This window comes from Ochotona curzoniae, unplaced genomic scaffold (assembly GCF_017591425.1).
Source record: "Ochotona curzoniae isolate NIBS_2020 unplaced genomic scaffold, NIBS_Ocur_1.0 contig_43, whole genome shotgun sequence".
NCBI classification, from domain to species: Eukaryota; Metazoa; Chordata; class Mammalia; order Lagomorpha; family Ochotonidae; genus Ochotona; species Ochotona curzoniae.
Window position 1 is genome coordinate 3,128,821 of NW_024466218.1, and position 72,089 is coordinate 3,200,909.

At 37.5% G+C, this 72,089-nt stretch overlaps 1 protein-coding gene across 2 annotated transcripts; it reads right to left on the reverse strand.

Annotated features, from left to right (window-relative positions):
• Positions 1 to 10,220: 10,220 nt before the first annotated feature.
• Positions 10,221 to 40,341, reverse strand: DSG1 (desmoglein 1). Of its 2 annotated transcripts, XM_040984686.1 has the most exons (16): positions 40,294 to 40,341; positions 31,524 to 31,559; positions 31,064 to 31,195; positions 28,417 to 28,572; positions 26,458 to 26,602; positions 23,948 to 24,114; positions 23,564 to 23,698; positions 23,100 to 23,285; positions 20,210 to 20,469; positions 18,779 to 18,918; positions 17,857 to 17,905; positions 17,546 to 17,787; positions 14,827 to 14,960; positions 14,388 to 14,460; positions 13,407 to 13,612; positions 10,221 to 11,312 (listed from the first exon to the last, which is right to left on the reverse strand). In XM_040984686.1, the coding sequence occupies exons 1-16, from the start codon at positions 40,339 to 40,341 to the stop codon at positions 10,221 to 10,223; spliced, it is 3,201 nt and encodes a 1,066-aa protein (XP_040840620.1). The 2 variants fall into 2 exon arrangements, with proteins under 2 accessions (XP_040840620.1, XP_040840619.1); XM_040984685.1 differs by having other exon boundaries at positions 17,546 to 17,905.
• Between the last annotated feature and the right edge of the window lie 31,748 nt (positions 40,342 to 72,089).

Genomic DNA, 72,089 nt, shown 5'->3' on the forward strand with positions numbered 1-72,089 from the left:
GGAAAGCAGATATAAGAGGCTTTGAAATAAGCTGCAGGAGGCCACTGGAAGCCCCAACACCACATCTGTTTGAGGCTACTTCAAAAAACTCATGGAAAATGGAATTCAAAGACAAATTAATTTGCCCAAGAGTTTTGAAATCTGTGCTTGAGAGTCGACTTCAAAAAGTTGAAGAAAAATGCACATTATGGAAAATTATGTTTGAATTTTTTAATACCAATTAAAGAAATAAATATTTCTTTAAAAAAAAGCAATCTATTAAAAATGTATTTATTTGAGGGTCAAAGAGGCATAGAAAAAGAGGGAGAACTTCCATTTGCTGCGTTACTCCCCCAAATGCCTACAAAAGATGGAGCTGGGTTGGGGCTCCAGCTGGGAGCGGAAACTCAACCTCGGGGTAGGGGGGCGGGGGGACCCCCGCCACTTGGTGAGAGCAAGCTCACTACCAACACCACTGCTTCTCAGGGTCTGCTTTGGTAGAAAGCAGGAGTCACCTGTCAGAGTTGGGAATCAGATCTAGGAACTCTGGGCAGATGTCCCGAATGGAGTCTTGCCTGCAGGCTAAATGTTTTCCCATTAATGCATTTTATTACATCTTTCCTCTTGATTTTTTTTTTTTAAATGTGTCTTTGTATTTACTCTGTAGGAGATTTGGGGGATAATCTTTTGGAAGAGTCCTCCAAAATAAAATTTGTGGTTCTGAGCTTAGGCAGGTGAGAGTAAGCACTCCTGTTGCTGTTGGGGGATCCTGTTCATTATAGAAACAAAGCTTAAAGAGATTTGAAAGATGACTTAAGCCTTGTCTCCTACTCATGTTTAACCATATTCCAGAGGTGCCTATGTGAAAGCAGGTGTTCTGTCTCATGTTTCATCATGTATTTATGTAAATACCATGCTTCTTTTGGTATTAACTACATCCGTGAAAGTGAAATTGTTGATGAGTGTGTCTTACTAGCTAAGATAACTTAAATTTTAGGAAAGCTCTTGATATTTAATTATTCTTGTGCTTCTGTAATAATGTCTGAAGTAGCAGGACTTTTTAAAAAAGATTTATTTGTTTTTATTGCAAAGTCAGATATACAAAGAAGGAGAGACAGAGAGAAGATCTTCTGTCCACTGATTCACTCTCCAAGTGGCTGCAATGGCCACGCCAAGCTGATCCAAAGCCAGGAGTCAGAGGCTTCTTCTGGGTTTCCCATGTGGTTGTAGGGTTCCTAGGCCTTGGGCTGTCCTCGACTGTTTTCCCAGGCAACAAGCAAGGAGCTGGATGGGAAGCGAGGCTGCCAGGACACGAGCTGGTGCCCACATTGGATCCTGGCAAGTGTAATGTGAGGAGTTTAGAAGTTAGGCCCATAGCAGGACATTTTAATTCAGGATGCCGCATCCATGTAGAGCACAGCAAGAACTTCAACACTTAATATTTTTCAAAGTAGTGCTTCTGAAAGCAGTTAATTCAATATACTCCAGCACAGCTCCTTTTTGAAATAGGAAAAAAAAAAACAAAAAGGAATCTGTGTGGGCAAATATATCACAGAAAGATGTCAGGTCTATGTTTTCTATCAAATTATTATAGTGTGGAGTTACTTGTGGGTGTTATTTCAGTATCCAAGTAGCAGTTCTAATTCTTAAAAGTAGATATTAGAAGAATATTAAAGAATATTAAAAATATTTATGGTTGTGTAGTGTGTTTGTCAAGTGAAATAAAAATATTTTTCTAGAGTTGACGCAAGAATAAAGGTTTTCATTAACTAGTGCCTGGGAAGATGGGCAGAAGATAAACAAGACTTGTCTTGGTTTTGATCTAGAGGGCTTGCCTTGGCCTTGACCTAGTGTGGTTCCTGTGAATACATGTCTGGCTCTTCACTCAGAGAGCTGAAGACAAGTATCCTGTCTCCTCATTAAAGCCAATTTATGTACGGCAACAAGGGGCCAACCAATCAGGTTAGTTAGTAGGTATTAAGAATCATGGAGATTAAATGCCAGTTTCCTAAGGCATTACGCTAATACCATAGAGATGGTGTGTACTTACACCCTAAAATCATACATACACCCCAGCAGAGGAGCCTTGTTGATTCTCTGTGACTTTACGTCATCAGTGAGGGATGTATCCCGAATATGTGGGCAGAGAAATAGCTTGGCTTCTACTCCCGTATTAATTAAAGTACATCACCAACATGCTTATTACATACTTGATACATACTTATCCTGGAGAATTTTATCGTGGTTTACTTCTGACTTGCCATCATGATGGTGGCAGGCATTCCACGGGATAGTAATTACAGAGAGGCCCTCAGGTAACTGACAACACGGACAAGTGTTGCTCTTGGGTAAAGCTGTACTGTGGATGTAGTTCACCTTTGATGCTGTCAGTCATGCATCTAGCTGAGCAAGGGCATGGGATCTGGGAAGCTCACATTGTTGCAGAAAGAAATCCAGGAACAGGGAGGTCAAAAGGCAGGAAGTGCTTTGTGAAAATCTTGTATTTGGGTTAGCAGGCAGAAAATGAAAGTTTCTCAGGTTAAATCAACTGAATCAGATTCTCTGAGGATGAGACTTAGAATTGTTTTCTTAACGTGTTCTTCAGGTAATTCTGGGTTTTTAGGCTGAAGTTTAAGAACTATTGAGTCCGACTCCGAATCCTGTGAGTGGTTCTAGCACACGCAGTACCATCTGAAAAGGGCATTTTTCTTATGCGAGGTCAGCATCTCTTCATGGAGGTGGGGCATAGAGCATATGTGTGCCTTCTTATGAGAACAGTTTACTTTCCTTTTTTTTTTCCTGTTGTTTTAAGGCATTTGTTACATTAACATAATTAAAGAAAATGAAGGTAAGATTTTTAGGAAGTTTAACCTTCAGTTTTTTTTTTTTTCCTCTGTTAATCAGTGGAATGGATTGGGCTCCAGTAAAGCATGTTCTCTGACAATTTTATAATTTGACTCATTCCTAGATTCTGAAGGATTATGTCACTTTTAGAGAAATCTTCACACTTGTCTTTTTCTGGTTTAACAAAAATGTCCAAGGCTGGGTAATTTATGAAAAGCAGAAATTTGTTTCTCAAGTACTGGAGGCTGAAAAATCTAAGATCAAAACTTTAGCAAATCCAGGGTCTGGTGAGAGCCTGTATCTAGTCTTATTTGAACAGTTGTGAAAGAGGATAAAAAGAATGAGTGAGAGAAAGAGAAATCTTGCATCTGTTGATTCACCCCACCCCCACCAAAAAATCCTCAGTTGCTGGAGCTGGCCTGAGTTGAACCAAAAGCCATAACTCCATCCATTCTCCCATTCCAGGCCTATCAGGGTTCTTCCATATCAGGGCACAACTTCTTAAGCCACCACCTACTGCTGCCAAAAGAACACTTTGCAGGAAGCTGGAATCAGAAGGAGGAGTGGGACCCAATCCCAGGCATTCTAGTGTTGCAAGTAGCAATTCAACTATTGCACTAAATGCTTGTCCCTGGATTATTTTATATTTGTTATTTTGCTTTGATTTCACAGAGCCAAATAGAATAAAACATCTTGACTGTCTTATTCCTTGAAAATCCCTAAAGGATTATCATCTTTGTCAGTATTTATCGTATATAAGTTATTATATGTTATTTAGTTTATCCCTTAATAAACTTTAATTATGGCTTGTATATTATCAATAGTCATGCAATTATATCCCTATTTTCAACAGATAAATATGCTATGCTAGTGTGTTATATTGAACCATATAAAGATTTAGGTCTGTTTCAGTTTGCACAAGTGGCACTATGTTTCTGTGAGTGAATTTTGTTCTCTAAATCACAATTTTATCAACTATTTCTCCTTTCCATATTTGAAGAGCTAAATTAGATGTGTTGATACAAAGAAAATGATGTATAATGTATTCACTTTGGGTATGCTTCCTTTCCAAATTCTCAGTATTTATATCTTGAACATACCTGATTTTTATTAAATCATAATATTAAATGTGCCTGTAAGTTTTTAAAGTAAATGTAATTTTTAGTGATAATAATTAAATAAGTTTTTTCTTTCTTCCCTATCCTTTTTTCCATTATCCTTTTTCACAACTATAGTGCTGTTGTAGTTGGCAGGTTTTAGGCTGTTTATGATACTAATGTCACTAAAAAAGTCCAATGGAAGGTTCCTAGGGTTTTCCCAGGGATCACTGAGCTCAATTAATGGGAATCATTAATTACCTCACATGGCTTAGATTTCCTGTCTTCCAGTGTCACATTTGTATTTGCCCTTAAATTGGAAGCAGATTGGTTTTCTTGGTCATGAATTATCAATAGCAAAGTCTGTAGAAGATGATGTACAAAACAGAATCTCTATTGATTTCCCATGAATAATTACTCTTCCCATGGAGATATCTGTGTTCACATTCTTTCTGCAATTAGGACAGCAGTCCAAAACTTACTTATTGGTTATGAATGGAAAGTTTTAAATGTTCTTCTCACTTAAGCTTCAGGATTACTCAGCAATGCATTCTAAAGGAAAAAAAAAAAACTATAGCATTTACTTGTTCACAGAACAGCAAGTGAGATGACTCAGAAACTTTCTATTTGAGCTCATCCATTAGGTGATTTTTGTCCCGCTCTGTTTCCGACCAAGGCTGGTTTACCCCTCCTTAGGCAGCCTGGTGATTCCCCACTCCCTGGAGGTCACCATATTGATGCCAAACTTAGTGCAGACACCCAATGGGCATAGTGCACTACAGCCCAGAACTCCTGGACTCAGCGATTCTCTGGCCTCAGCCTCCCGAGCAGCTGGGGCTACAGGTGTGTGCCACCTTGCCCAGGTAGGTGATCTTTTACATAAGGGTTTGGTTTATTAACCACAGAGTTCTAGCAGCATATTTCCACTGCTGACATGTTTTAATCTATGAAGAAAACAACATTCTTGTTCCAATTCTGTTTTTCTTCTTACTATAGATTGCAAATATTTGGAAAACTTTTGCTTTCCCTCTTGCCACAGCTGCCCTCAAATCCTGTTTTAGACTGTACCTCTGGGGTGATTCAAAGAACATGGCACTCAAAGTCAGCTGAGGAGTCAAGATCAGTAATTTATCAGGGAGAAGCTGGCATACATTTTGAAAAGAGACTTTTAATAATGTGTATGGATTAGAGTATTTTTGTCTGAAAAATTCTAACAAGTCACATTCCAAGTCAAATCAGATGTGAACTTTGGTAATATCAAAACCTGATATTATTGTGAGTGATTCTGACTAGTGGCCTTTGGCCCCATTTTTGTTTCCTGCATGATGCTTCATTAACCTATCCAGGATTTTTGTTTTGTTTTTGTTATCAGATAGTATGTACAGTATAATCACTCACCTGGATTATTCTAACGAGTCTCCTCGTTTCTGTGATTTCCTTCAAGAAATGTCAACACTGTAGACAGACAGGTCTTTGAAAATCATGTATTTGGTGGTAGGTATGTTGTGCAGTGGCTGAGCAGTCTTTATTCTGAGTCCTGGCTGTGTCTGAGTCCTGGCTGTGTTTGTGATTCCCGCTACATCCTGGGATGGTAATGGATCAAGAACTTGGATCCTGGCTACTCACACTGGGGACCATGTCTCCCGTGATGGCCCAGATCCTGCCATTGTAAGTATTTGGAGTGGGTGAGCAGATTGAAGATCTCCTCTCTCTCTTTCTGTATTTCAAATAAGTAAAATAAAATTAGTGAAAAGGTATATCTGGGCAGAACATTGCTTGCCTTACCTTCCCAGAGACTCCCCATCACACTCAGAGCAAGTGGTCTGCAAGGCAAAACTTAACCTCATCCTTACTTGCCTCCATGAGCTCATCTCCTACAGCTTTCCTTCTTTTATTCTTTCTGGATGCACAAGTCTCCTATCCTTTCTTGCACACCTCTCTGCCTGAAATGTTCTGGGCCCAGAAAGCCAGATGAATAGCATTGAGACAGGGATATGGTATTAAAAGCAAATAAGAAAAAAATGATTTTAGAATTACAATTCTGGGGACAGATAAAAATACTCTAGAAAGAGGGAAAGGTAAAAGTATAGCAATTCTAATGGTATATTTCAACAACTTAATATGCAGGCTTTTTAGCCCCTGCATACATGTGTTATTCTAAGCACCTAGTCATTGCTGTTCCTTGGCATCATTAAGGCGTACACTTGAGAGCAGACTCTGTAGTAAGCATGAAAGATGGAAACTAGGAACTAAAACGAATGTTTTACAGTAGGTATTTGGTGCAGTGGCCATGATGTCACACTCATATCTGGCATAGCTTCAAATATCAGCTCTGTTTAATCTCTTGCTAACATGCATGGTGGTAGGGTTGGTTGATCCCTGCCTAATTCAGGCCTGAGTCAGATCTGGATGTCATAGGCATTTGGGAGAGAAAATCAACAGTGGGAAGATCCGTGTCTGTCTCTTTGCCCTTCAAATAAATACAACCTTTAAAAAAAAAAGAAATGTATTTTAATTCTAGGAAAATAAGAGTTATTTCCTCTACTATGGGATGAAAATAATAACTAGATCTGGTGACTTCTAGTTATTCCTTACAGTCTTAAACCTTCTTTCAATTTTATTTTTATGATTCAGAAAAGATAATAGATTCATATCAATAATTTTATTGATATAAACACAACTCTTCGACAATTGCAAACTGACTTGGAATAACCAACAGAATACCAAATAAAGAACCAGTACCTATTGAACCCAAATGCTTTTATACTGAAATTTGAAGGAAAGTGTGTTTTGAACATCACCAAATGTGATTATTTGACTTTAAAAATGCGTATAAGACAGACAGCAGAAGAAAACTAAGCTTGACTTAGTACAGTTTGAGCATCAAGCGTGTAATAATTCTAAATAATAAAATGGAATACAGTGCAGACAAGTGAACAATAAATTATTTCTTTTTAAAAAGATTATTTGTTGGATAATAGATTCATCTTTTTTAATGTTTGTACAAATTATATAAATAATCTGGAATTGAAAGACAGATTTAATTGCATGGCCACTAGCAACCCATCATGGATTAATGTGTTCTAGTGTAACATGAAATATGTCCTAAAGATACCAAAGATAGCACCAAAGAGTGGAATTTTTTAAATAGGCATAGAGGTATGTGGCAAGTATTTTTGAAAATTTGTTTTAAGTGTCTTTCCAATATAGACATAGGCTTTTTTTTTTTGCAGTGTTTTATAACACTTTTCATCTCCTAATAAAGTCAGATGGTGCCATGTATATTATATCTTGGAGGTGAAACACATTTTGGTATAAAAATAGAAATAAATTTTATAGCTACCTAAAAATTCACTCAATATAAAATGTAATCTTTAAGGATACATGATTTGAAAAACTGTCAAAATATTACATTGGATGGAAATTATGATGTAAATATCTCTAAATAGAAATGTGGAACAGATATATAGATGAAGGCATATAAATAACCTCCAAATACTTTTTCATATCAACTTTCTAGTGCAAAACAAGAATATCAAACAATAAGGTAAATACTGTGTAGCAGACAGAATTCAATGTCAAAATTTGCTTGAGATGATGTTGTGGTTGTTATAAATGGTAAAGTATAATACATTAATTTTTATCCCTAGGAGTAGCACTTTAGAAAACAGTTGTTAAGATACTAGGCTTGATCTTCAAGTCATGTATATAAAATATTCAGTTACTGTCTCTTCTTTCTCCCTCTTATGATAGAAGGTTTCTATGAATTGGGCTAGCAACACCGATCTGAATTATGTTTATTCTCTTATAAACTGATTTCCATTCATTGGAATGGTATGCATGAGTTAGACTAAAGCATCTAAAGACAAGAATGAAATTTGATTCAAAGGCTTTTCATTGAAAAACATCATGCCTTTAAATGCATGTTTGCTGTTTTTAAAAAGGTTATTGTAAAATTTTAAATTAAACACAGTATCAGGGTGAAATCTTAAAAAAAGAAAAAAATATTTGAAATTATCTTTCTGGAAGAATAGATGACCAATACTGCCTATTTTTTTCTCTTCTCGGGACTTTTGTATCACTGTTGGATCTTAGGATCAACAGCTCTTGTGCTGGCCACTCTGTCTTTTATTAAAAAGCCAAAGAAGTATCTCTACAAGGTATCAGTTATTTTAAAAAAAAATTGTGATGATATGTCATATCAAACAAGAAATAAGCTTGCAATAGATGGATACCATTATATTTATATTAATCATTTAGTAATTATTTCTATGGCTTTGAAACTCCAGGATCCAGGCATACTCAAGTATATTTGAGCAAATATTTTTAAACTTTATTTCTGGAAAAATTGCCATTCCTACATTAGTAACCCCCTCAATAACAGCAAGAGATAAAAGAGACTCCCTTTGAATGACTTTATTCACACCTCTGCAATTTGACATAATACAGACTGTCAAAATTGTACAAATTCTACAGAGTTAAAATAAGATATGTATTGTGGCTTTCAAAATATAAACCTTATCTGCTATTATATAGAGCAAAATAGCTCTGAATAAAAATAATTCCTTCTTAGCTGTTTTTGACAATTATTGGACATTGAATATTCTTTGATCTTTTAATTCTCTGGAAAGTTGGAGTATTCAGGAAAAACTTTCTAAGTGCATATAATTCATAGCTCCAGGGCAAAACTTTTTTCCTAATTTTGTTTTGTCATATCACTTTAGTAAGTTTATGTTCACACTGAACTTAAAAAAGAAAAGCGAACTCCTCCAATAGCAAACTTGCATATGTCTTAGAATGCTTTGATTCCTTCATAGAGAGTTGAAATCAGGCAACACTATACAGGAAATGCTGAAATAATATATCATCAATAGGACAGTACTAGATTTTGAAGCTAGATAAATTTTGGAGGTTATAATTCAGAACTTATGGAAACCAGGAAATACCTTTGATGAATCAAATCGGAAATTTAAGATTTATACTAGAGGGGTGGGGTGGTTTAGAGTAAAAAAGTGAATTTGTCTAGTATGTACTGTTGCATTCTTGTCAACACAATACTATCAACTCTGAAAGGTTTTCTACTGAGCTCTTTTAGCAGAGGGTTGTTACAACAAGTTCTAAATTTTATTAAAACTCTAAGCATGGTATTATTTTATCAAACAATTCTTTTCTTTTCCCCATTAAATGGTTTGCATATCCTAAAAACATTTTTTAGATCCCTTAAAAAAATCCCCCGAAGATTAACCACATTGCAAGCTTTTTCTTTTTCACAACTCAGCTTAAGCAAATCGTTTTAATGTAGGAGTGATGTGATAGAACACTGCATGTGAATGGGTAATGTGTACTAAAAACAAAATTTGAAAAATACGATGGAGTTCCCACATGCTGACATGGTTATCAGCTTGCCATTCGTGCTGATAACCATGTCAGCGATCACTTGCGTCTGTCTAGGAAATAAATATGCAAGTTATTCCTTTTAAAGGCAGACCTATTGGTCAAGGGAAAGATGGGTATGATATCCCACAACCTCACCAGTAAGCAGTATTCCTCAAGAACCCATCTACTGTTAAACACAAACTAACACATAGGAAAGGAGCTTCATGTTAAGATTCAGGCTCAGACACTGTGGGTTTACCAGAAACAAATCTCACCCTGTTGCCACTGTACTGGAATTTCACTGCTTGGAAATGTTTTCCAATGTAAAACTCATATTGTCTTACACAATTATTAAGGTAAAAGTACTTGGTGGCTTATGGCTTGACTATGTCATCAATTTTTGTTTGTTTAAATGGTTATTCCTGGCCTGAATCTGTGGTTGAATTTCCACGAATATTACCTTTGTGAGACTGATTGTTGAGTATTTCAGATTTGTCCCACAAGCATGGGCATGTATTGCATTTTCAGTTCTCTTTGAGTATTGCTAGGCTATGTGGCAAATCCTAGAAGAGTGAACAGCTTGCCAGTAGTCACGGCCAGTGCTTTCAGAAGACCATGTTTTATTTACTCCACATGTGGAGATCTACTACAGGCCATATGAAAGCAAAGAAGACACTGCAGGCCCCAGAGACAAAGAAGGCCGGCTGCAAGTTTCTGTTCACTGTCATGATTTCCTTAGGACTCATAGAAGAAGGAGGGTTTCAAATGCTAAGGAGAGTGCTTCCCTTATGGCAACATGTCCATTTATCTTTCTAATTACCTCCCCAATTATGTTAGCACCTAATTGTGCACCAAAATTGTTAGTTTTCTGATGATGAAAATTTCTAAATCACAAATATTATGAAAAATATGCTGTGATCCTGACTACTTTGTGTATTGTACTGTACTGTACTTGGTTATTCGACTTCGAGTTGTGCTAGGGGAGGCAGATCCATGGGTCTGGCTAAAGTGATGGTCAGAAGAACTCCTCATGTGACCAATGGTGGCAGATCCCCCCATGCTGCTGCTCAGGCCCCCACTCCCACCAATACTGCTCAGCCCTATACCACCACCATTTATCCCAACTCCACCCATGGTCCCACCACCAGCTGCCATTGTGGAGGCAACAAAGCCACTGCTGCCTATGCCACCACCTCCACTCATCCCAGTGGTGCCACTAATTCCACTTAGACCTGCCCCGGAAACAACTCTCTCTGTCACAATCACATTGTGAGTATTTGCTAACTCAGGATGCATGCTTAGGCTCCCCATCATGCCAGAAGTAGGCTGGATGACTCTTTCTGTCACTACCACATTTGAAGATTCTCTAGGATTAGAGATAGTCAGAGAGGTGGGGAGGCTTGACCCTGGTGCTATAACCCTTTCTGTCACTATAACGTTTGACCCCTCTCTCAAGTCAGGCATCTCTAACATTCCATGCAAATCAGCGCCAGAGATTGGGCCGACCACTCTCTCGGTTACCACCACGTTTGATGCATGTCGGTTATCGTGAAGGTGCACAGAGGGTTTCAGAGTGCCAGAGGAAGTGTAGGACTCGGTTACAGTGACATTCCCGTAGCCTAAAGGATCAGAAATGGGCATCGGATGCTGTACACCAGGTCCTGAGGGATAGGTACTCTCAGAGATGACTGTGGTAGTGCCGAAATGCGGGGAGATTGGTGGATGGCCATTGACCACGGGCTCTGTCCCCTGCTGCGGGAACATCGGTTCTGTGCTCTGCGGTGGCCAAGAAGGATCAGGGTCTGGGTAGGATTCCGTTTCTCTTCCCAGGCTGATGTCGGCCAACTTCTTAAATTTAGGCCCCAGTGTATCCAAGAAGCTGTCATCCAAGTCTTCTCCAATAAAGCTACAGCAACCCACGGAGCCAGCGGGGGAACCTACACCTTCAATGTCATAGATGAGCAAACAATCATTGGATGGCCGTCCCTCATCTTCATCTGCGTAGGCATATGCTTTCTGAATGTGTGGAAGAAAAAGAAGTGAAATTATGGCTACACAGTCTGTGCCATTATTATTTCTTCATAGCATGTTACCAACGAGAAAAATCTAAAACAAAATTGTAGTATTTACCACAGAGGCTTTGAAAATAATTTTATAATTGCTTAAACTTTGTTTTATTTTAAAATTATTTTTAAATAATCTTTAATTGCTTAAACTTTGGCTTGAGATTGTTTGATAATGGTTTGAGTTTTGCTAAAAATGATTTTATCTACAATAAAAGTTTTGATTAAAAATGTTTTTACATGGACTTGTTTATAATTATGCTTCTTGAACACAAAGTTTCTCTCTCTCCCTCTCTCTCACACACACACACACACACATACACACATTACATGAGTTCTCTTATAACCAAGTTAGAAGGAAGCACATAAAATTATGAACTTTAAGTACGTGGAAGAGTGTACTTTTTCAATTACAAAAAATCCATCATTGATTGGATGCAATCAAAATTGTACTTTGTTTTCTTCAAAGTATGACTAACATTATGGTTTATGATAAATTTATTTCAATGTGATTTTCTTCAGCACAAGAAAATTTGAGTCTGCAAATATTGGATTTAAAATTGAAGACCAGAGATAATTTTTAGAAATAGCATCTTGTTCAACCCAAAGTTCACATACTTTGAATTTTATTTCATCTTTGCAATTCACAGTAGTGGATTGCAACTTGTCATCAGATTGTTTGTAGCAAAACAAGAAATTATGTCCCTTTACTTAAAGACGTTCAGTAACTCCTCAGTATTTGCCAAATATTCCATTAGGAACTTGACTATGGAGTAGTGGACAATATCTTATAGGACTTACATTTCAGTCATTTGAGAAAGGCAATGTGCATATTTGTCAGGGGTGGTGTCAGGGCAGAGAATAGAAAGTACTGGAGTGTTCTTTTAAATAGGGATGTGAAGGATAGTATCTTTGATAAGCAAATGTTTGACTAGAAATTGGAAAAAAAGATGTTAGAGGACTAAAGTGGATAGTGTACTGGGAAGAGGAAACTCTAAGTACAAACCTCCTGAGGCAGAATTTTAGCTTCCATGAGAATATTATTCACTTGCAAGGAAAGAGAAAGTATTCCAAAGAGTTTCAACAAACTTCATGAACAGTTATTGCTACTTAGAAGGATTTTACTAATATTTTAGTTAGAATATTAATTGCTTTCCAAGTCATTAGAGTGGTTGATGAAGACATTTTAAGCCAGAATATAGAAGGATAGAAATTGAAGTCAAATCAGTATCAGAGAGAGGAACTTTCTGAAGACTGGGTATTGCAGCAGGTGAAACCATGGGTACTTGTGTCTCTGCCTGGGAAACCTAATTCTTTTTTTTGTTACTTTTTCCAGTGGTCACACTATTTCTATTGCTTTCAGTTGGTTCTTGGAAAATTCTAGAAGTATACCATATTTTAAGCCTACTCTTATATACATATCTGAAGCTGAGCTTGGTGCTGGCAACATAATGTAGAGAACAGATGGATGAAATATCAGACATGGTAGTGTATATTGAAAAATAATCAGCTTTGTGCATGACAGTTTCATGAAATGTATGAACAAAAATCCTACAAAACTGTAGATGAGAAAATAGTAGTCTGGTTTGGGTGAACGGTTAACTGTAAAAACTTCAGGGTGACACTGATATTTGAAATGGATTTTGAAAGATGGGTAGGAGTTTTGTATTAGATGATGACAACAAACCATCCCAAAGGTGTGGAGGAAGGATTGACTTTGAAAAAAGCAGAGGTGCTTGCCAGTGGGTCGATGGTAAGCAGGCATGGGAGAGGGGCTTGATTTGTAAATAATCTTACTTGTTGTGTTGAAGAGTTTAGACTTGACAGCACAGATAAAATAAGAGCAGAAAACTATTTCCTATTTTAAATGTGGAAATAACAGTGTTGAGATTATGGCTTTACAAATATTGCTAGGGAATAATATGAAATGCTGGACCTGGAGACAAGAGGATGAGGACCTGCCTCCCGTCATGTTTAATTTTCCTGTTGGGACATCAGTGAGAGCTTCGAGTATGAGGATGCCAAGGTGTGTAGCAGAGGGTCTTACCTGACAAAAGTAACTTTCCATAAAGTTCATATTCAGACCTCCTTCTCGGCATTCCCTCACGGGCCCTCTTAATGTTCCAGGATATTCTTGACTTATGTCAGCTGCTCCTGATGATCTAACTCCATCAATGGGTTCCCATCCTGCTGTTCTTTCTCCTCCTCCCAGATCATGCATTTCCCTGCCACCGATGTCATTTGTATAAACCCCTAAAATTGATCAAATTAAATTGAATTATTATGTTCCCGGAATTGAAAATTAGCAACTTGTAATATACATCTTTTCATTTAAATATGCATTTGTGAACAAAGAAACTGAAGGGAATAGTTTTATCATTATAAATAAAGTTTTTGATATTGCCTATATCTACAATGCCATGATACACTTAAATAGCAGAATTTTGTCCCAGTGACTGTTGTTGAAAGACTATGCTATTGTGATAATAAGGAGGGAAACTGAAGAGGGGGAATGAAGAGGAAGGAAGGAAAGTTGGAAGGGGGGATTTCTATATATTCGAACCATATTATAGAAAATAATAATAAAAAATTTAAAAAGAACCATTTTAATGATTGAACCAATCATAAAGGGTCAAGCCTCACTAAATGAGCATGAATCGATTTTAATCAGATTGTGCATTAATTTTAATTGTCTATGTGTATTTGGCAGATGACAAGTTATGTTTACTCTATGGGATAAAAAAATCTTGATCCAAATTGGACTCCTGATTACAGTTCAGTACTTACATTTATAGAGATATTAAGTCATCTTCTAAATACTCTCTGATGGTTGAGGAAAATTTAGAATGAATACAGCACATAAAGAAACAATTATGGGCTTTCTCATTAAATTTAAAAATTAATAATTAAAAAAAAAGAAATGTTATAAACTCTGAAAAGCAAAAAAAGATCATGAGTAAGCAGGTATGCAAAGGGAGGAACAGAATTCCCTCTTAGTCATTTGAGCTGTTAATATATTTTTCCTTACCTGAATTGTCAATGCATTCTATTATATTTGCATTATCGGGTGGTATTTGTGGTACACAGATAGTGCCCAAGTCCTAAAAAATAAGCAACATATATTACATATATATATTCATATAGTCAACATTATATATAGTCATATATAATCATATTATGTATATATATATAATAGTCATACATTTACTTTATGCTCAAATTACTGACCATTTGCTTAAAAAATATCCTTGAGTAAATGCTTGAGATATGTTTAAAACCTGGACCACTGTCTCTGGTATTTCCATAGAATTGTGACATACTGTTGATTTCTCCTTGTGTTTCCCATTACTAACTTGGCTCAAAGAATGTCTTGGATAGTGGGTGAGTGTTTTCCCATCCCCTGGTTCATGTGTGCAGACTGAGTTTAGCTGTGTCCCAAAGGTCAGTGCTTCCAGGGATATACTTACAGTGGGTTGAGGCTGGGGTCCTTCCACTGCCCATGCATGAATTGCTCCATCTGAACATTCAGGAACGGGCTCAAAGCCAGCTCCACCACCTGAGGTACCTCCACAGTCACAACAGAGCAACAAAAATGGAACCACTGGTGGTATAAATATAGGAATACTCAGGTTACCAGCGGGCTCATAGTAAAGCAAAACAACCTTTTAAAAATGGTTAAGTCCGGATACCTTCTATATAATCATGCAATTCCAACGTTAGTATGAATGCTCAAGAAAACAAGCTGAATAAATGTCGGAATTTTCGGAAACATTGCTTTATTATAGTTATTTTTCATTTGTTTTTACTATTACAAATAGTATTATTTTATAATAGGCAATTTACCCTGTCATGACTTAGGAAAAGATAAAAAGAAAAGAGCAGAAATTGGAGAGCCCACATGAAAACTGAAGTTTTCTCAGCATCTATTTATTGTCAGTCTTCTACACAATATAATCTTGATCTTCAGTTTAGGATGAATGGATGGATAAAAGAAGTGATGTATAAGTGAAAATGTGAGGGAAGAAGGAAGGAAGAGAAGGATAAGAGAAGAAAATACAGGTTTAAAAAATCTTGTATGCTTTGCTTTTTGGAAAACACTAGATTGACAGGACACTTTCCATCTAGAGACATTACTCTAAGACCTGTATATAGATCTACAATCTTTTCGCAGCCATACTATAGAAAAGTAGTTCTCAACATAATAAAAAAAAATACATTCAAAGTGACATGAATTGAGTAAATGCTTGAGATATATTTAAAAGTGTCAGAATTAACAATCAGCACCTGGGTAATTAATTTTATAAAGCAGCACATTTTTAAGATTTATCATATTGGCTGATAATCAGTATGGCTGAAAATTTAGAATTTTATTACATATATATTTCATGTTTCATTCTGAAAATTTGCTGGAATTTTTACATTTTTGTTGTTTTAGTTCTTTTTTTTAGTAAGACTATTTAAAACCACATTTTTTCCTTTTTCATAGAACTTTTCCCAGTTATGAATTTAATTTGCAATAAGCCAATAGGAGAAATTTCTATTTTTCTGATGTGTAAATTATGTGTAAAATTATGTGTAAAATTTCTGATGTGTAAATTATGAATTAAATCTCAACTCAAAGCTGTGTGATTAGCATGTCTAAACGGCTGCCTTGATGAATTCTAGGAGATTAGAAAGTGTAATTTAAAAATTACTAATTTTTTCACATTTAAAATTTTAGTTTTTACTTATATGAGAGAGCAACACAAAGAAGAAAGGGAAGACATTAACAGAGATCAGCCATTTGCTTTGTCACTCCCTAAATTCCCGTTACACCTGGGTAAAGTACAATAAGTGAAAACATGTGATTTTTTACTGGTTTATTTTGTTATCTTCAGTTACATCCACTTTCAATATCAGAATTTCACTCTTTTTATGGCTACATAATCATGTGTGTATACCACATTTTCTTTTATGCAGTCATCAGCTGATTGCTATATGTAGGTTACTCCCAAATCTTTTCTATAACCCTGGCAGTGCGGGCAGCGATCTATGCCACTTTAATTTTCTTTGGATATATTCTCGGGAGAGGGATAGCTGGGTCATATGGTGGATTAGAGGAGTTTAAAAATGAAAGAAACTCCAGTTTACAAATAAATAATTAAAAGCATCCAGTTGTATCTGTCATGTAGTAATAGAAATGAATGTAGAATATTTTATCTATATGTGCTCTGACTTTATTCACATGTTTGTGTCCATTATCTGAGAAGGTTTCTAACACCATTTGTGATGTCATGCTTGAAGATCACAGAGTTTTTTGCATCAGTTTAATTGTAATGTAGAGATTTCAGCCTGCTCATTCCACATCTCCTAATCTTTTTCCTTAGGGATTGTAACAAGTGCCTAATTTCCATCGTAATTAATATCATAGCTAAGGAAATGCAAAAGACAACCCTGACTAGAGTAGGGCTACTCTCTTTTTCACAGGATTTACTAAATGTTTCATGTGTGGATTACTTTTTCAGAACCACAACAATATTGTGGATTAAATTTTCTTGCTTCACAAATGACAAAAACAATGCCCTTAATTGAAGAGTAGGTAACCTATGAAAAACTCATGCAAATAGGGTTAAACATTACAGTCTAATCCCAATTCCTTTAGGACTCTTATCAAATGAAACATCTCAATATAACATAAAATCCCTTTGAGATCTAGGTTGTGCTGGTCTCCAACTCTCAACCACACTGCCATGCCTACCCTCGGTCTCTCCCACTTCGGAGTTCTTCATTTTAGTCCCTTGCATATCATCCCAGGGGATTTTACATGTAGTCTTTTCCCTTACATTGTAATTTTTTTTCTCTTGTCCATCAGTCTAACATCTAGTCAGTCACTTGTGAAAACTCAACTCACTTTGTTTTCTATGTGTGGTCTTTCTGCTTGTGTCAACAAATTATTTCTGATTAAAGTTGTTTTTCGGATAGCTACTTTAACTTGTTTATTATGGCACCTTTCTATTGCATTGCATTTTACTAAAAGCAAGTATTTATCTTTACATCTTATAAACCTAGCATGAAACAGATATTTCTTGATAATTGCGCAAAAAAGGATTTTGTAAAACATATTTGATGAAATACTCAGAGGATGTATTTCCTTATTGATAATTTTGGGTGGTGTGCATATACAGATGGAAGCATTAAAATACTTACATCCTAAGATCAAGAATCCCATGACGAGCAATCCAATGCCAGCAGGACCAAAATGTACGTTATCTGCTCCACCTTGGTAGTTATCTGTTCCACCAGCACCGCTATTTGGGTTGGTATTAGTCTCTCCATTGTTGGAAGTGTTGTCAGTGGTGCCAGTTTGTGTTCCACTGCTGCCACTTTGATTACTTTCATTATTGGTGCTGGTTTCCTCACTTGTTTCGGTGCCAGTACTTGTTCCTCCACTTGTTCCTCCGCTTGTTCCTCCACTTGTTCCTCCACCTGGGTTAGTTTCCTTGGTTTCCCAGCCAGACCCATCAAGGTTGATGATAACTGTACCAGTACAAGTTCTTTGAAGTGAATCTGTAAAAAGTTTCAACACATAAAAATATTATATATTTAGTGTAATAGCCTTTGGATAATATAAAATTATTTTTTCATCAATACCTATTTCAATTATTCCCACTCAAGCCTTGTCTGTTACTCAGCTTTTAGATCAATTTATTATGTAATTATATAATTGTGTAATTATCCTTGTGAGTAGTAGCAATTCTATTTGGTGAATTATTTTCTGTATATGATAAACAGAAGATATTATACATAATTTTGAACCATAGAATTAAAAAGATACAAAAATAAAAACTCACAGGAGCAGTACACAAGGGCAACTAATATTTCAGAAGATCTTCTGCTTTTAGTTATAATGCCTTAGGGTTACTCATTGTTAATGTTACTTTGATGTGATTGTGCGATTCATTCCATTTTATACTTTTTTTTCTTAGCTTCAACTGAAAAACACTCATTTCTTAATATAAGTTTCACTAACATCGTTTCTGAGGACTATATAATTTTGTTTGAAGTAGACCATGACTTATCTATCTATTGCTTTCAATATTTAAGTATAGATATAGTGCTATTATTAATATATGTATGCAGTTGGCATTTTCTATTTAGTGTTTTTCCTAAGATGATTGGAAATGAAGTTATAATGTAAAAGTATAAGATACACTGAGATGAATTTTGTGAGCACTGAGATGAAGTCAAGATTAGCACTGTGAGCTTGCTCATTGTTATAACTCAACAACCTGGCCTAAATTATACTCTCCTGAATCATTAAAGATTTGACTCTGTAATGTCCAATATTACATCTTCTGCTAGAAAATGGGTTACTCTAAAAAGTATGCAACTGCGAATATTTATAGTTTCCTGCGTAAGGGAAGGAAGCTGATTTCTTACCATCTATAGATAAAATTGTTCCTTGATATTTTTCCCTGAGCATTTGATATTGTTCCATTGTAACTCTGTTTCTCAAAGTGATGACACCTGTTCTTGAGTCAACAGACAGCAAGTCGGCTGGATTATTTCCCATTACATATCTGTATTTGAAAGAAAACAATTCATACTAATGTCAGTCATCATAAAACGAGAAGCATTTTAATAAAGTGTGTGTGTGTGTTTTAGTTTTTCAGTCAGTACTTAGAACGCTTGGAGAGATTTTTCAGTTATGAGAGATTCCACCACCCCACCCCAAGGATAGCCCTAGCTGTATTCGAGCCACTTAAAAGTATAGAATAAAAAACACAAACAATACAAATCTAAATTTTAAAAAATTGCTGAGCAGCGGTTTCTGATAAAATGGCTTGCTATGCTCACTTTGTGTCAGAATATTCCCTTGGTGCTTGTAGTTGTATTGTAATTTGATTTTAGCAGTAGTAGAACTATCTTGACTTCTCCTAATTCTGAATGATTCTAAGAAGGGTGACCTCATTTTCATTGGCTTGGCTGGCACACCCTCCTCCAGGGCACTCCTGCTCCAAAATTTCCTTGCGACTTCACACGGCTTTTGAAGTGCAAACTGTCCTTGCCTAACTCCTCTGTCTTTCCCTTTCATTTTCATTCTGGCGAGACAGACACCACTTAGATAACTCTCTGTCTTAGATGCTTTGCTAAACTGAGAGAACTGAACTTGGAGAAGAGTTGGGGTCAGGAGGGGCTGGCTGGCTGTAATGACTGGACCTCTGCAGTCTGCTGCGGTGCGAGGAGAAAGGAGCCACTCCCACTGACACTCTGGGCACTATGAACACTTGCAAAGCACACTTCCGAGGCGAGGCACCTCTCTCTGCACCAGTCTCCTGTGCAAGCACCTTACACATACATATGCGATGCCTTCATGATTCATCAGAAATGTCTGCAGACTGAGTTTTCAGAAGCAGTACAGCGCTCTTTTCTCTTCTTACAAGTGATTTTCATACCCAAGTTACTGACCTACTAAGTGCTGAGGACTGTGAACAAAGTAACTGAAATGATCCAGCTAAGTTCACTGGATTTCCAGCTAAGCAAACCTACAATGGGAAAATCAGTTTCTGAAATCTCTCTGAGGAGAATAACTGCAACTATAAATTGCTAATCAACTAATTAACAATAATATATATAAGCACATGAGTGTCACATTTTTTGCGTGCTTTTTTTTAACCTCTTTACAATTTAACTCTTGTGTATTTCACAGAATCTTCAGTGTTTTCTTACGCTAGATACTAAATATTAAACAAGTTCAGTAGTTACTACTTTTTAAAATGAAATTCAAAAATAATAGAAGTATTTAAAAATTTCTAAAAATAATGTACATATTTTAATATGTGGTAAAATGCGTTAAAATATTATTCTCACCTAACATTTGTTGAAGGTAAACCTGTGTCTAGGTCAGTAGCCACGAATTCTCCCACTTTGTAGTTTGAGCCCATGTTACTGGTTACCACGTATGTCTTTGAACCTGGGCGGAACACGGGGCCTTCAACTACATTCAAGATAGTCACGGAGACCGCAGTAGCAATGATTTTATATTGAGACTGAATCGACTGGTGAAATTCAGCTTTATTTCTAACTCCAAGACTAAGCTGCAGATTCTTCATGGCTTCATAATCCAGGGGCTAGAAAATAGAGAGTGAAATAGTTTTACCTTAAGAAGAGAAAAGCATTCTAGATGGAAGAGAGGTCCTTTCAGAATAACTACAATTTATCCTTTTTATACTTAAATATAAATGCATATAACACACAAAGCTGATCTCTAAGTCAGTGTGTGAAAACACCCAAATGTTCTAGATCCATTATTGAAACTGTTGAAAATGTGTTACGGGAGCTATAACTATCTACTCAGCGGGTTTTAAAAACTTAAAGTGCTTCTAATAGTCAAATTATTGCAGTTTGAAATACAGGATAGCTTACATTCGCTTTAATTATTTTATATTACTCAGAAAGTAGCTCTGTTTAATATATGTTCCAAATCTATTGGCAATTCAATTATTTTAAAGGTTTTATCCATGAAGAAATTTAACTTCTGTATTTGCATAAATCAAAGGATGTAATACATACATAATATAAAGAAATGTTTATTTGCTCCAACATAATCTAGGAATAATTTATTTCACATTATAAAATAACCAAGCAGTGATTTCATTATGAGATGATATCAACATCTGATATTCATAAAATCCCACAAAACACTACAGATATGCCCATCTGTACCAAATTTTCCAAATTTTCTTGTGAAGGTAATTTAGTAAAAACAGATATTCACATATTGAACTCTCCTATTTAGCTAAAATTTTGAACCTTGTTCTAATGTTGATTTTTTTTTTGTACTTCAAAGAATTCCTACCAAATCATTTGCATCACACACATATATTGTATATAAAGTATTTCCTGTGTGATGTCATGTCTGGAAGAAAAAAAAAGTCCTCATCTGCATTCTAAAGAAAGAGATTTTGAGATGGATAGGATGAATGATTTCCTAAAGTGATATAATTATGTATAGTGAAGTAGATTAGGATCCAATTTTCCTAGTGTGGAATCCTATGCATTATAACAAAAAGGAAACCTAGGTTTTAATTTTGGTTGTATAACTTACTAGCGACTAGAACATGAGCTGGTTATGTACTCTCTCTGAGCCTCAGTGCCTGTGTCTGCATTATGGACCCAGTATAACTTGCCTTGTAGGGATGCTGTGAGAAATAAACAAAAGTGTCTGCTGCTGTTTAAAGTGTGGGCTGGAACAGGTATTGGTCTAGTGGATAAGATGTCCCTAACCCATACCAGAGTGCCTAGGGTCCTGGTTCCTGTCCTGATTCTGGTTTCCTGCTGACTTGAACTTGGAGGCAACACTGATAAGGAGGTACCTACCATCCACATGGGAGTCTTAGATATTCTGGATGGCTAGGCATTTGAGAAATGAACCAGCAGATGGGAGTTATGAGTGCCTCTCAATAAGCTGAGTATTTATCTTTGGGACACAGCTAAATTCAGTAAATAGAAACTATAGGCATGCTACCATGGAGGGAAAAGACTACCTATTCTGATTGGGAATGAAAGTATTTCAACAAGGATTACATTTTACTATGAAACATGGATTATGTACAACCATGTATAATCACACACAATCAGTCCATATTTTAAAAGTTGACTCCACAAGTCTTGTAGCACAGGGGAAAACCTTTATTAACAGCTCAGTATTAGTCAGTCTGTTCCCACATATGAAGAAATCTACTGCAGATAAATGTAGCTTATGATTAATAGAGTAGACATATTGACTTGGATTAAATCAGTGTTTCTTTTGCACTCCTAGTAAGTTGTTGTCATCAGTCACGGTGACATGGGAATCTAATAGTTCTCTACTTAATAGTAACCTGATTTTAATTTTAAAAACACATGGGAATAACAACTTTTAAGTTAAATGATGAATATTTTTGATTCATAATAATTGACCTACCATATTGATATGAACACATCATTGGATCCTATGTTAAATATGCTTTTAAGTATTCTTAAAACATTAACCTTAAGGATCAAGCATACTTGCTTTAAAGCATAAAATAAGGTTCTTGCTAAAGTGCTTTCAATTTGTATATTTTTCATCTGTTTGGAAGTACTGTATTAATGAAAAAGAGTTTCAAGTTAAAATTCAGTATCCTTTTTTATGAAATGATATAAGCAGTGCTGTATGTCATATAAAAATACAAAATAATATTGGTTCATTTTTGATTCAAGTTTATGAAATTTTAATATTTTTATCTTATTTATTTTTAGTTATTTTTTATTTGCCATATTCCTAAAACATTAAAAGCATCCTGACTATCAATAATCATGCCCATTTATGGGATATGCCATGACAATTTAATGCAAGCACATAATGTGTTCTGATCAAATAATAAGGAGCAGGACTGGCATTGTGATGCAGTGTGTTATGTTGCCATTTGCAATGTGTTAGGATGCTGATTTATGTGCTGAATGGCTCTCTTTTGATTCAGTTCTGTGCTAATACAGCAGGGAAAGTTACAAAATGGTCCCCTGGCTTTGGGGCTCTGTCACCTTGGAGGAGGCCCAGCTCAAGTTCAGCCTGGAGCAGTCCTGGCCATTGTAGCCACTCGGGGAATGAACTATTGGGTAGAAGATCTATTTCTGTTGTTTCTTCCTCTCTGTGTTACTCTGCTTTCCAAATAAATAAGATACAGTAAAGAAAAAATGAAAAACAACAAGAAAAACATTTAGGAAAAGTATGTCCTACCTTAATAACTTTTAGAGTTCCCACATTTGTTCTTTCATTCATTTCTATGTCAAACCAATTTCCTTCATTTCCAGAGATAAAGAAAATGACTGCCACCCAATTAGCTGTGTACTCTTCATCCAAATCAATTACTCTAATCTGCAGCAAATCTGAATATAGAGCATTTTCTTCAATCTTGATAGCATACTGAAACAAGAAATAAAAAACCTTTAACACAAACTGTAAAAGGAAGAAATAACTGGGTGTACGCAAGCATGTTCACAAATGTTTATTGCTTAATACATACATATGTTTATAGTCTCACTTTTCATTGATTTTTTTCTATAACAATCCAACATAAGAAAAAGCTATAGATTTTGATTTCATGGTACTACATGTAACATGTGCAGGACTGGATAGAGTTGTTCACATGCATTTTAGGATGTAATGAATTTGCAGTCATGACTGTTAGCACAAACACTTACCGAAGACTGTTCCATGTAGGGGATGTTGTCATTGACGTCCAGGATTTTAATGCTGCACTCAGTCTCCGCTGACATGCCGTCTGCCCCGCCGTCTCTGTCGGAACCTCTCACAGTAAGAGAATACTGGCTGTATTGCTAAAGACAGAAGAAACACGACCATTGGCATAGAAAGTTTTTACTATCTTATGCAAAATTCTTTGGAAATGTTGGTTCAACCTCCATATAAATGTAAGAGAGAAGAGTAACAGAACATTGGAGGAGGGCGAGAGATGGAGGGAGAGAAGAAGGGAGGGAAGTACGGTTATTATCATTCTCTCTTAGGTACTTTTGCTTTTAGAATCAATTCCTTCAAGACTTAAAATCTATTTAAAGAAAAAGAATTACCTCTCTGTCTAGAAAATTATTCATTGTTCGAATTTCTCCCGTGTATCTGTTGATGATAAACATTGGTGAATCAGAAGGTTGCTGACTTATGATCTTGAAGGCTATTTTTGAATTCAAATTGTTTGGTTCATCAGCATCAGTAGCATTGAGTCTCATCACCAAGGTATCTAGAAATCCAAGACAACTGATTGAAAAGGGACCATTTCCATTTTAATGACAGTATAGCATATCACTTTCCTAGAAACATGCTAGAATTAGCTGGTCCGTGTAATGTGCGTTTTATTAATGTCCCTTTCTCTTTTTCTACTTGCCAATCTCTTAGCTAGTTTGCATATTTTTCATAATAAAAGTATGTTATTGTGGTTTTATGTCTTATTACAGTATAATTCCTTCTTTTATAAACTTTTAAGATTATTATACTGAAGTACAATGACATAAAGGCCATCGTGTGTGTGTGTGTGTGTGTGTGTGTGTGTGTGTGTATGTGTGTGTAGGCATATCATAATTTCTTCACCCAGTCATGAGTAGATGGACATTTGGGCTGATTATGTACCTTAACCATTGTGAGTTGAGCTACTGTAAACATGGGGTATAGATATACTAATTTATTTTTCTTTCATCTACTGATTTCATTTGAGTAAATTCACAGGAGTGAAATTGCTAGGTCATGTGGTAGAACCATTTTTAGATTTCTGAGGAATCTTCATACTATTTTCCATAACTGTTTACTGGTTTACGTACTAATCAACATTGTTCTGGGGTACTTTGTTGCCACATCTTCAGTAGCATTTGATATTTTTTGACTTTTGGATGATAGCTGTGGCTTTTATTGGCTAATGAACTCAAGTATTTTTTTTTTATCTGTTGGTCAGTTGCATTTCATTCTTTGAGAAGCACCTGTCTATTCTCTTAGCCAACTTTAAAACTAGTTTGCTTGTTTTGTTGCGCTTGTGTTTCTTCTGCTTATCACTGGGCAATTTTTTCTAACGATGTTTTTAAATGTTTAAAGTATAGTTAATTTAATGAGTAAAAATACAAGGAGTTTTGAAATGTGTAAAAAACAACTGCTTGATGGTTAAAATTACAAACAAGTAAAGTTTGTCTTCAAAGTAGGAATTGTTTCTTCTGCTTTAATATATGAAAGGCAATCTTTAGTGGTGGGCTAGGCTGTTAATGTACTATCCTCCCCAGTGGCCAAGTATTTGGCAGATGTTGTCGATTAGAACAAGCCGGTAGACAGCTGCATTTTAAGAGTGTCAAAGTCTCTGCTGAAAGAGACTTTCGATTTATAGATTTTCTGGAGTCCTTATGCTGGCACCATTTGGGACAACTGATTTTAAATATTCCTACTAACCCAAACAGACTTGGATGTATATTGATTTAAAATACATAAAATCAAGGATGAGTAAAAACCAAGCAAACCCTAAAAAGTTTGCCTTCAATACCTTCTGTTTTTGCATCCCCAAATTTAACCAAACTGTGGTTTAGGTTGAAATTGTGTGCCGCACATGTACCTGTGTAGTCTTTATTCTCTAAACAATACAGTACAGTAGCTACTTGTACAGCATTTACACTGTATTAGATCTTAGAAGTCATATAGAGATGATCTAAAAATTGTAGGCAAACACTGAGCCATTTTATATAAGGAATTTGAGCATCCAGTCTCTGATATTTTCTGGAGGTGTTGGGACCAATGTCCTGTGAATGTCAAGGAGTGACTATATTAAGTCATATATAAGGGGAAAATATTGTTTGTTTTGCAAAAGCTTTTGACCACAAAAATACATTGTATGGAAGTGATATCTGTGGCTGAGTTACTTGAAAATAGTTTTTTAAAAAAAAAATGGGTAGCGGCAGAAGAAGGTGAGATTGTTCAGCAGTCAGGCTGGGAATAAATCCTCACCGAGTGCCCCGTCCCCTCTGTGTAAACCACTCTGGGAATAGATTGTTGGGAATCTTGCGTAGTAGTAGAATGTGAACTGCATCAGAAAAATCTCGTTATTGTTTGGAGTTGGTTCTTGTGTATGACAGACTGAAGCTGCTCTCAGAGCTGAAGAGAAAGCTTCTGGGGCCAGCTTTGTGTAAGTTTATGTTCCATGTAAGTTTATGTCCTGGGTGTTTTGCTTTCCCATCCAGCTCCCTGCTAATGGCCTGGGAAAGGAATCAGAAAATGGCCCAAGTATCTGGACCTTTGCCACCTGTGTGGGAGACCCATCTCAAGCGCCTGGCTCCTGGCTCCAGCCTGGCCCAGAGCTGGCTGCTATGGTTATCTGGGCAGTGAACCAGGACATAGAAGATCGCCCTCTCTGTCTCTTCCTCTCTCTCACATTCTGTACTCTTTCATAATCTAGAAGCTTTTTATTTTTTTTAATGAGAGGGGAAGCATTTCTGTTTTACATACTGTTCTGTAAGTTGTCTTCACATTCATCATGTTTATAGACTGACATTATCTGACCTGTAATTTCCTGATTCTTTGGAAATCTATTTGCTAAAATAGATTGGTTACTTACTTGCATTAGAATTTTCTTCTACTTGTCCTATAAATGTAGTCATTGAAAACACTGGAGGGTTGTCATTTATATCCAAAACTCTTACTCTGAGCTCAAGAGGCCGCTCCAAATCCTGACCTTGTGAATTTAGAGCCCGGCAATAGATCTAGGAGAGAAAAGGGGCATAATCAGATGTTGAAACACATTTCAAGGTCTTACTTTTCTAGACCATGTGGGAAATGAAAAGAAAGACATTGTTATTTATTGCTACAAAAAAAAATATTCCTATAATCAGTAAGGGATGGAAAACACAAATACTTTAAGAAAACACAAATACTTTAAGAAATGGTAACATAAGTTGCAAAGAGGGAAAAGACAAAAGATACGATTTTGTAGGAGGATATCATGATTGGAGGGGGTCTCAAGATGGAATTTCAAGAAGCAGGGGTGGAAGTTTGTAAAGTGTATCAAAGAGGTTATGAAAACAAAATTTGGAAGTATAATCAGGAACTGATGGGAGGGTTTGAAAATGGGGTAAAGGACTGTCCCTTGGGAGTGAAAAAGAAGTGCAGCATTCTTGACTGGATAGCTGCTATATGGATTTTCTGTTATTGTTGTTTATATTTGAATTGAATGCAACTGCATCTATTTTTTTGGATGTAGTATGTTTTATGTATTGGGTTATACCGGGAGACCTTTTGTTTGAGAGCAGAGATGCCTAATAGTGTGAAACAGTTAAATATGCCTTGACAATATGATACTAGATTTTCCACCTTTGTCTATGCCCCCAGTGCCGTGATACACTTAAAAGGCAGAATGTTAAACATGCAACTGTTTCTAAAGGACTATACTACTGTAGTAATGATATTGGGGGGGGGGCAATGGTGGAAGGAGAAAATAAGGAGGGAGAAAGAGAAAGGGGGAATCCCTGTCCCTACACACTGTATCATCGAAAATAATTAAAATGCATGATAAAAATGTATTAGGCTAACTTGTTGATTTAGATAGTTTGTGGGCAAACACTATGGAAGACAAGGCAACAATAAAGAAATGGAATTGAAGGTAAATGAATTAAGGTAGGCCCAGGAACACATGTAAGCAGTGAGTGAAAGCAGTGAGTGTAGATTATTATTTGAAGGTATTTTAAGCTAAAGATGGAGGGATTTTTTTTTTTTTTTTGCTGGAAGATGTTGCAAGATCAAAGAAGGGCTTTTTAGAATTTTCATCTTAGTTATCAAGAGAGACAGATGAAAATGGAGATAGAAATAGTGTAAGCAAAAAGAGAAACACTAAGTTGATAAAACCATTGAAAATAATGGAAATGGTTCAGAGTAACCTGCTGTGTGTGTGTGTGTCTGTAGGGGCAGGGAGACTGAAAATTGATTTTCCATTTGGATTTAGTAAGAAACATTCTGAGCTAAGGACAATTAATTCTGGAAATTTGTAATGGATAGTCCAAGCCTTTTAAATATTTTTGAAGCCAAGTCCATCTGCTTAAAATGAAATGAGCTTGAGAGTTGAAAGGGAGAGAATTGTTGAGCCCTGAGATGACTCTTGTGGATAATGGAGTGAGATTCAGTTAAGAATGAATTAATCTCCAAAATATATTCAGAGCTCAGATGAACTTAAGCAACATGATTGCTTAACTCTAGAATTGTTTTATTGGTACCAAATTTAAAAAGAAATAATTTCAATGCAGTTAAAATGCAATCAGAATTAGATACCTATTTTTTCTAAAAATATCCAAGTTTCTATGGAGGAGAGATTAGAGGCTTGAAGTTTTGCTAAGACACAAAAGTAAAATATTCTTTTCTCTACTAATTTTCTCCTTGTTTCTATTCAGTTATGGCTGTTTGTATATTAAGAGACATTAAAAATGCCTAGTATTGAGACCTGTGAAGTCAAACCAAAGCTTTTCCAAGTTTCAGACCTTCAAGAATAGTTTAGACCTGGAAATAAACAGACATTAAGCTTACTTACAATGAAGAAAGGAGTGACTTCTCGATCAACTATGGATGTTATGTTAATTTCACCGGTTTTTTGATTAATAATGAAGATTCCGTAAGGTGGCTGATCAATTCCTACTCCAGAGATGCGGTATGTTACTTGCTGGTTTGCAGCACAGTCCGAGTGAATCTGTAGGAAAAACATAATTGCAGATGTCACAGGGAGAAGATACAGTGTCCTGTGGTTGATGCATGATGGCTGTCTTTCTTGAGAACTGTTAAATGTGCTGTAGCTATTGCAACTTGTCATGTGTTAAAATGGAAAATTATTTACCTAGATAAGAATAATAATTATAGTATTTCTTTTTAATAAAGAATTATTTTTATTGGAAAGTTAGATATACAGAGAGGAAGAGACAGATAGGAAGATCTTCCATCTGTTGATTTACTCCCCAAGTGACTGCAACAGCCAGAGCTGTGCCTATCCAAAGCCAGGAGCCTGGAACCCTTCTGGATCTGCCATGCAGGTGCAGAGTCCTTGACTGCTTTCCCAGGCCATAAGCAGGGAGCTGGATGGGAAGCAGGGCTGCTGGGATTAGAGCCAGTGCCCAAATGGGTTCTAGACGCTTGCAAAGTGAGGACTATAACCCCTAGGCTACCGTTCTGGGCCCAATTATAGTATTTCAAATGTAATTGTATGACACTGTAGTGTTTTCAATGGTAATAAATGATGTATCAAGCATATATTTCTGTTTCTACCAAAGGAAAAATATCACCCTCAGAAATCTAAGTCTGTGTAGTCATCATCCCTTCATTCACCATTTATAATTTCATTTTTTATGATTTGCAAATTCTGTGCTAACATTGGGTCCAGAGTAAAAAGTACCTTGTCTTCATGTGGAATTTACTAATGTTGATAAACTACAACTTTGATATTTAGATTCAAGAATTTCCAAAGATATTTTTATCAGAAAGTGTGCATGAAATTGTACAGATAACAAGAGTGCTCTCAGTGTAGAAACTATTAATTAAAAACAGGGAGATGCATTAGCAGAAAATGGAAGGAGACCATGCAAATAAATGGCTTATAGCAACCACAGCCATCTCTTTGAAGTAACATACTGCTCACTGCAAGCAAATCCATGTGTGTCTATGTGGATTTGTGGTTGTCTCTGTGTGTACTTGTGTAAATAAATCTCTGTGTGGAGGTATGTTGCTGAGTGTACGTTTCTGCAAAAAGAATGATAATGGAAAAGGAACACAAAAGAGATACAGTGTGAGCTTCATGACCAAGTACAAAGCAAGGATTCTATTTTAACAGCTTTCAGGCAGAAGGAGCAGTGGGTTAAGGAGATCCTCTGAATCTTCTGAATGTCAAGGTCATTATTTAAATCACTGGACTCTTTGTTTAAGGCAGAGTTCTAAGAACCACATGATGGCATGCATTGATCCCACCAAGGAGATGAATGAATGCCAAAGGGTTCAGTTCCTGCTACTTTGAAAAAATTGCATTTATTAATTTATTTGTATTTGAAAGGCAAAAAAGATGCTGAGTGACCTCTAGTGTACTGGTTCACTCCATAAATTCCTGCAACAACTAGGACATGGCCACATTGAAGATAGAAACCTAAAACTCGATTTGGTTCTCCCATGTAGGTGGCAGGTACCCAAGTGCTTGGGCACCAACTTAAGTACTTCAGCTAACCATTGCTAACTCCTAGGATGTGCATAAACGAGAACCTGCAATTGCAATTGAAACTGGGATTTGAATCCAGGTGCTTCAAAAAAAGGGGTGGATGCTCCAAGTAGCATTTTAACCAGTGCATGAAACATTGGCTTTAAATGTCTCAGTTTAACTTTTTAGGAGCTCCAGTTTTCATAGTCTAGGTTACTGTATAAGCATCATGTCCTATTTGATATCATAAATCCTGGTGATATATGGTCAGATCTACTTAAGAGAGTTTCTTTTGAAACATTAATTGCAGCATTTCTCTTTTCTTCTCATACAAAAGTTAAAAAAAAATCATGGATTTCTGATATACAGTATGTTTTAAAAAGATTCATGTTTATTTATTTCAAAGTCAGCATAACAAAGAGAAAAAGAGAGACAGAGAGTGAGAGAGATCTTTCTGCTGGTTCATTCCCTAGCAGCGGCCAGTACTGAGCCAGTCTGAAACTTCTGACTTCTTCTGGATCCCCACATAGATGCAGGGGCCCAGACACGTGGGCCATCCTCTGCTTGTTTTCCCTGGCCATTAGCAGGGATCTGGATCAAAAGTGGAGTAGCCAAGACACAAAATGATGCTCATAATGGTTGCTGATGTCTCAGGCAGCAGCTTAACTGTCTAAACCACAACAACGTCCAAATACAGTTTTCAGAGCATAATGATGGTTCCCATCCCAGCATACCTTCTTCCTTCTCCCTCTTCCTTCTTTTACATTTTTACAATGACATACTTTTAATTTACTTTGGAATCACAAGCTTAACCCTCCACCCAATAGTAATAAGTGCAAAAACCCCTGTTTGTCAAAAGTATAGATTAGATTTATATATAAAAATTAATCAAATCTTGATGTGTCAGTTTGCTCATATCCAGCATTTTCTTTTTGTACTCTGTATTTTGGTTAACACAGTTCAGGAAGTGTAGTTCTTACTTTATGTTCTGCGTTGGCATACTCACTTTGGCAATTGGGTTTCTCTTTGAGTTGTCCTCGCCTTCTCGACAGGCTGCTGCGAACTTGATCCACTCTCGCTTCTGCCTTCTGATTGAATGCCACTTGACAGTGCCATTTTGAGTGTTGTAATCTCTCACCTTGAGTAGGAAGGACAAAGTGTCTATTCACTTTTTCTTGAGGATTTTATATCTTTTAAAATTTATATATTTAAAACAGAGAGAGAGAGTGAAAGAGAGGAAGAGACACAGAGGCCCTCTAACCACTCATTTACTAGTCCCCAGGTGACAACAGCGGCCGAGGTGGGGTAATTATAATGTCAGAAAGAAATGATGCTTTATCAGGAAAGCTGACATTTTATTCACCTATTAATTTTAACATTATGCTAACTTTACATAAATATGTGATTCCCCCCAAATTATTTTGTTTATTTTTAGATCAGGAAAAAATGGATTTGTTATGCATTACCTGTATTCGAAATTCACAATTAACTTCCACTATCACCTGTAAAAATAAAATGGCACAAGTTAATTTTAAATAGAATTATTGAAAATTCGTATTTTTCAATAAAAAAATCAATCATGTGAATTGCTATTTTCTGAAGAGATCAAGTAGATCTGAATTGCTTCTGAGATATGATGATTTTTCCTATTTCATTTTACTCATCTTCTGTATGTTTCTTTTTAAACATTTATTTATTTATTTATTTTATTTGAAAGGCAGATTTACAGAGAAAAAGAAAGAGAGAGAAAGATCTTCCATCCACTGGTTCATTCCCATAATGGTCAAAATGACCAGAGCTGAGCAGATCTGAAGCCAGGAACTAGGAGTCAGGAGCTTCTTCTGGGTCTCTTACACAAGCACCATGCCACAGGCAGGGAGCTGGAATGGACATGGAGCAATCGGGACACAAACTTGTGCCCATGTGGTATATTGGTGCTTGTAGGGAGGGGATTAACTTCGTAAGCCATGGCATCAGCTTTATTTCTTTTAATTTTTAATCTTTTTTTCATTCTTGGTTTAATCAGATATTGTGAATCAGAACCAAATGGGGTGAATATTGGAAACTGAAGGTAGTTGTAAAACTTATGTCTGAAAAATTGCAGATTCTATGATGCGATTACGTGGTTTTCAACTACAAATTGAAATGCAATTGACTAAATGTGCCAGGATCTGACTAACTACAGATGGAAACAGAACCAAGTGAGGAAAGGAGACGAAGCACAAAAACATGCAGAGAGCTTCAGATTATGTAGCACTTCATGTTTCAACACGAGATGGAAAGTTTTTCAGTAGTCTTGAAATTGTTAGGATGATATTCTTTACCTCCTTTGAAAAGGAGTATAAAATTCTAATTAAAATGATTTCCTTTATATAAAACTTGAGTTCATATTAGATGTGTTATTGTTAACATAAAATAAAAAATTATATAAATCCATCCTGATTTAGAAGCAACAACAAAAAAATGATGGAGGGACAAATGGTTGGCTGCAATACTCTATTAGTCTCTCGGGCCAGTCAAGCAGAATCTAGTTTGTTTCAGCCCTGACCTTGGCCGTCACCAGTGATGTGTAGTGGAAAAAAACTAAAAAATGAAACAGATATTTAGAATTTTTTTTTAAAAACACGGGAATTTCTGAAAACACACTTATAGATTGAATTACATATCCGCATTCATTTGTTCAAGGTATTATAAAATGTTTATGTTAAGAAACAAAGTGTGGATTTGAAGCTTAATTTGCATGTATAAAGTTTTAAATGGCACATAGAATACGTTGGAGAGGATGTACATCCTTGGTTTTCTTCCACTCTAAATAGAGCTGTTCAGTTTCTAATTGATTGTTTTTCAGAAATGCAATACATGGAAACTACTTCCCCAAGTTAACTTCACTTGCATCACATATATAATGAAAGATTAAATGGCAATTTGAAGATTCTCATTATAGTAATATAAAAAATAAAGTTTATATATTTCACCCTTAAAGAAAACAAAATTTCAATTGATACATGTTTTAAAAAATGGTCATTCTTGGTCATCCAAAGAAACATATTTATGGTTAATGCATGAAAACGGAATGTATTAAAATCATTTATTCAGGATATAAAATTAATCATGATTATTGCTGTGAAAATTCACTAAATGACACCACGCAATATGTTGAGAAAACTCTATACATTTTTTCATCACAATAGATACATCTGACCACTAATATTATTAACTCCATCTCACGAGAGTAGAGGGAGGAAATTGAAGCTTGGCTATTAATATATGATTAAGTTCAATCTAATGCAATTATAAAGCCTAAATTTGTGCTTGCGCTGTGAGTTCTATGAGAAAGTATAGGAGAGTCTGCTGAAAAAAATCAATAATTAAAATGTGCTGCAGGGTATTGAACCTTGGTATTTTCTCTGGTTTTAATCTAAGCTCATATTATCCTTGAGGTTAATAATGTTATATTAAAAACAACAGTAAAGCAAGAAAAAAATAATTAAAATGGTTCAAATGTTTAGGAAATAGAAGTGAATTGTTACTTAGGGAATCCGTCTCCGATGCAACACTGACATGGTCTGCATGTGAAGGCACACTTGCCTCCTGTGGAAATATGAGTACTTTTCCCTTTTACTTGTGGCGTTGGGCTGGGGAATGTGGGGAAACCTTATTTGTCTGCTTGGAAGTTATTCCTCGTGTATGCATCTATTATCTCCTGCTGCACTTCCCTTAGCCCCGTGGACTGCCAGTGCCTGCTGTTTGTTTTGGATAATGATGCTGATGACTAAGAAGACACTCCAGCTTTATGAAGCTGGGTCATTCTTTTTCCCATGAGAGGCAACTTAGGCAGGAGCCCAGGTAGGTTTCAGCATAGTGTCAGACTCTCAATTTGGATGAGTAATTACAAAACTGCCAAGTCTGCTTAAACATGTGGTGGGTTGATCTAAGCTTATTTTCTTTTGTCAGGAGCCTAGAGTAAGCCCTGAAACAAAGTTGCTCTTAGACTGTCAAAGGCAAACTAATGGACCAGTAAAGGGTTTGGGTAAATGAGAAAATTTTGAATGTGTTCTCTAAATCTCCTGGAGAACAGGAGTCGATTAAATGATTGGCAGACACTTTTCTAGTTCTCAAATCAAATTCCTATATGCACTAGGAAAATATTGAGGCATTTTGAGAATGAGAAATATAAAATTGTGGGTTTAGAGGATCTCTCTGACAATCTTTGGAAGAAGTAGTGAGAAGACACAGCAATCACAGACCATGAACACCTGAGAATCTTCTGGGCTAAATAAGGTTACAGGAAGGAGGTGCTAATCGGAGGAGCTAGAGAAGAGACAGTGGGAAAGATTGAGAGATAGACAGTGCAGGGAATTGGAACAGGCAGGATGAGAGAGTCAAGAGAGGAAGAAATCTCCGGCAAGAGCAGCTTAAAATGTGGGATTAGCAGTACGGCAGAAGTAGATTTTAGCATGTTAGAACACATTGCTTCAGATGCCAGAAAAAAAATGCCCTGGTAAAAATGCTTAGCAATTTGAAATATGCAACAGGCATTCTGAACAGCCTGGATGCATAGATTTGAGATGTGAGATTTGTTCAGACAGATTAGTCCAAATCATGGGAGAAGCTGAGGTTGCTAAAGTAGAGGGTATAGCCAGTGGCTAAGGATGAAACCAGGGGAATTCATGTGTTTATATAACTGGGAACAAGGACAATGGGGATAAGAAATCAAGAAAGCAGCAGACAACTAGCCAAAAAAAAAAAAAGAAAAGAAAAGAAAAAAACGAAAAGAAAATATAACTCATTTTAATGGATGTCAAAAGAAAGGAGAGATTGAGTTGGATGGAAATACAAGAGCGTCAGAAGGTACTAAGAAATTTGAGCACAGTAAACCATGAAGAGCCCTGGATTTTCAGTCACTTGTAATAGAACTGTTTTAAGTAAATGAAACAAGTGCTTGTATGACAGAATGCTATTAGCAATTACGATGGAGGGAGGTAGGACATAAGTTGGCCACATCAAAAAAGATGGGATAGAACCAGCTGTACTACTCAGGGACATCTTCTGGGGAGGGAAGATTCTTGATATGTGAGAAAGAACAGAGACAGAGATTTTTATCTAAAACAGGTTCATAAATCAGATGCTGGGGTTGGGGTTGTGGTGTGATGGTAAGAGCTACCTCCTGTGAAAACACCATCCTGTCAGGCTCTGTTTGATGTCCTGGCTGCTCCACTTCCAACCCAGATCCATGCTAATGTGTCAAGTGTTTGGCCTCTACCAACTGCATGGTAGACCTGGGTGAAACTCCTGTTTCCTGGCTTTGGCCTGGAATGGCCTTAGCCACTGGGGCCTTCTGCGCATGAACCTCTGAATAGAATATCTCTTTATCTCTCCAACTCTGACCTTCAAATGAATAAATAAATCTTTTAGAAAAAAAGAAACCAGATGCTTAAGAGGGATGTTGTAATGGAGAGAACAGAAGGGCTTGACAGAAAACCAAAAGGATTTAGAAGACAGAAGATAAAAGACAAGAGAAAGTTAGAGATAAAAATCAACCAATTAGGAAAAGGAAGTTGAAGCACTTATCCTGAATGACCAAGAGCTTGTCCCTAGAAAACAGTGAGGTTGTTTTCCAACTATTAGAGGAATACTTTGAGTATAGCAATGAATGGAGTCCATGGTATGGGAGCTGTGAGTGAGATTCACAGAGGTGAACATAGGTTATCAAGGTGAGTACGTCTGGTATGTCTGAGCTCCTAGTTCAATGGCCATGGGCATCTGAGCAAGTTACTCAGCCAGTCTGTGCTTGAGTTTGTTCCTCTGTGTGTGAGACTAAAGCCTTTTCCAACTCCAAAGCAGTGGATAACTCACCTACAGTGCATCCTCAGTAAGTCTTCCTTTTGTCTTTGTTTTAGAACCCCATATATCATTTTCATTAAGACATCAGGATATGAACTTACATGACGATTTTAATAATTTGCTAACTACATCTACTTTTAGCGCCTTTTTTAAAGATGAAAGTCATGCTTACACTTGTTAACATATAACAATTTGAAGGTAGCAAATAATTTTAATAAGGAAAACCTCATTCATTTAACAAGCATGATGTGACTTCCACAGTTGTTTGAAAGTTTTCTTGGGTATTAAGTTCTAATATATTAATTGCTATGCATATTATAGAATGCTCTGGACTCCAGCTAAGTTATAGTAAATTGCTTCTCTGAAAAATCATTTCTTTTCTGTTCTGCTCTAACAAAGGGTGTCAGTTTGGGGGTTGTTTCCCTTGGTATATATTGAATGTGTATTATGTGGATCCAAGCTGAATTAAGAATTTAACAGGCCAAAACTCTAAAAGTAATATGAAAGTTAGCTAAAATGTGAAATAGACTCAATATGACTACTTGCATATTTAATATTTTGATGATAATTTGGAGTGTATAGGAGAAAAGAAATGCAAATTTTCTTGAATATCTCTTCTGGCTTTTCTGTTTTGCATGATTAACCTATTGAGTAACCTTGCATTGGTACAGAGAGCTATGAGGAATACTGAAGTGAGTCAGACATAGAACTTGCCTTCAGATAACTTACAATCAAGGAGTTTCATTAGCAATGGGCAGTCATTAATTTCTGGAAATATAATTTCTCAATGGGCAACTGGACTTGACTCTACTGAGCCAATTAAGAGCCTGGATCAGCAGCCAATGACTTTAAAACAATTTGACCTGCCTAAATCCACTAAACAAAACCACATGCCAAGCATAACCAGTGAGGGTGGCATGACCCAGCGCTCTGCCAGGGTGTTTCCTCAGTTGAGGGAGTGCAATAATGGAGCTGCATTGTCAAGCAGAACAGGCTTCCTGATCACACCTTAAGAAATGCCTGTGAGGACACAGGGGTCCTTAGCAACAGTGTCTGCCACAAACGTTGAATGGAAAGAGTGATCAGAAATGAACAGCTCTGGGTATAGACAAGAATGTCATTTTTCTAAATTTCTAAGACTTATTAATCAGGCAAATATTACGCCATAGTGCTAAGCCCTCAGATTCATCAAGACCGCATTTACCAATATTGTAGTTTTTCTTGTTACACGCAATAGGGTGGGCAAAATGTTTGCATTTTGTGTCAACTCAAGCCACAGAGTGATAATAAATTGTGCTCTCTGTTTCTAAAAGGTGAAAGAAGATTTGACTCTGAATCTGCAATGAGCCAACAAAGCTTTTATAAGCACCGTATTAGTGAAAACTATTATACTTACCCTGAATAGGTGAACCGGAATACTGCCTCCATTTATTTTTAAAAAATATTTTACTGAAATACTAAAAATCTGTAATCCATATCATTGTAATATATGCACAAGGAAACAAAAAAAATCCTTCTCATTGGCTTATCTTATCTAAATCTATACTAGATTGTTAGTCTTTTTCTTGTTTTAGGTCACAGTGAAAATAGTCATGGGAACCTAAGATGCCTGGTTCAAGTAAGTTTATGAAATAGGCAATGAGAGGTATTTTGGTTTCTGTGCATTTTAATCTGCTTCTGAGAAGTACTCTGAAAACTTTTACCTAGTGTTCTAAGGAGGTAGATTATTAGATAGTTTATTTTTTCTTTTAATGAAATACTAAACTATAGAAAGAGGAGACGTTAATTTGATGAATTGAAGAAACCATCATCTGTAGTAACATAAGCAGTGTTTTCTCTGTTCTATGAGCTTGAGCTGCAGTAAAAGATGCCTTTACTAAAAAAGACATCTCCATATTGGAATTGATTAATGCACTAATTGGATTTGGAAAAGTTGCTAGTAATTTGTATAAGTCATTGGAACTATAGAAATTGTGTTTCCCATCCCCCACTCCCTGTCCCCGCATTATCCACGCTGCACTGCTCACCATTTTAACCTCATCCACACGAATTTCTAATGTTTGTTACAGAGATAATATAGTTTCTCTGTCCTATAGAAAATACATTCTAAGTCCATTTCATACACCGGTTTCATGGGAGCAAAAAACAAAAGAAAAGCTCAGAGTCACTAAAGTGTATTTGGCTTGCAGATACATAGCTGGTATAAACTATTGTCTAAACTTTATTGACTATTGATCACTTTAAAGAACTATATCTCCACTTACTTCTCCCTAATCTAGCTAACTTATTTGAGTAAGGTGTAAAATTTCTACGTATCTGGAACAGATCACAATATGATTATACACAACTGCTGACTTTCAAATTGATTCTTATTAAAAGCACTGCTGGTTTAAATATCGTAGGTGTCTTCATATTTGCCCAAATATACTTCCTGGGCTTTTACTGATCAATTTAAAGCAGAGAATATAATGTTTTATATAATTTTTGATAATGGTAAACATTCACAGTGGACTAAGAGAAGGGAAATTAGAACAGTTGTATATAGTATTTGCTGTGTTTAGGAAATAAAAATTTAAGGTCAAAGCTAGATTAGATAACTCCAATGCACAATTACCGCAATTATCTGGTAAAATTGGTAGTAAAAACAAGTTACAATCTTCTCAAACCATACAAAGTACATTTTAGAAAGAGTTTGTCAATGTGAAGATGAAACAGTTAAATTTATGATCATATAAGTCCTTTGAGGAAATAATTTTTATAATGCATGAGAAACCTGTTAGTGATCCTAAAGTAAAATATGACTAACTAATCCTTCCCCCAAAACCTCCTGGCAAACAAAAATCTGTTTCAAAAAATAAAGTAAAAAATATCCAGGAATTTCTTTTTAAAAAGAGAAAGTTCAATGAAGTAATATGATTTTGATAAAATGATACATTTTATGGAAGGATGACTAATTAAGTTACTGTTTCATAGAACTTTATAGGGTATAGTTAATTAGAAGTAATCACATAAATCAAGAAGGAAAGCATGTTTCAGAGACTCAATGACAGTGCACAGACATCTGACACAATTTTAATCAACTGGGCCTATAAGATGCCCTAATGGATTAAATGTGTCAAAATGCAAATAAAAGTGATTTTTTGATTATATTCAAACTATCTCACATTCAAATAATACACCAGGTCATTGATCCTTGCTTTATCGGAAATCAAGATCTCAACTGACTACACAAATTCCGTAAAAAGTACATGAAAAAGCACTGATGTTTGAAGCATACTTGGAACTAAATGTAACAACTTATGAATGTTCACCAGTGACAAAATTCATTGGTTATGGCCTCTCTTTGTTGAATTCAAACTAACCAGCATACCTCAAATTAAGATCTGACTTGTTATTACACAAGCCCAACATTCCAGTTCAAAAATTAAGCATGTAGAAACAAATACAAGTCATAACACTACATTCTGCCAAGGTGGAGGGTGATTTACCTGCTACCTGCTTGTCTGAACTGCATTAACCTGTGAGAGAGACTTTGATTTTAAAATATTTGCCAAAAGTGAAGTTGACAGAAATGGACAGATCTTGATGCTGCATTCTTTAAAAGAGAAAACTAATGCCATATAGAGGAAAGAGAATGAGAAAGTATTTTATTACATTCTTCTGGCCATCAAATAATCAACTTTTATGTCACCATTATTACTGACTTTCCCGTAGTAAGGACAAGTATAGTGATAATTATACGTACTCATTAATTATAGTCATTCTTTCACTTACTGTGTCATTTAAAAATCTTCTATACCTCCATTTCCTTTTTTTTCTTTGAAATTAAAAATATAATTTTAGGCAGAAATCGTTGTTTTGCAGTATGGGCTTCTGATCAGACGATGGATCCTAGCCACATACGGAACCCATGACATTCATTGACTCAGGAGTCCAATCACAAACTACTAATATTTTTACTTATATGGATCCTGATGTTATATTTCAAAACTATGATGAGTCTACCAACAATGACACCAAAATAACTGGGAAAACGTTTAGGCTAAAAATCAGGACATTATCTGTAATATTTCCTTTTGAAAGCGAATTTGAACAACAAGATATTACTGAGCAGTGATATGGATTTCCTGAATCCAGGGTTTCCCCAGAATGACTTAGCAATGACTTCAGTGTCACAGATGTGAGATGATGAGTTGACACCAATACACTATATGACTTAGAGTATTGAATTAAAGAAAGAACCGCTTTAAAAGATCTAGCTCATAGATCATCTTGTCGTTAACAAACTTTTAATAGGTTTTGATCGGAAATATTACTAAACAACACTCTAAAAAGCACTGCCTTGTTTACACTGAGAATGATTGTGAAGGATTTTTAGGGGAATCCACTCACCAGAAAGATAAACAGCACTGCCGCTGTTAGGAGGGAGCGCCAGTTCATTGCTGCCGGGTTCTCTTACATCCAAGACCAAGGGAGTGTTGTTTGTTCTTCTCTGTTCCTTTTCTTTTCCCTGCTCAGCGTCTGATTAAAATAATTTCTCAGTAGATGTTCTTACATGCAGGCTTTGAGGTGTTTCTGCCTTCCTCTGGGAGAAGGAGTGAAGGTACGTATAACCAGTTGCGATCCCCACCCTAAAAACTTGGGCTGGTCTCACTGAAAGGCTTGACAAGATCATCATTGCTCCCAGGTAAAAGCGCAGGGACACACCCTTCTTCCAGCTGAAAGGCAGCACTGCATGTGGCAGGGAGGGATTCAGTGGCAGGCACTTAAAAGGAACACAATTTGGGAGGGTTAACAAAGGGGTGAAAGCTTCTGTTATTTCTAGATTCTGTGGCTTTCCCTCATGTTAAAAGCGCAGGGACACACAGGTTGCAAATATTACAGAAATGTTCATAACTAAACCCTCAGGTCACAAGAGAAAATTATAAATTTGTTTTCAGTAGATATTGGGAATTTGGCTATTTTTTAAGCTGTTAAGAGACTAAACGTTTGCTAATGTGGAGAGTACAAAGCTGCATTTTGACAACATTAATTCAAAGAAGGTGAAACTGGGATACTTACAATTATTAGGTCTTCTGCCTAAATCACTTATCTTTGGGTGAGCTGCCTAATCCAGGGAGCCTTCATTTTCTTTCTAAATGAATATTTTTCTCTTCTATTATCTTTCTCTTGTTAAGATTTCAAATGCAGTAAAACAAAATTGAAAATATCTCCAAGCTAGATTAAAAGTAAACAATGAAAACTCCCAATTAAAATCCTGTTGATAATTTAAAAAAATAAGGTTCCGTGCCTGAAATACTCATGTAGCCACAGAAAAGCTGCTCTTCAGGTGAGGTGGGTTAAAAGGCAATGAAGGTTGCCAAACAAGAGCCACGAATTTGTAGAGTGAGCCAATTAGAACATGGGAAGATGCTGAAGAAATGGCTGCCCACACATGCAAATGGGAACATGAACACGGTCTTGAGGTTTGTGCAAACAGTGACCCTCACAAGGAACTGTTTCAACATGTTCTCTTCACTTGTCCATTGTGAGTGGAAGGAAGCCTATGGCTGTTGCATACCTTCGGAATTTGAAACGACAGTCTAGAGCAAGAGACCTAAGTGATAAGAGTTCACTATTGGTCTAAAGGATGCTAAGAATATCCCCCAATGGAAGAATATCTCTGAGGGTCAGAGTCTGCAAAATGCCATAATATTTGCTACATCTGTGTAGCAGAGTTCACTTGACCATGGCATTTAATTTCATCCCTTTCACCATGCAACATAAAGGGTAGAAGATAACTACTTCACTAACTTGCATTAAATAGGAATTCTCATGATAAGAATTGGCTGAGGAGAATAGACTTGAGCAAAGTAGATGGGCAGGCCAAATTTTTCACTAGTCAAGTAAAGCAGAATGATTACTGGCCTGTGACTTAGTCTGAGAAACCTGTTGGTAGGAGGATGGCATGACCATAATGGGCAGCAAAGATGAGAAGGCCTACTTATGAAGCATTCTGGTAGTAAGTGAACATACTGTCCACCTTGAATTTTGGGCACAATGCTTGGGTGTGCCTCAACCCAACCCTAGATCCACCCTAACTCATACCCTGTTCTAACAATCTCAGCTAAATCAGAGGATCCATGAAATAGCGCCTTTTATGGAGGGGAGGTGTGACTGAACCCCAGTGTTGCAGAGCACTGCTGTCTGACCCTCCTGGCGGCTGGTGACCTTAAGCATAATGGGATAGGAAGATCATAAATTCCTGTCCCTCATCTTCTGCTTCTCTCTTTGTATTTTTCTCTTTCTTACTCATATTAATGCCCTTAGAGCAGTGGTGTTCAGTGGCTGGCACTATTATCTGCTGGGTCAAGCCCCAGACTTGCAGTGCTGGCACCTCTCACAGGCAGCGTTTCAAGCCCGGTTGCTTCCTTCTGACCCAGCTCCTTATGAACATGCCTGGGACAGCAGCAAGACAACTCAAGTGCCTGAGATCCTGCACCCACATGTGAGACCTGAAACAAGCTTCTGGCTCCTGGCTTGGATCTGCCCAGTTCCAGCTGTTGTACTCATTAGGGGAGCGAAACATTTCTGTTTCTTCTTCTTTTCTGGTAAAACTGGTTTTCCAGTCAATGAAGCTAGAAAAGAAGGAAAGAGGAAGGAAGGAAGGAAGGAGGAAGGAAGAAAGGAAGGAAGAAGGAAGGAAGGAAGAAGGAAGGAAGGAAAGAAGGAAAGAAGGAAGGAAGGAAGGAAGGGAGGGAGGGAGGGAGGAAGGAAGGAAGAAGGAAGGAAGGAAGGAAGGAAGGAAGGAAGGAAGGAAGGAAGGAAGGAAGGAAGGAAGACACTTAATGGAGATTCTGCAATGCAGGCATTGTTCTCTGTTTCTTTCTGTCCAGTGTGGTGGCTGCTTACCTGTGTGAGTGTTGAGCATTTTCATTATGACTGAAAATAGAATTTTTACTTTTTAAAAAACAATTTACTTTTTTATTATTATCATTTTATGATATAGTTCCACAGGCCCTGGAATGTTCTTTATCCCCTCCCCAATTACTTTTATTTGGTTGAGGTTAATTGAAACTTACTAACACACATTGACAGTGCAGAGGAATTAAAAATAATTGCTTTTATTATATTCTTGTTCCAAGCCTAACCTACTACTATGTTTATAAAACTCGATTCCTTTTAATTAAATATAACCTATGTCTTTTCTTATCTTGGGGAAATCTACCTCTGCTTCAGATTCCAGTTATCACTTTCAATTCCCTTTTTTTTATGTCAATCCTATTATCTGTTGATCTAATAGTCTCTTTTCCTGAGTGCTTGATTGTTTTACCTAATGCCAGTGAGTCAAGATATTTTAAAACATAGGCAACATAAAGCCCATTAATTTTAATATTCAATTTTTTCCTCAGTTTTTTTTCTAGGTGCTTTAGCAGTAATATAACCTTTTTGTTTTGTTGTGTTTTATTTACAGTAATGTAACCTTGTATCACAGTTCTGCACGACCATGTTGTGTCAGTTGCTTCTGCAGTGGTGTCAATGCACCCAATTTCTGCTCTGAACATTAGTTAGTGTGTGTATTTTCTTATGCATATCAATAGTACTCATTTCATGAGAATTTTATGAAATTTGGGGTAATTTTCCTGTCTGGAATTTCCCTACTGAGCTGACCACGTTTTCCATATAAATCAAAATTCTTGGGAGATAATTTTTCTTTCCTGATGATATAATCTTAAAGTCTGCATTTCTATATTTGTTCTCAGTTTGAATCCTGAAAAAAAAAAAACAGAATAATCAACATTTTTGGACTAAAGTGAAAGATTTTTAGTGACTTAGAATTTCTTAATCCTAATTATAGTAGCCATTTGGTTCATATTTTTTTAGCTTACACCAATATCATGGATTCATATATTTCAGAGAAATCCTTCAAAGCATGTTTTTGTGTTATTTTAAGTTTCTCCAATAAGCCCTATAAATTACTGTAAATAAGTGAAACATAAAAATAATTCTAAAAAATGATAAACTGAAACAAACAAGTTAAGGATAACATGAACAGATCATTCTGTAATCACTTCTAGGTTAATTTTTTTTAACAGTGATTGTATCCCAGGCTTATTTACAGATTTAAAATCAGAATATTTCTTGATGCGTCAACATCACATGGAGAAATGTCTAGGATGTGAGGGCTGTTGCGTTACATTAAAAGATGTTTAATATATAATGATCAAATGCAACTTTAAGGTTTTTACTTATTTGAAAGACAGAGTGACAGAGAAAGAGAGAGATGGACAGTCAGATGGATCTTTGCAGGCTCACTCCCTAAATATCCACCTCAGTAGGGACTTGACCAGCTGAAACCAGAAGCCAGGAACTCTGTGGTCTGCTACCTGTGGGAATGCAGGTGCTTTTGAGCCATGGTGGCTACCTCAAATGTGTGTTACCAGGAATCCCCTATCTGGGATTCAACTAGGCATTCAAAAATGGGATGAAGAGGTCTCAAGTGAGGCTTGACCCATGGGAGCGCAATTTCCACTTCTCAAAAGCAATGCGTAATTGTAATGTGAAGTCTGGTTTGAGCCAAAAACAGCTTTAAAAGTAATTTTGAATATATTGGGGAAATCTCAATAGGAGCTGTTTGGAAATTGTTATAAACTTGATTAGGCTTTGTAGTATCATGTCTTCATCTTTACAGATAATGTGATCCTTTACAGAGGGATAAAATCCCACCATGATGAGAATTCTCTTTCTGATGCTACAACAATAAGACAAAGTAAACATGGCAAAATGTTAACTATTAAATATCAACGATAGCATATTTAGAATGTTCTGGTTTTCTTTCTGCTTGTTTGATAATCTTCATAATAAAAGCCAAAATAATGGATTAGATATTAGAAATTGTGAACATGAGCCAAACTATGAACATTGCCTGCTCTTGTTTGTAATTGGAACAGAGCCGAATTCACCTGTGTGGCTGCTTCCGCTGTATTCCAGTGGCGCTAAGAGGCTAGGATCTGAAGAGCTTAAATAACTACTTTGCAGGCTTCTAGCAGGAAAAGTTGGCCAACACTTACACTTGACAAATAGATTACAGATTGTAATACAAAATATGACTCATTACTAAATGAGTTGACTTGAGGAGAATTTACAAGATTAAATTCAGAAAATTATGAACAGAAATTAGGTTGATTGAAAGTATCAATAAAATTCATTAATCACTGAGGGGAATATATCTTTAGGATAAAATATTGATTTTGGTTTCTATGTTCAGAAAGACTTGGGTGTGTTGATCACAGTCATTCACAGCCTGACTCTTCCTCCTTTCTTTAAAATCAAACATAAATAAAACCCTAGTTTAATTTTCTCTAGTAATTCTATCAAGACAGTTCTAGGACACTGTATTTTTATAAACTTTCTGTGTAAAAGCTTTGTATGATTTTTATGATTATGAGTAAGTCCAAGATTATGAGTAGGGGGAACCAGTAAGTGATTTTGAGAACTTCGGATTCTATCTAAATATTTCAGTATTTTTATGAGAAGAAAATAAGACTGGCAAAGCAGATTAAACTTTAATTTCTTGTGCATTAAAATCAAATAGTGATATTTCTTTCAAACCCAGTGACCAAACCAGTCACCCAGCTGCTTTTGGTAATCCATGAGAGAAGAATTTTCTTTACATTTTCAAATTTATGCCTCAGCATTCATAATGTTTCTTTAGAAGATAAAAGTAACATTTCAATTGAGCATCACTACAAGTTCATTACTCTGTGGGCACCAGAGTATTCACAATCATTTTGAGCATGATCTTAAGGAAGTTATATCATAGCTGTCAAGTATACTGTAACAAAAATATTGGTACTCCCTTCTAGAATACTGTCCTGTTTGCACACTGATATACATTAGCTATTGCCACATGCAGGGTTTCAATTGCACATTTAAGTTCCATTCATCCTTTCTCATAATGAATTGTCATCAGCTCATATTTAGGAGTTTTTCCTTTGGCCTAATATGTGCCCTCTGTAGGAGAAACTGGGGTGACAAAGATGGTTGTAACATGGCCCTAACCTACAAGTGACTCCAGGCTAGCTGGCATGAGAAAGGCAATAGGTTTTCCCCAAGCCTCATTCCAGTTTGCCGAACAAAAGCATGCACAAGGTGTTTGGAAAATTTAGACCAGTTTTGCTGGAGTGGAAGTCTTATGCTGTTAAAGGCCACGCATTTATGACATTGGAGAATTAATTTCAAAAATGCTTGATTTCCCTACAGATTCTCTAAACACTTTATACTTTGAGTTTTACGTTTTTGTCATGCTCAAATTTGCTGTTCTGTCCACAGGTTGGCTACATGGATCCTTTATATAGCTTCTCCATTTTGCATTGCTTTACGCACTTTTCATTTTTATCTGTTTTCACTTTCAAGAAGAGTGTGACTAAAGCATTGCTTTTCTTAGGTCATTCTCAAGAAAAGGTCGTGGCTCCATATTCCCTCCCACATCAAAATGCATTTTAAAGCCTTGGAAGCACATTTATGTCTCCAGGTTATTTGTGTCTCCAGGTTATTTACATTTTTGGGTGGAAACAGAGCCCTCCATCTTCATAGTCCTAAGATTCTCCATTATTGCCGTTCTTTCCAAAGACTCTAAGTTTTAAAGTGATAATGCCAAGCATGCCTCTAGGTTTACAGTGATGGTTGAGATTTATTCAGAATATTTCCTGTTTGCACACAAATTGTGTTTTAGGTGAGTAGATTGAAAGTAAGTTGCAAGTATTGGTCACTCATCTGTGATAATGAGAGAATTTCAAAATTCTGTACAAAAATCACATTCAAGGACCGGTGTTATGGTGTATCAAGTTAAGCTGCTGGGGCCCGGCGCGGTGGCGCAAGTGGTTAAGGTCCTCGCCTTGCACCCCCCGGGATCCCATATGGGCGCCGGTTCTATCCCCGCAGCCCCGCTTCCCATCCAGCTCCCTGCCTGTGGCCCGGGAAAGCAGTCGAGGACGGCCCAAAGCTTTGGGACCCTGCACCCGCGCGGGAGACCCAGAAGAGGCTCCTGGCTTCGGATCAGCATAGCATCGGAGCACACTGCGCTCACTTAGGGAGTGAATCATCGGATGGAAGATCTTCCTCTCTCTGTCTCTCCTCTCTGTATATCCACCTTTCCAATAAAAATAATTTAAAAAAAATTAAAAAAAAAAAGGTTAAGCTGCTGCCAGTGATGCAGATATTTCCAATGAGCAAGGGTGAATGTCCTACATTCTTTGCTCTTGGTCCAGCTCCCTGTTAATGGCCTGGGAAAAGCAGAAGAGGACAGCTAAGTGTTTGCTCGCCTGACACCCATTTGAGAGCCCTATCTGGTGTTCTTGTCTCCTGGCTAGGTCTGGTTCAAAGCTAGCCATTGTGGTCCTCTGGGGAGTGAACTAATGGACAGAAAAGCTCTCTCTGTTTTTTAATCAGTGATTTTCAACAAACATACATACATAAATCTTAGGAAAAAGCAAGAAAAATGACATTAAAAGATAAGTTTATTTTACTGTAAAGTTTTCAAATCTTTCCAGTTTTTCATATATATATATGTAATATATGTAATAACTCCAGTAAAACAAGTAAAAGCATTTCACCTGTCAGATTGGTATTTGATTACAAAATCAATTAGTAATCATTAATTACTAATTAGCATTAGTAGTACTTACAGGAAGTAGGGAAACAGGAACTTATTTGACTAAACAAAAATGGGAGAATAAGTTAGTATAATATTTGTGCATGACAATCTGTCAACAGCTAACAAAAATATAAAAATCCATACACTTTGATGCCACAGTTTTTATTCTGAGTTTAACTTCAGGTTCATTAATATAAGTGATTAAAAAATATATAGAAGGACATTCACTGCATTATCACAAGTGTGTAAAATTGAATGCAACACAAATGTCATCAGAACACAGCAGGCCAATTACATAAAATCACTTATTAATTTAAAATAAAGATGCAGATCTCTAAAGTTTGAAACTGAGAAATTTCAAAGTTGCAGTGAGATGACCAAGGTATAGAATAATGTGCAAATCATAAACAGTTTTGTATAAAAATAGAAGTTTGTCTATGTATACATATTTTAAATTTGTTCATAAAGTTTTTGAAATTCACAAAATTTGTTTATAGTAAATTAAAATCTTTATTTAATTTTGTAATCTCTTCAGTTTTTTTTTTACCTATCTAACTTTATTTTACTTGGATTTTATTTTATTTTACTTGAATTTTAATTTATTTTGTCTTACTTGAAAGACAGTACTCCAGAGACAGAGGGAGAGATAGAGAGAGATCTTCTATCTTCTGGATCATTCCCCAAATGGCCTCAACAGTCAGAAATGGACCAGTCCAAAGCTGGGAGCCTGGAGTTTCTTCCAGGTCTCTCATGGGAATACAGAGCCAGATCTGTGCCAGGCCAAGCCAGGAGTCAGGAACTCTATCTTGGGCTCCCACAAGATGATGGGAGTCCAAATACTTGGCCATGTTGTGCTAGGTTCCCAGATTATATTGGCATGTACACAAGAATCAACTCAGTCCTTTGAGTATGGAGCTCAAGTGTCACAAGTGACAACTACCTACAATACTGGCCTATTTCTAATCCATTTTATAAGTTAACATTTAAATATCTTTATTTTATATAAAAGTGTATATATTCTAGTTTTTCTAACTAACTTCCTAATGTGAAATTATACAATGTAGGGACAGTAAATAAGGTGAGACCGTCTTAAAGGTTCAACTAAGCGCAGAGAGCTAAGCACTGGAAATGTATACATGAAATGTATCAGTTTAAAGATGTTAATATGAACTGTGTAATGGAGACTAGCATGCATAGAAGTGAAGATAAATTGCAGGACATATCTCTGCTCCTGAATAAAGGGAAGACTCTCAATGAATCAGTTAAGTGTACCTTGACAGTACCATACTAGATTTTCTACCTCTGCCTTTACCTTAAATACCACGATTTATTTAAATAGCAGAATGTCAAATATCTAACTGTTACTAAAGCACTATATACCGCAATAATATGGCGGTAGGGAAAATTTGGAGGGAGGAAGGGAATGGGGAGGGAACAATCCCTATACCTACAAAATTATATTATGGAAAATAATAATGACAATGAAAAAAATAAAGTAACTTCAAAGAAGAAGTCACTTAAGGGGAGCATGGACGGGAAGAAATGAAAGTATCTGAAAGGAAACCTTGGGTGTTGACATGTGCATGGAAGAAGAATCAACATAGAAACCCAAAAAGCTGTTTTACAGTGGAGGTAACACTGGTTCAGTCCAGTGTAATTTAAACCAAAAATGACAGGGCTTCAAGGTCAAAGTTTTCAGAAGCAACCAAAAATAGGAGGAGACAGTAGGAGTGAAATATTCTGGGTTTTTTTTTGTTTTGTTTTGTTTTTTACCCACTCTCTGTTGCTTTTCTGTGTCCTTCCTGGCACATTCTCTCCTTTGGAGGTTTATTTACAAATCCCTCTGTGATATCCCATTGTGAGTGAACTCTTGATAACAGCTTACAGGTAGAAGCGTCTGCTTCAGCCTTTCCCCTGAGTTGCCAGACTAGACATCTAAAAGCCTGCTTCACATTTCTTTTGGAAGCTTCAGATACAATCCAAACTCAATATGCTGAAAAATTATGTTCTTTTATTCACTGGTACTTCAAAAGAAAAGCCATCACAATTTAGCCAGTTGTAGAAGACAGAAACCCCAGAGATATTGTCAATATGCTTTACCCTTATTCTGCCATTTCTAATCTATCACCAAAACCTCTTAATTTTACCTCCAAAGTAATCTCTCAAATTCATTCCCTTTGCTGCATCTTGACCATCTTAGCCAAGAGACTTTTTGTTCCTCCCCAGAATTGTGGTTGCAGTTTCATAAAGGAAGTAAAAATATATGCCTGTCACTAATCTGTTTACTATACTAGTGGAAGAAAAATTCTTTTGGAGAACAAGCTTGAACATATCACATTGATTTTCCATCAATCCCCAGTGAGATTGGCCTAGATTCAGAATTCTACTAACACCTGCTGGAGTGGATGTGGGGAGAAAGGTATCTTCCCTTACTCCTAGTGCGAGTGTAGGCTAGTACAACCACAATGGAAGTCAGTATGGAGAGTGCTAAGAGAACTGAAAATGGACCTGCCATATGACTTAGCTATCCCCTTCTGGGAATATATCTAAAGAAAATGAAATCTGCATATGAGAAAGAGAGCTGCAGTCTTTTAATTACAGCAGCACAATCCACAATCACAGAGATATGGAAACAATTCAGATGCCTGTCAAAAAGGAGTGGAGAAAGAAACAGTGGTATATCTACTCCATGGAATTCTACTCAACCATTAAAAAGAATGAAATTCTACCCCTCGCAACCAAATGGTTCCAACTAGAGAACTAGAGAGATCAAAGATGGAGTCCAATGAAACTGTTGAATGTATCTTTTTTTTTTTTTTTTTACTATATCTTGACAATAGGATGCTGGACTCTCTGCCATTGTCCATGCCTGCAATGCAAGGATAAACTTACATAGCAGAATGGTGTACTGTTTTTTGAAGGAATATATAATTGTAATAATATAAGGGAAGTCAGTAGGGGAAGAGGGTTTGGGGGGGGGAATCTCAGAGCCAATGAAAGTATCATGGAATTAAAAAAAAGACTAAAGGAAAACAGACATTTTTATTCTTGCTTTTAATATCCTGAGTTGTTTAGCACTTGGCTGATCTTGTACCTCATTTTGTCCACAGGGAGATTCTAAGACCCAATATATGTTCTCCTTTGCAACTGACAAGAACATTTATCTGTATTTATGTGATTATTACTCTGCATTCATGACTAGATAGTTATGTCCATGACAGTAGGAGCAATGTTGTTTTTGATCCAAAATGTACTCCCGGACACATGATGCCAGTCAGTAAATATTTTAGGACATATGTATTTAAATGTATAAATGAAATGAAAATGGAATTTCAAGGAGAAAAGGTCTATTATTTTCTTTAGCTTTGAAACCCACACATTTGAATAATAGGTGATCTTTGGTAAAATTTCAGAAGTACACAGAATAATCTGATGGTGGGTAGTTAGGACTATCCAACATCTAGGCTATGAAGTATGTACTAGAAAGGAAATGAAGTGAGAAATAAATTTAAGTGACTAAAACAGAAAAAAAATGCAGGCAAAGGGTGTTAGGGTGTCAATAATGTCGACAGAAACATGTATTAAGAGCAAAGGACTAGGATTTCCTAGGGCGCAATAGATTGTGGTCCTAACATTTCCACGTTAGAAGTTGCATGCTTAGGATTGGAATCCTTTCTTAAGGAATGAAGATGTAGCCATGGAAACTGATATTGACGGTGGCGTGGACTATGCTTTAGACTCTATATACACGTCCCCTGAGAATTTGGGGAATATGTCTCTCTGCTTCTCAATTGTTTCATCACTGGATCTTGCATTTCTCTCTATCATTGGGGACGTCAATAATTAAACTGCTGTTGTAGGCAGTAAGCAGTGAGTATGTTTTGGCCATTTGGACAAGACTTACAACAAGACAATTTGAAATAGGTTTTTACAAACATGCTTCTGATCTGGAGAGGGCTTTTCAACTCCAACTACTGCAAGCATCATCAAAATTCTGTGATAGAATCAGATAGCTAATATGAAGCACAAATGACTAACCTCTGGAACTGCACATGCAAGTAGTCTGACTGGTATATTATGAGTCACAGAATTGTGGAGTTAGAGTCAGTGAGAAGCACACCCAAGGAAATCTGCAGTCAGAGATATTTATTGAGAATAAGAGTAATGCTCGTTTGTATTAGTAGTCTAGGTCAATATTATATCAACACTACTAACTCAAACTGATTGAAAGAGTAGTAACAAATTAATCCAACTTGAAATAAATAACATTAAACAATAACTGTGGATATTGATGCATTTTATCATCAAACTATTTACTTCTATTTCGAGACATTAAAATAAATATTAATAAAAACTTGTATAATAGAATATATAGAAAATTATTTCTCAAAATGTGCTTAAAATCTATATTATTGGATCTTATCTTACATGAGTAAATCCACATTTCTTGAGAATGAGAGCCATGGAAACCATATTACATTGAATGCCCAAAGTGAGTTGGAAATACCTTAAGTGTAAGAACCGACATAGAAACTTGTTAGTAAGATTCTATGTCTGTTCCAGCATACATCATGACTGGTAGATAATTGTGTTAGAGAGACAATGATTCTGACAGCATTCTCTCATATCAGCTGTTATTGGAAGCTTCTGACAGTGTCAGCAATGGGGAATAATCTGAACTCATTAGAGAAAATTACTTGGCATCCACGAAAAGAAGAAAATGTTTGGGATCAAACCTGAGATGAAATTCTGCTTTTTTTTTTCTGAGTGATTTTTGACAAATCACTCAATATCAACAACGCCTTTTCATTTAAAACAATGAAGATAATGATATGCTTAATAGGCAAGAAAGTATTTACAGGAATAAAGTCAGGAGTATGGAAATCAGACATCTGTGGAACATCAGGTAGATCAACTGAGATGAATCATGACAGGGGAAGTGATGAGAGTTAAGACAGAGAACCGATTAGGTAAGGCCTCAAAGCCAATGGCAGCCATCTGAGTCCTGTGATATAGTTCTCCAAATCCCAGAACACCATCCCATGATCTTTATCTAATCAGAGCTGCCCAAGGAGCGCTTCTGTCCTTGGAAAAATCTCAGTCTCATTCAAGTCAAGTCTCAACCCTAAACAGAAAGACAGGAGTGTTGATTTGGACATGCATTTGGGAGGAGGTTGCGCTAGTCTGCACATCAGCAGGAAAGGTTGCAGGTGATGACTTAGGGGTTCTCAGTGAAGGCTGCCATGGAGGTGGATGTTGTTGTACTTACTGCCTCTGAAGCTGCATGCATCAGATCTTATTTATTGGGTACACGGTGTGTTGGATTCTGAGGATATGAATATAAGTGGGATTTATATGGGTTAACTAATACTGTCTCTTAGAGTAACATGTGCATATAAAGTGAATTAAACTGTTAAGTGATAATCTGTAATAAAAAATGTACAAAATTCTGTAGGAGAAAGCAAAAAAAAAAATAACACTAATTTGCTTTAAAGGACGTCAGATGATTTGGGATGGTTCTACATTGAATGCAGATTTCTGCAGCTGGGGTAGGACACAGGGAGAAAGGAATCGATCTGTGAGGAAGCAGATTGCATAAGACCACAATGAGCATTAGCCCGGAGTTGAACATTTCAGCAAGTGATTGTTCTTGGGATTAGTTTTGCTGTAACTAGCTGCCTCCTTCTATTCTTGTAGTAGACATGTGAGTTTCTCTCTTCAGCTGTACCATAGGTTGTAAAGGGCCTCATGGAGATGGTATGCTATGTGGGCTGTCATTTTCCCTCCATCATTTCCTTACTAGACACACCCTAGCAGGTGGCAGTGCTATCAGCACTCATTTGCTCACATCAGCCCACATCTGAATTACTTTTTCTGAAGGGCAAATGCTACTTCCCTGGTGTTTGTTCAACAGTTGATTTGTATTACTCATATGCAAGACATCTTAGGATGCCCTGTAATATGTTTTTTTTTTCCTCAGCGTAAGTTGGAAATGAGAGTCATGATGGGAAATTTTCATATCCTTTTTATATACAAGCCCAGTATCCAACACAACATTCTCAAATGCTAGGTCTTCCAGGCCAAGCATTTTCTTAACGTACTAGTGTTGCTTTTTTGATATATTACTTCTTTCCAGGAGATATGCTCAGATTGTGTGTGTGTGTGTTGTACGCACGTGCATGTTGTTGTTGCAATAGTGCAGTTTTGCTGTGCATACATGGACTTCCTGCGAACTAACAATATGCTGAAGATTCACCTTTTCTGATTGTCTTGTGTTTATTATCAAGAGCTTTGAATTTGGGAAAGTTCCCATGGGAATTTCTTGTTTTATATTGAAAGTATGCACTTGATATAATTACTGTAAAATAAATTGTAATGTAAGAACAAAAATTTCTGATAGGCTATATACATTTAACTGTAAAAGAGATAGAAGACCACAAGATTTTCAAAGTTAATTAGAATAGTTAAAGACTTCCCTAATTCTGAAGTTTAAAAGTACCGTAAGAAGTACCCAGGGCTGGGCATGTAGTCTGGTGGATTTGATACCGTAGATGCTTGCATCCCATTTCAGAGTGTCGGGGTTTGAGTCCCAATTTCATTCCTGATTCCAACTTCCTGCATATGCAGACCTTTGGAGACAACAGGTCATGGTTCAAGTTGTTGGGTTCCTGCTACCAAAGTAGGAGACTTGGATTGAGTTCTTGTTTGACTTCAGCCTGACCCAAACTCAGCTATTACTGTCCTTTGGGGATGAGGCAGTGGTTGAGATCTCTTTCTCTGTCCATGTCTCACTGTGCCTTTCAACTAAATAAGTACATAAAACTGTAAAGAATGCAGATGTGTTTTCCCATGAATAAAAAAATAGCAGTATGATAGGACCTCTGTATCCTTGAGTCCTGCACCTGTGATGCAATCAAATCCAGATTTAAAAAGAAGTGCATTTAAAAAAATCCCTGCACCTGCACACTAAATTTCCACAGACTTATTTGCCATTGTCATCATCCACTAAATACAACATTTTACATAGCATTAAATATCTAGTATTAGATATAAGGTATAAAATATTAGATATTTTACATAGTATTAGGAAATACAAATAATCTAGAGATGAGCTGAAATACATGAGAGGATGTGCCTAGATTATATTCAAATATGCAGAGGGAATTAATATGTAAGGATTTTCACATTCATCTGGGGGAAGGTCCTGGTTACAATCTCCTTTTAAATAAATTGCCTTTTAAGAATTTTTCATTTAAAAAAATGTATCCTATTTAAAAATTTTTTTTAATTGCAAAGTCAGATATACAGAGAAGAGGAGAGATAGAGAGGAAGATCTTTTGTCCACTGATCCACTCCCCAAGTGGTTGCAGTGGCCGGAGCTGAGCTGATCTGAAGCCAAGAACTGGAGCCTCTTCTGGGTCTCTACACAGGTGCAGGGTCCCAAGGCTTTGGGCCGTCCTTGACTGCCTTCCCAGGTTACAGGCAGAGGGCTGGATGGGAAGCAGGGCTGCCGACATTAGAACCGGCGCCCATATGGGATCCTGGTGTGTGCAAGGTGAGAACTCTTAGCCACTAGGCTAGTGTACCTGGCCCAAAGTGTATTTTATTTTATTTGAAAAGCAGATTTGTACACAATGAGAGGCAGAGAGAGAGAGAGAGAGAGAGAGAGAGATCTTTCATCTACTGAATCACTCCCTAAATGGCTTCCCTGGCCAGGGCTGGGCCAGGATGAAGCTAGGAGTCAGGCAATTCATCCAGGTCACTGACATGGGCACAAGGACTCGAGTACTAAAAGAGAAGTTACTTTATTGTTCTGAACCCTGTCTAGAACCAGCCAAATTTGACAGTAATGTACAAATGAGTAGAATATAACAATCCCATTCATCTTCTTAACCTAGTAAGAATCTATCGCTTTCTAGGGGCAATTAACACATCAGAATGGAATTTGCTGGGACTGGAAACCAGGTACTGACTTTGCTGAATGGTGGGCAGTGGAAAAACTATGAGGGTGACACATGCTAGAATTTGTCAGGCCCCCACCATACAGCAGTGTGGGACCAGGTTGTGATGTGTGGTTGCCAGATTCTTTAAGTTGGGATGAATACTTGATTTAAACAGTGAACTCACAATTTTAAACTGAATTAGAGACTCTGCTAGAAGCTGAGTGGATTTTCTCTTGCTGCCTAACCATATATTTATTGTTTTAGGAATATCTCCTGGGCCTGGCTGGAGGCTGTGGTCTTCGCCTGGAGTGCACAGGATCCATTATGGGCGCCAGTTCTAATCCCAGCTACTCCACTTCCCATCCAGCTCACTGCTTGTGGCCTGGGAAAGCAGTAGAGGATGGCCCAAGACTTTGGAACCCTGTACCCACATGAGAGTCCCAGAGGAGGCTCCTGGCTCCTGGCTTCAGATCAGCTCAGCACCGGCCATTGCGGTCATTTGGTGGGTGAGTCATCAGACAGAGAATCTTGTCTGTCTCTCCTCCTCTCTGTATATCTGACTTTGCAATAAAAATAAATTAAGTAAATCTTTTTTAAAAAGGAAAGAATACCTCCCAGATACTGCCATAACTTGTGGGTGTTCCCTCACATGGAACTAGATGGATTGAAACAAAACCTGTGAAATTCAGGCAGGATTTATCCTTTGTCTCACACCCACAGCTATCTTATTATCCCAGTAGCTGCCACAGTTTCATTATATTAATATTACTATTATTTTGTTAAATTAATAGGTCTAGTAAATGTGTGTTCTCAGCCAGAACTTGTTTGACTTGTTTTTTTCCTGAGCAGGTGTGCCTACCTCAGTAACTTCACACTCTACTTGTTATTTCTCTGTGCTGGTTTAGGTTACTCACATAGAATATAGTTTTGAAGACAAAGCACATCAAATACTTCAAGGATACAGAAACATCAATAAGATAAACTAATTCTTAGAAGTCTTTTGTTTATGACATTAAAATGAGTTTATAATAAGATAATTTACATTGATGTTATTTGAAATATTTGTGATTGCTTCATACAAATTTTATTACCATTCATTTCTTAAAACAAAATAATTATTTTCACTCTATTAGAAATGGAGAGATAAAGAGATGGGGCGGGGAAGGGAGAAGAAAAGAGAGAGAGAAAGAAAGAGATCAATCTATTTGCTGGTTCACTTCCCACATACTTCACTCCCCAAATACCCATAGCTGCTAGAGTAGGAAAGCCCAAAAAGAGGTTTGGGGAGCTCTGTCAGTCTCCCACATGGGTAGCAGGTCCAAGCACTTTCTTCAATATCGCTAAGCTTCCCAGTTGCATTAACAGGAAGTTGAATTGAAATCCCAGTACTTAAACCAGCATTCTAGTATAGTTGGCATCCCAAGTGGCAGCTAAATCTGATGCATTGCAACACTTGGCCCCTGGGAAAGTTATTTAACTTCTCTGTGCTTCTATTTCTTTTATAGTAAAATAAGGTTAATATCAGCACTTACATCATGATGTTAGAGGAATTATATGACTTAACCAATGTGCCAGGCACACAGCAAGTAATGAATAGGTGCTAGCTATTATCACTGTATTACCATATGAATATAATAAAAAGTATACACTAAGTCTTAATTTTCATTATTTTCTAATGTGTGATTAAATTTTTAGAAGTTATGTTATTCCAGATATATTGGCACATTCATTTTTTTCCTCTTATGTGTTGTATTAACTTATATTTTCTTCAATGTAGGTGTGTGTGCATTAGGTCAGTTTATAAAGAATTTCTGTGACAGTATAAAGTGTGTGTGTGTATAAAGTTTGCATTGAGTATTCTAGAATATCCAGTCGCTCCCCAGGTGCTCCCTAAAAATTACTAATGTGCTGTCCTAGTTGTTTCCCTCTCTCTAGTGAACAACAAGCAGTAAAACATGCTCCAGGGATGGGGAGTGACGGTAATGGTATAACCAGCTTAGGAGAGCAGGCCTTAAGGAGCAGACTGGGTGAGGACCAGAGGTGGTGGGTGGAGAGGTGGAGCAGGGTGGAGCACAAAGTCCCAGAACAAGCACTAACCTGTGCTCAGTCTCTGGGCTGGGTACTGGGGACAAGGCAGGCTTCACCGAGATTACCATGCCCAACCCTGGAAACGATGGTGTGCAGGTTGAGAGAAGGGAAAGCAAATGCTGACATGTGCTAAAACTTGCAGAGTATGAGAGCATTGTTGAGAGTTCTACATGGAAAACCTAGAAAGGATGAATGGGGAAGGTTGGGTGTAAGAGACTGAAAACGATGGGTGTTGATTGATAGGATTTGAACACTCTAGACTCCCTATGACTCAAAATACTGCATTAGATGGTGCTCATAGGAGTGAAATTGTGCAACAGCGAACAAAGTGATGTTGGTATTTGCAGTTTGTTCTGGGGTGCAGAATGTAAGAACAAAATGCTGCTGCTACATTAGTAAGCCCACAGTTTGGCTTCTATAACTGAGTGTGTGCTTTCATCAGATTGTATGTTCCCAAGGAATTGAGGAAGCAAAGAGACTTGCCAAAGCACACCCTTATCCACTCAGATTGGACAACTGCAGAAAAGCCATGATGGATGGACTGTGCAAGTGGGATGGGGAAGTAGGATTGACACTTTTAATTTTAGCTGATCAAACACAGACTGCTAACACACACAGTGATCACTAAACAGACCACCCTCTCAGCTGTCAGGCATTTCTGTCAATTTCTTGGGGGATGTTTGTGAGTAACGGCTTATGAGTGGATTTTGCCAGTTGCCATATGCAGTTCCATCCTTCCCTGGGAGAACAGGATGCCAGCATGTAGACTGCAATGTCTGAAGATGATACCATCTTTAATTAAAGTTAAATCACTAATGTATTATACAATCTTCCCAAGCTGAAGATTTTTATGTTACTGTCACCTAAATCCAAGGCCTGGGCGGGCCAGGAAACTCTTTTGACACAATTGGTACTATCCTCAAGTGAGCTCCACTCTCCCAGAACCAGGGCTGTGCCTGTAAGCTGAGCCACGCCCATTGCTGATGTTAGCATGAAGTCTCTGCTTCCCTTCATGATCATGTATCATCAGTGCACCTTTTCAAAATGATTTCACTCGATTATACACAAAAATATTTCAAGAATGTTAAAGGAAAACAAAGTCAATTCTTCCATTGCTTCTTTCCACAGACAGATGATTTTGCATTTCTTAATTACAATGAATGTTTTTAAAGATTTATTTATTTCAAGGAATGACAGGGAATAAGGGACAGGGGAAAGAGAGTGGTGAAGAGTGAGAGAGAACGAACGAATCTTTTATTTTCTGTTTCACTCACTAAGCACCTGCAGTAATTGCACCGGGAACATTCTGAAGCCAGGAGCCCAAAACTCAACCCTAGTGGCAGGCGCTCAGGTACTCAGATCATGTTCCATTGCTTTTCCGAATGTGTTAATAGGAAGTTGAATAGAAAGTGGAATATCTGGTACTTGAACCAACCTTCTGATATGGAATGCATGTGTCTCCACGAAGCAGGAGCTCCACTCTCTGTGCCGTAGAGCACATGGAATGAATGAATATAAACATCATCTTATTCTGGAAGACCTTCTAAAAAGTAAGGGATGCCAAATAGCAAGAAATGTCAGTCTCATGAAAAGCAAGGCTCCCTTTTCCCAACTCAACCAAATGCTTCTATGTGCAGTTTGTATTGGCTGGGCCTATTAGAACGTTAATTGCATGAGGGACCTAGAAGAAAATCTCACATCTGAAAAGAACATTCTAGAGAGATACAGAAATTCCTAATGAGGCTAGTTCCTTAAAACCTTTAATAATCATTTTTAGGAAGGAAGAAATGAATGCTAAGAACACTTCAAATCTTTGATAGATGATATCAAAGTAAAAATCATGCTAAACTCAAGGCTAAATTTTTTGTCACATTCAGTTCCTTTTGGAGCATTTGAAATATAATTGCCTTCACATAATAAAATAAACATCTTGAGTGTCCCAAAGTAATTCAAGTGTTGCTAGGTATAATTGATGAATAAAAAATTGGGTCACTTGTGATATTTGGACTAGAGAGCCTAAGAATATGGAATGGTGGGCCCAGTGCAGTAGTCTAGCTGCTGAAGTCCTCATCTTTCATGTGCTGAGATCCCATACGGGATCATGCCCGGGTGGCCCTGCTTCCCACCCAGCTCCCTGCTTGTGGCCTGGGAAAGCAGTCGATGATGGCCCAAAGCCTTGGGACCTTGTACCCGTGTGAGTGATCCAGAGGAAGCTCCTGGCTCCTGGCTTTGGATCAGCTCGGCCTTGGTCATTGCCGCCACTTGGGGAGTAAATCAGCAGGCCGAAGATCTTCTTCTCTGTCTCTCCTCCTCTCTGTATACCTGACTTTCCAATAAAAAATGCTAAAAAAACAAGAATATGGAATGGTATATGAAACCAATGGGTCCAAGGAGAGGTCAGAGAGATACCATGCCAGTGAATCAAATAACCAGCCATTTAAGTCATGTGGCTACCAGAGGCCACACTTGTCACTGAATAAAGAACTGAGATTTCTTGTGTCTTCTAGGACAAATTTATTTTTAGTTTTCATAATAATGCCAGAAATCCAATGGTAATGGGATATGTGCTTTCTGAGTAATAGAATGAAAAACTCATTGAAATGTATTTAAGAGAGAAAGTGAGGGGATGAAATAGTTACAGTGAGTATGGACAACTTGTGCCAGGAATTTGGCTAGAAAAGACAACAAAGTAATTGTATTTGGGCACTTAGCAGGAAGGGGAAAAGGGCTTCACTTTTAAAATTTTTTTTTGGAGGGGGAATTGCTTACATTTTTTAAGATGGGAGAAACAGAAGTGTGCTTATTTGCTGATGGTAATGATAAGATGAAGAGAGCTTAATTGTAGTCAACTGTCTTTGTGTCCACTGAGGACTGAATCTGAAAGGCTGCATTTTGACTATCTTAAGGAATATTAAAGATAAAGATACGAGAAAAAAAGTTTTCTGATCACATTGTAGTGAAAAGAGAACATATTAGCACAGGGCCTTATTAAAAGTTAGTCTCCGATTTCTAAAAATATGAATATACACAATAATATAGCAAATGGCTATAGAAATAGAAACATGAATAAAATGTAGTTCTTAGTTTTCAGAATTTCATTAAGGGAGATTGGCTGGGAGTTGAATCCTTTGTACTTATTAGCTGTCTGGCCTTGGGCAGGTAACTAACTCTGTTTGCACCTTTGTAAAATGAGGTAGAAATAGAATGTACCTCATGTGTAAGTTATGTGAATTAAATGAGCTAATGCAGCTAAAATGCCATATACTTAACAAGGGCTGTTTCTAGCTGTGCATTAGCCCACTGTTTTAAGTGCTCATTTAATGGAGGTTAGATGAAAGCATCCCAGCAGCATAGAAGACACCTGTTGATTTAGAGGGCCCAGAATGCTGTACATAGAAGACATATTTACATGGAAACTTGTCAACTGACTCAGGCTTAACCAGGTAGAGTGAAATCCAGCAGCATCTTGAAAAGTAAAGACTCAGATTTTGTCAGTTTGAGAGCCAGGGAGGTCAGCAGTGTGGAAGGTTAGCTGATGGCTGTTGCTGGAGACACAATTGTATGGCTTTCAGCTCCTCATGGAGATTGGTCTTGGTCTCACACACAGGGAACTGTCATTATATTCAAGAAGAGTTACTCTAGGACATGATAATGCAGGAACAGATGAGGGATAGCCCCCTGCATGTTGAACTCAGCCTCTTTAATTCTAAACAGTCATTCTTTCTGTGCCTCGGTGGCATCACCAGACTTTTCATTTACACCTTTCAGTCACCCGGAGTGACATTCTTTCCTGCCATTGTAAATTTATCTTCTCTGTCCTATGCGTGGCTAAGAGTTCTGGAGTCTTTCATCTCCTCTCTAGATAGGCAGAAAGCATTCTTTCTACAAACTCCCAGAATGCTTGGGATTTCCTCTGGCATGATTTTATTCCACTTTCTTTTTAGGGTTGACCTGAAAAACAAACAAAACTACCATTACCACCACTATCACTATCACTAAAAATTGCGTGAAACCCAGTGAGTTCCTGTACAGTGCTTGGAACTCAATATTGTATCATAAATGCTGAATAAATCAGGACATTCTCAAGTGACAATCATCTTTGGAGGTTTGGGTAGCTGTCTTTCAGCTCACCCCTGCACCTAAAGTAATCCTGGAAATTCATTCCATATTTTCTGGACAAGTTCCTTAAAAAAAAAAATCCAAGGGTTAAAACACATAACACTGGACTCAAACTAGGTATAAACCATCAGCTTCCTAGTACTAAAGTAAATGGAATACTTTGAGGTATAAAAGTAAATTTGAATGAAAGGGAACTTTTTGATAGAGATCCAAGGCATTCAGAACAATGTGACTTTTACAGTGCGCTAACATGATATGGTTCTCAAGGTTATCCCTTGGAGACATTTAATTCCCCATATATAATGGCAAACAAGAGTGTATTAACTCACCTATCAAGGTCACTCAGTTCCCCCAGGCAGGGTACTGTCCAGTCCCCTGCCTTTGTTTATGCTGCTGCCTGAGAGTTCATTTGTGTCAGCCTCATTTTCCGCCCATCACGGCCCCATCCTGCATCCACTTCATAGTGCTGACACCACTCATTTCACGAACCTTTGGGATGAGTTGTCCTAACCAGAAGCAGCACTCTTAAAACTCTTCTGCCACTTGTCTCATTCTGTGTAGAATTGCAGTTGATCGTTGACATGTATGCTCCCACCTACGTCTCATGTTCTTACACACAGATGTGAGCTCTCTCTCTCTCTCTTTCTCTCTCTCTTAAGTGTAAGCTCCTACAAGAAAGGGATGAGAACCTACTCATTTGTCATACAGCCTTTTACATTGTAACTTAATGTTCAAGAAAAAAAGAAACCAACACTCGAGGGGGAATACATAGAAAATGCTCAGAAAATGCTAGGACATTATTTCCTGAATAGACGATAACAGCGCGTGAGCACACACACACACACACACACACACACACACACACACACACGAAGAAATAATAATAATAATAAAAAAGAAACGTAGCAACTTTGGAACCCAGCTTACTATACATTGTCAGTGGAATTGGTATCACCATTTATTTGGTGTTGAACTGAAGATCTTTAGAACATAATATTATTATGTCCTTTTTTTTTAAAGATTTATTTCTATTATTATTTTTTTATTGGAAAGGCGGATATACAGAGAGGAGAGATAGAGAGGAAGATCTTCTGTTTGATGATTCACTCCCCAAGTGAGCACAACGGCCGGCTGATGCTATGCCGATCTGAAGCCAGGAGACTCTTCCGAGTCTCCCACGTGGGTGCAGGGTCCCAAAGCTTTGGGCCGTCCTCGACTGCTTTCCTGGGCCACAGGCAGGGAGCTGGAAGGGAAGCGGGGCTGCTGGGATAGAACCGGCGCCCATATGGGATCCAGGGGATGCAAGGCGAGGACCTTAACCACTTGCACCACCGCGCCGGGCCCAATGTCCTTTTTTTTTTAAATTGGAAAGGCAGATCAGATTTACAGAGAAAAGGAAATACAGAGAGAAAGGTCTTCATCCACTAGCTTGATCCCCAAATGACCACAATGGCCGGACTTCAGCTGTTCTGAAGCCAGGGGCCGGGCAAGAACTGAGCAGATCCAAAGCCAGGAGCCAGGAGCCAAGAGCTTTTTCCAGGTCTCCCTCACAGGTGCAGAGTCCCAAGGCTTTGGATCATCCTCTATTGCTTTCTTAGTCCATAAGCAGGGAGCTGGATGGAAAGTGGGGCCCGCTGGGGCATGAACTGGCATCCATATGGGATCCCAGCACTTGTGAGGTGAGGATTTAGCCATTTTGAACCAGTGCACTGGGCCCTATATCCTTTAATTTTTAATCAAAAAGGGATCAACAACTACATGAAATAAGATTATAAAAGAGAATATGATCAAGAAAAATGGAAAGATCTATACTGTCTCCTGAGATTCATTCATAAACAGGATGTAGTGCCTGAGATTTGACAGTATGCAAGCTGGAGCTCCCTGTTGTCTGTAAAAAAAATAATAAATAAAAAGAAAGAAGAAGACAGAAACTTATCCAGTTTGCTTGAAATCTTGATACTCTCCAAGAAAGGTTAAGAGACAGGGTTTTCTCACCTGGCTAAAATTTTTGAAATAGGAGTAGTTCTCGTAAAACAAGTGACCAAATAAATTTTTTAAGTTTACAAACCATAGGGTAGTTGGTAAAAACTACCAGGACATGCATGTCACAGGGCTGTGTGCCTCATTCCAACATTGAAAAGTGCACATGACAGCCATTTTTATTGATATGTAACTGTAACTAAATTGTAACTAAGTTGATATGATACTGCAACTAAGAAGGTCATCCATCTTCTGGATTAAAAATAAATTGTTATGATGCTGTTAAAAACAGAAATGTCTTCAAATTTTTAGTTTTGTTCTTAATACCACTAATGTGATTGACTTAATTTTTCACTCCCAATGGCAGTCATCTAAAATCTTCCTCCCAGAATCCTGCATGCAATGGGTGTTCGGCATATTGGTTAAGATGCTGTTTGAGGTCCAGCTCTGTCCCTAATTCTAACTTCCTGCTAATAATAAAAACCCTGGGAGGCTCCAGTAGATGGGCCCCTGTCACTCCCTGGGTGCTTTGGATTGAATTCCTGGTTTCCGGTTAAATCCTTGCCTGGGTCTGTGTAGGCACTGTTGACATTTGCAAAATGAAGCATCAGATGGGTGCTCTGTCTTTCTCTGTCCTTTTGTCTCATATAAAGAAAAATGAAGACAAAAATTCTACTAAAACTTCCTTCTCTCACAAGGTGTGGGAGAAAAGCCTACCTGGTCTGTGCTGCCTGGGTTTCTGACACTGCTGTAGAACTCTGCCTAGTGAGCAGATAGTATGAGGCTTCCCCTTAGACAGCAGCAGGGTGCTCTCCTTGGAGGTCTGCAGAGGGAAGGAGGGTCTTCCAGATAGATCACCAGTGTATCCTCACGTCCAGCTTTCTTTGAGGTATCAACTCCCCTCTTGTGTGTGCTTGTGTGTTTTCTGTTTATGAGCACCTAATGGATTCTCTTGTGCTAAAGCAGTAATGGAAGATTTGACCAGACTTTTATGGGGTCAGAGAGTGTCCCTAAGGTAAGATCAGATAATAATAATCCTACATTTCCGTTCTCCAAAGGACTCGATACTATGGAAGAAGTCCTGTGCACAGAATTCTTGGGGATTATTTATTTTTATTTATTGATTTATTTTACATACAGGCACTCATATTTAGTCTGGGTAAGGAAAAAGAGCTAATTCAGACATGTATGCTCAGAACAACGTAGAAGATGATGACATGAGAAGAAAAAAATCCCACTGTGGAACGTAAGAGATGAAAGATGTATTAGTGGACCGAGAAAAAAATTACAATCCACTTTTGAAGAAAATTGTGTCATTTATGATATAAACAATGCCACGTCAGATTTTTATAAGATTTATTTTATTTTTATTGCAAAATCAGATATAAAGAGAGGAGGATAGACAGAGAGGAAGATCTTCCGTCCAATGATTCACTCCCCAAGTAAGTGTAACAGTTGGAGCTGAGGTGATCTGAAGCCAGGAGCCAGGAACTTCTTCTGGGTCTCCCACACGGGTGCAGAGTCCCAAGGCTTTGGGCTGCCCTCAACTGCCTTCCCAGGCCACAAGCAGGGAGCTGGATGGGAAGTGGAGCTGCCGGGATTAGAACTGGCACCCATATGGGATCCCAGTGTGTTTAAAGGGAGGACTTTAGCTTCTAGGCCACACCGCTGGGCCCCACTTCAGATTTTAAAAACTTGATAATATATATCCTAAGTTTCAGAATATTGTGTTTAGAAAAAAAAAAGGTAACAAGATGTTCTTCAATGTGAAAACTGCTTTATTGGCTTAATGTACAAACAGGTCTTCATTTAAAAGCGTGCACATGCCAAACAAAATTGCTTATTCAGGGACGCTGCTCATCCAAGGAATTATTCTCTGACTCTGCTGTTAGTTGGGTGTGGACAGAGTTTTCTGCACTTATGGAAACCTGAGGAGGAGCCAAAGTGAACACCCATGTGCACGCAAAACAATTAGGAGCGATTCATTCTGAATCAGTGGGTTCCCATGAATAGGCTGGTGCTGTTTTAATCTGTCTTAATTGAAATTGCTTAAGTTATAGAACTAGGCATAGATAAATGAGCAGGCCAGGAGAGGAAGCCGCAATCAGGCCATTGAAATGTTTACATGTTCTGAGAACATGAGCGTGTCAGGAGGAAATAGAATTGACCACCCATTTTATTAATTTTCTTTTTCATCTTAAGAGAATGAACAAGGTGTTTTTAAAAAGATTTATTTATTTTCATTGGAAAGTCAGATATACAGAGAGGAGGAGAGACAGAGAGGAAGATCATCTATCCACTGGTTGGTTTACTTCTCAAGTGGCCACAACGACTGGAGCTGAGCTGATCCAAAGTCAGGGGCCAGGAGCTTCTCCCACTTGGGTGCAGGGTCGCAAGGCTTTGGGCTGTCCTCGACTGCATTTCCAGGACACAGGCAGGGAGCTGGATGGGAAAAGGAGCAGCTGAGATAGGAACTTGTGCCCATATGGGATCCTGGTGCATGCAAGATGAGGACTTTAGCTGCAAGGCTACCACCCTGGGCCCCATGAGCAAAATATTAAATTACCTGAACAACTTGGCTTTGAGAAAACATGTATATATATAACTCTAGTACATTGAATCTACTCAAGATCTGGAATTGCTGGGTCCATTTTTCTAAGTACATACTTCTTTCACTTTTTATTCAGGACTTGTGCTAAGTAAAGAACCACATGAGGTAGTTTTCTTTGAAGAATTAAAAATACTTCGATTTGGAATTACAAATTTCTTTTTATCTTTAGTGATAAAGGGTCTCTGGAAACATTAGGCTGTATACTAGTTTTCTTTTTGAAAACACCTGCTTCAAAGTTGGGGCCAACGTAAGATTTTTTTTTTTTCAGCGTAAGTTTTACTGTGCAACACATGCATGAGCCATTGGTTTTCTAAATTGTGAGCAAGAGGCAAGAGGTCAAATCCTACCCATTAGGCTGTTGGTGCAAGTACAATAGCTTTGGGAGAAAAAGGCCCTGGCCAAGCATTTCAACTTAATTCACAGGTGCAATTAGATACAAGCACTTCCACCTGTAATTCTTAAATTCTTAGCGTATCATGCCAGTTAATAACAGCAAAGGTAAATGCTGAAAAGTTGATTGGATTACTGCATAATCCTCAAAGCTATTTTTCTTGTAATCACTTTTTCCTTGACTGTGAAAAGATTTTGTGAGCCTATATTGGAATAGCCTCATGAGATTTCATTTTTCTTGGGAAAAGCTTTACTAGCTCAAATTTATTCTGAAATTTGTAGATCTCAACTTTGTACAAAGCAGTATTAGGCTTCCAGAATGATTTTATACTATTATAAAATAGTCTTTGGTGGACAAAAACCACCATGTTCAGGTAAAGAAATGATTACTTTTTATAGTTTTGAATAGAGGTTACTGTTCTTTTCAATGTAACAGTGTTAGCTCAATGTAGTTGTAATCTGTAATGTTCTACAATTTAGATAGCTTTTCTCTTTAATTTTCTATTAAGATCAGGTTAATGGTTTTTACTAGAAAAAAGCAAAGCATTGAATGCTATTCTTGATAAAATGTTGCTTTAGTCGAATTGGTTTTGTTTTTAACTTTTTCCATTTTTTATTATATTTTTGACAATCTTTACATAGTTAATTAGGGTAAAAAGGCTTAAGGGTTACAGGAAAGTGGGTAAGACTATTATTTCCATATTGTTTCCTTCATGTATCTGAGGTTAAGGGGGATTTTAAGGGAGAAGCCCCACCCAGCCTCCCACCCACCCCAGGTCCCTGATTTGGGGCATGCTCCGAGATTCTTGCTCAAGTGGTTTGATAGTTCACCGTTATGAATTGCTGCCATTCTCACCACTCCAAGCATGATGAGGTCATTGATGAATCCACTTATTGACATAGTCCATCATAGAGTCTCCGTTTGCATAGTTTTTCATTGCCAACATATAACTGAGACTTGTTGACTTGTTCTGTCTTCTGTATTTTCATGGTTAGGGTTCTGAGTCTGTCAGTTCGATTGGGGAGATTCCTAAAGAAACTCTGTCTGAGGTGTTCCCAGACCAGATTCTCGTATGTACTAGCAAGTACAGGGCCTGGCACAGTCCATCGCCCCGATCAGTTGGTGGTTGCAATTGCTGGGTTGGTTCTGTTTTCAGCCCCGACTTCCACTGGGACCAATGGGTGTTGCAGTTCAGCCTGGTTCTGTCTAGCACATACTCGGCCCTCACATAAACCGATGGAAGCTGCAGCCTAGTCGGAGCAACCCAATAATCCCCAGCAGGCCCGCCCCCTACCCTGGTTTGCCAGTATGTGCAGCAGTAGTCCAGTCTGTCCCACATCCCATTTGGCTCCCGTACATGTCAATGGGTATTAAAGCTTAATTCCATCTAACCAGCTCAACTATCCAGCCCTCACAGATGTTGTTGGGTGCCTCTCTTTCTAGCCACCCCAACCCCTGTCCTAGTTTTTGTGCCTTCCCGTAGAAGTGGTAACCCAACAGGGAGAAGCCCACTATTTCCCTCCCAGGCCATTCCCACTCCCGGATTATGTACTATTCAGGTGGTTCTGTGGTTTGACTTGAGAGAATTAGCCCCCAGTGCCAGCTTCTGCCAGCTGATGCTGTGGCTAAGCTCAAACAACCTTCATCTACTCTAATTGTAGTTTGCACCAGTAGGAACAATCAGCCCAGCCTGGCTTTTCCCTGATCTAGTCCACATGAGGCGCACAGTTGTTGTAGCCCTGCTTAGTCTGGTCTGCCCCCATCCCAGCTCATACTCTTAAGTGGGAGTAACTGTCCAGGAAGGGAACCCCCCCCCCCCACATATTCCCTCTGCCAGCTCCGCCCCATCCCTTCCTGGTTCTCATGTGTGCTGGTTGGGCGCTGAGGTCACATCCGGTACAGGTAACCTCACCTTGACATTCTGTATTGTGCACTGGTTTTTGTTGTGACCGAACCTGGCTCGACCCACACTCTGTTCTGGTGCTCGGATTTGCCAGTGGATGATGTGAACTGATTCAGCATGTCTGCCCTCGACCCATACCAAATGTATGCCAGTGGGACACTTTCCATGGGCTGTTCTGGGCTGTTTCCTTCTTGTGCTTGAATTGGCCAATTTTTATATGTTGTTTTACATCTGTATGTTTGTACACACTTGTAACAGTTTTATATATACCATTATGTAAATAATGGTTTTTTTGAATATAGTTTTTCAATTTTTAAAGTGTTGTTGTAATCTTCCTATATTACTAGATGGTTTTAAGCTATTGCCTTTAATGTATTCTGAAGGTTCAAATGCTTTTTTCTTTTATTCTCTTTTGTTGCTGGGAGTGCTCCATGAATCTGTTTGCTGATTAAAATGCTTTCCTAAAGATAAAGTATTTTTCAATTTATTTTTCTCATACCGAATAGATCTTAAAGAAGCTATTATTAAACCAAATGTTAGTCCTGTCTCAAAATCTTAATTTGTATATTAATTTCAAGAAGGACAGGGATTGTGCTGCTGATATTTATATTATAGGCCCCAAAATGAGTTCTCATTAGCACTCTCTTGGATAAGAAATGAGTAAATTGTTAATGAGTAAAGTTGACTTGCTGGGTAGTTTTTATTTTTTAAGAATCAATATGGTTTTAATTACCCAAATCACATATTATAGTGTATGTGAGATACAAATGTATAATTTGCAACTAGAATGATCAATTTCTGGCCCCAAACTCCTCAGCATTTCTGAAATACAATTTTAAAGCTCGCTAGACAAGAAAGGTTTAAAATAAAAGGATGGGAAACGTAATGGATTATGAGAAATGTATATCAAAAGTCACAGTAGGTCGATAATGTCATAAAAAAATTTGGTATTGCCATTAGAAATACAACAATATGAGATATGAAGTGATTTGCAAGAAACAGAGATTTCTTTCTTTTTTTTTTTTTGATCTGAAGCCAGGACCCTGGAGCTTCTTCCAGGTCTCCCACATGGCTGTAGAGACACAAGCATTTGGGCCATCTTCTGCTGCTTCCCCAGACTCATTAGCAGCAAGCTAGATTGTAATAGGAACAGCTGGCACCCATATGGGGTGCTGGCAATGCAGTAGGCTTAACCTACTACACTGTGATGCTGGACCTGAGATTTATTTCTTACGTTTCTCTAGGCCAGGATGTTCAAGGTCAAAGTGCTGCACTGTCCATGGCTTTTGTGAGATGTCACCCTAACACGGGGAAGGGAGGGCATAGACAGTTCCCCCTCCCGTGATAATAGCTTTTAAACCCTTTTCTGCAAAGTGTAGTCGCTTTCTCTGTATCCTACTGCTTAACGCTGTTGTGTTGGGAATTAAAGTTTCTAAACATGCTTTTTTGCGGGGTGACACATTCAAACCATAGCATAGATTGTCCACTAAAACACAGGAAATTATACATCTCCTAGGGGCCAGCAGTTTCACTTCCTTGATATATGATATCATAATTAAATGAATTTCTGTACTGAAAGATACAAATAAGAATGTCTACAGTAGTACTATTCATAATATCTGCAAACTAGAAACTACTCGAATGTCCATCTATGTGGATAGCACATTAAACCATATTCAGACAATGTAATACTGTACACCGACCCACAAAAATCCTCAAATATGTATGTATGTGAGCTATTACATAGCAATATTGGGTGGAAGAAGCCAGGCAGAACAAAAAACCTGTAACCTTACTTCATTTATTTAAATTAAATAAGACAAGATAGTCAAATAAATAAAACCTCCAAGACAACTGAGTCATTAGGATTGCTTCAAAAGTGATCACATTTGAAGAGCTGGTATAGACAACTTTTTGGTAATGATAATGCTCTAGATTACAATAAGAATCTGGTTACACAGACACAGTAAACAGGTAAGAACCAGTGACACACAGACTTGCAAGTGTACATTCCCCTGTGTATAGCATATGTCAATTGAAAAGTGATTAAACTTCTCCATGAGTCCAGACATGCCTTCTTAGAAATCTTGTTTCATTTATGTTTTATTCATACAATTCTATTTAGTTGGAATAACAGAATTGCATTCCATGTTCTGGTTCACTCTAGAGAAAGCTGCAATGGTCCAGTCTGGGCCAGGCTGGAGCCAAAAGGCTGGAACCGCGTCTGTGTCTTGCATATGGTTGCAGGGACCCAAGCACTTGAGCCGTTTTAAGTGTTTTCCCGGGCACTTTAGCAGAAAGCTGCATTGGAAGTGGCGCAGCTGTGATACCAATTGGTACACATTTGGGAAGCCTTTCTCAGATCCCAAATTTTCTTTTAGAAATAACTTACAGAAGGCCTTTGGAATTGCTCAAAGGACACAAACTGGTGCTCCTTGCTTGTGGCCTGGGAAAGCAGTGAAGGATGGCCCCAAACCCTGGGATCCTCTATCCATGTGGGAGACCTGGAAAAAACTCCTGGTTCCTGAATTTGGATTTGCTCAGCTGCTGCCATTGTGGCCATTTGGGGAGTAAACCAGTGGATGGAAGATCTCTCTCTTTCTCTGCATCTCTCTCTCCCTCTCTCTCTCAACTCTCTCTTTCCTTCTCTCTTTATATCTGCCTTTCCAATAAAAATAAATATTTATAAAACAAACCACAAAAGAAAAAACTGCTCAAGGGAAGCAGGCCTGCAAAGTGTTGTCTTTAAGCCCTAGATGTGGTTTTTCTTTCTCCAGAGACATTTGCAGTTTCTCTGTTCTGTCTGAAAGGCTTATTCCAAGGAGATATTTCTAGAGTTTAAAGGACAATGAGCAGTCCTTTCTCCAAATCTTTGGTCACAAGATAACCTGAAGAGCAGCTCCAAAGGTTAACCATCCCATCTCCTGCTGGACTCAGATGCCTTTACGTAAATGGAATTGCTCTGATCCTATGTATTTTTAAAGCAGCCAATCAGCTGAGTAAATCAAATGTAGATCATTATCTGCCAGTTGGAGAAGCTAAGAATTTATATTAAAATCTTGTAGCCTGATCCCATTGTACGGAAGTCCTCACAAGTGAGCTGAATTTGAGCCTACATTTTGTGGGAGCGTTGGAAGTCAACCTTTCATGTGAGTTGCTGGTTTTACCCATGGGCCAAGGAGAGAGGTGTGCCAGGGTGACTCTGCCCTGTCTTACTTCACTGTTCACGCTGGCGAGCAACTACACACATGGCCTTGTTTTGAAGGAGGAAGCAGGAAGCAAGTGTGTGTATCTCAAATACCATGTGCTAAGCCAAATGTCTATCAAATTGCAACCTCAAATGTCCCTAGTGGCCAACACTAAATAAGAACACAGGTTCCTGCCTGTGACCTTCATTTTTCGTTTTGCATTGCTCCAGTTGAACACCAGAAATGAACTTAATGTTTCATTTATTTATTATCACGCCCTATGAGATTATGAAGCGTTTAAAATGTGATTGGTGTCATCTCTGCACTCAA

Bases quoted from the DNA above. Each gene is read 5' to 3' on its own strand.
- DSG1 (XM_040984685.1), bottom strand. From the start codon at position 40,341: ATGAACTGGCGCTCCCTCCTAACAGCGGCAGTGCTGTTTATCTTTCTG. The intron at 23,699-23,947 runs GTAATTCTTTTT...TTCTGTCTTTAG, and splicing joins ATAATTTTCTAGACAGAGAG to CAATACAGCCAGTATTCTCT. The intron at 11,313-13,406 runs GTAAGACCCTCT...CCACACATTCAG, and splicing joins TGGAAAGTTACTTTTGTCAG to AAAGCATATGCCTACGCAGA.